A 72089-nucleotide genomic window follows, 5' to 3' on the forward strand; every position below is an offset into this window, starting at 1 on the left:
GGAAATGGTGACGGTTAACAATGCCACCATATATACGCATCAATAGTGACAACCCTCAAAGGTTCGTAACCATAAATCGTTGTTGATATGAAATTGTGACGGTCATTGTCCATAATTATAGTCATTATTCGTGACGGACCTCTAATGTCACCACAACACCTATACCTCTAGCAATGCATATTTTGGTGATGGTCAACGAACGTCACCATATATATGCACCAATAGTGATGACCATTAAAGATCCATCACAATAAATCATTGTTGTTCATATGAAATGGTGACGGTAAATATCTGTCATTATAATCAATATTTGTGATGGACCTTGAATATCACCATAACACTTATACTTTTGGTGATATTTAGTTTTTGGTGACCGAGGCTATGTTCCATCACCATTGCTCATATGTAATGGTGACGTTAATTTTCCTTCATTATAAATCATTATTGGTGATGAACTTTGAATGTCACTACAACACCTATACTTTCAGCAATGCCACCTTTGGTGACATTCTGTTTTTGGTGATGGAGGCTATGGTTTGTCACCATTGCTCATATCAAATGGTGATGGTAGTTGTTGGGAACGAGATCCCACAAGGATAGTTTTCGGGCTAAAATACCATGTTTTGGGTTGAATTTTGTAATAAAGTTGTAAACTCTCCGCATTTTGTAGTCACGGAGCACGAAGATGTAATGAGTCATAAAGGGTTGTCCGCCCTAATTTTGTAAAGTAAAGTCGACTGTAAAGATCTTCATTGTATAAAAAGAGCTAAGTAAGTAAGCTCTAAGAGGAAGTTGAGTCATGAATTGTAGATGAAGTCTTGAGGATAAGGAAAAAAAGTCTAAGTGCTGAGTCATAGCGTAGGTAGAGGCTCTGCAGCTGAGTGCACAGAGGCCTAGAGTAGAAGTTCGTAGCTAAGTGCACAGACCCCTGCAGCTGTGCGCACAAGGCAGATAGAGTCTATAACCATCTGAAGGTATCAATAAAGAGAAGTTTTCTACATATTCTTCGTCTTTGTTTCCTGTTAATGCATCTTGTCAATTATGTATGAATTTCATTTATAATGCTTATGTGATGCATGAATGTATGTAATTCCATTGGTTAATTGAACAAAAGTAAGAATATATGTTTACATGGTGCTAACTGTGATTGTTTAATAAGATAAGTAAGATACTTAAGCTAGTTTGTGAATCTGCATAGCACACTGCCCTAGTAGCGCGAAAGTACCTGAACCGTAGGTTAGGGCTGTGCAAAGGCCAATCATACCCATTCATGGAGGTACCGAAGGGAGGAGTAAAGGTTTAGATAGAAATTTCCCTAGAACTCAATGACCTGCGTGAAAGCCGAAATAGAAGGAATAAACCGACATCACAACCATCTTAGGGTACATAAACTTGGTTCTAGCATCCCCCCATACTGCTTCGAGTGAGACTTTGGTCTGCACTCCGTGGGCTAATACCGAAAGGGCCAGTAGTGTAGGGATTTGTTTGAATAGATAATGTTGAACCTAGGTCAGGCACCACCAAGCCAATAAATGGTTCCGTTGTTGGGACCAAAATATGCATAAAAGATGTGTGATGTCGTATCACTAGAATCCAACTAAGAAAGAGATTGGAGACTAGTTAGGTAGGAAGATCCACAAATTCATGGCGCAAGAGAATAGAAATTTGCGACTAACAAAGGAACAATGGCTGGAAAGGTACCTATATACAGAAATACATGAGATCTTTTTCTGTTCCTTCCCAATTGAGCTATACGAGTGGATCGCGAAGCTAGAAGATAGTCAAGGAAGGTGGAGACTTGATAGTCCTATTGTTTAGACTCCGGAGTTAGTACAGAGACTGGAAGCCTCTAAGGATAAGTTCGCCTGCGCTGTCGATCATTGGCTTGATTGCATCATAGGAGAATTTGTGACTGAATTCGCAGTCGACACCTCAATCAGCTATAGTCAGGCAGAGCGACACTTTTTCAAAGGACTGTGAGGTAAGTACTCGAAATATTTGAATACCTTAATTAAGATGTTATTGTGCGAAAAACGGGTTATGCAGCTACCTTGATGTTCAGAGCTACATGAAGTGGAAAAAATTATAGGAATGAAGGAAGAAAGGATCCTAAATATAGTCCATTGATTTCACCTCCATTGGGTGATGAAGAGGGAGTAGCACAAGCTTCTCTGCGAGGTGCTATTCAGTCAATAAGACAAGGATTCCTGCGACTACCACCTCCACCTGCACCACCTCCAACTTCATCACAATCACCTGTGACTTCACCCATAGCACCTCCACCTCCATCACAGTTCAACATGGAAAATACGTTGAAGCTCCCTTTATTTAAAGTCTTGGAAAATGAGGACCCAGACCAGTTCTAGTTCATTGTGAAAGTTCTATGGGAAGTTTAGGGTGTTATAGATGATCACATGAAAAAGGCGACACTGGTTAGTGCTCTGAAGGATCACGCGCTAACATGGTAAATTAAGTATTCTAATGATAACCCAAACGTTGGGGTGGTGGACATCCAGACCGTGCTGAACAAGGAAGTCAATAGGCCTAAATCTGAAGCACGGTCGATTATGGGGTTCAAAGAAATCGCAATGAAGCCAAGCAAGACACCTTGGGAATTTGATCAGAGGTTGAAGTGTCAAATCCACGAAGCTAATATGAATTTAATAGATGGATAGCATCGCCAGTGGTTTGTGGCTTCGCTCTACCACACCTAAGGGTTTCGCTGTCATTTACTCAGGTAGAGGCCTTAGAGATTGTGATGAGACCGCTTGAAACACCAATGCAAGATCTAAATCTAGGGGTTCAGCGAATCCATGTGTAGTTGAAAATATTTTCCTTGAGATGCAAAGTTTGAAGCAGGAAAAAATAGTTTGACCAGAGGTGCGTGAAGAGGTGGGAGACAGATGCCTTTAAGGTCGGAAGCTCAAGCGAGACCAAGCGCAAGGCCTGCATTGTGGTGCACTATATGTTATGTAGTAGGAAAACATTCCATGAATAACTTTCATTTGCTGCAGAAGTTTGTACAGACACCACAACAAATTTTCTACAGCTTATGTATATCAGTAGGGCATGATGATTGCAATTGCAGGAGCTATGAATTGATGATGGATAGCTAACCAAAATGCAGGGATGGAACCAATAGGCTTTCAGGGGTGTGAACAAGACAGAGGTGGAGGAGGACCTGGCAAAGGCCGACGACAGCTAATCTGCTACAGTTGAGGAGGACCAGGACACTATGCCTACGATTGCACTAACCCAACCCATCCATCGTGCAAGTATTGCACTTTGTTTGATCATGAGATGCAATATTTTCCTATGCTGATAGCAAGGCTACGCGACAAAGGGGCACTACCACCTCAGCCAGCTTAGAACCTATAGATGATGAGGTTTGAGCCTCGTGAAGAGGATCTAAATGTGAATATACTGCTCCGAAGTGGATTTGCAATAGGAGGTGATAAGGGGAAACAACCCGAAGACAGCGCGTGGGTTTGCAAAGCTCTGGTGAAGGAGGCGGAATTTGATTTGGAGAGCGAACGCAAAAGGTTCATGCAGGAAGAAAAGAAGAGCTTTGCTGAGGCCTCCACCTCAGGAAGCAAGGATGAGCCTGATCAAGAGATGGACCCTTCTATGCTTACAACCTTCCTAGAGACTTGCATAAGGTTGTTGCGTGATAGCAAGGTTATGAAGGGATTACAGGATCTTATAAATAAATGCGCCAAAAACACTCCAAGTGAATCACACGTGGTATAAAAGATTGGTAAGCATAAAACAAGAACAGGACGAGAGATAAGGCTGACCGCGTAGATAAGAGAGTACGAAATGGATCAGGTTATTTTGGATATGGGGTCATACGCAAACGACCTACAAAAGCATAACTAGGAACGAATGGGAAGACCTGCACTGTAATGGCCTCCAATTCAGCTAAGGATGGTGAATCAACAGAAGATCATCCCCATGGGGTGGCTACAAGGGGTGACTCTAGATATTGAAGGCACAAGCGCACTAGATGACTTTGAAGTAATAGAAATTATGGATGACAACAACCCCTATCCTACGCTCATTGGCATTGATTGGGCTACTAATATGAACAGGGTATTCAACCTAAAGAAGCAAAAGATGATATTTGAGAAGAAATCACTCTGCATAATAGTACCCCTAGATCCTACTAAAGGATCACACTATATTGAACCATTCTGCAATTATGAGAGCAATAACAATCTGGAATGTATATATAATATAACATCGCGAGACCAAGATTGGGTGAATCCAACAACGAATGGATGAATTACATGGGATCACGAGAGTTCCTGTACCTCAAACTCTGATGAAGAATTAGAGTGCTCGTAGAATCGGCTACATGAAGTAACCACACTAAGCTGTAACATGATGACCCAGTTGTTGCATTGTGTGTTGTCAGAGGTAATAAATCTGCCCACTTATGATGGCCTGAATGATGTAGATATATTTTTGGATGCATTTGAGAGGGAGGTACCATAGAAGCAGCGCTTCCAAGCTTTGGACTGGTCACTGCACGCTAAGCCCACAAGATGGTGGGGTATGCAAAAGGGTAGATTTGATGATTGGCATGAGTGTAGAAGAATGATGAGAACATGCTTTGGGGAGATAAAGGTATGAATCACAGACAAATATGATGGGTAGGATGATCCGCGTGCACACTTGGCAAAATGGACTCAGGATTATAGAGAGAAGCCCCAACTTGAATGGGTGCACTTTTTCTGTCACACCCTAGATGCAATCCTAATGAACTGGTACATAGAATGGAGCTCTACCATGGTATAGTGAATGAGATATTCTGCATGAGAGATTCATAATGACATTCAGCTTTGAATATGGGTTTGACTATATCGATGAGGCACTACAAGAAGTAAAAGTAGCAATCTTTAAGATACTGTGGGATCCTTTGGACCTGATTTAGCCTGATTGGACTACTCAGCTAAGTCACGTACTGGAATGTTATAATGTAACCACTGATGAATAAGATAAGGATCTATGAAATATTAAAATCCCTAAAACAGAAGGTCACTGCAAGGTTGAAGGACCGTAGATTTAGAATCTTGATATAACTGTGCCACTAAAAATGAAACAGGTAAACATTGTATGGAGTCAGAACCCAAATTCAAGAATATTGGAGATTACTGGGACGATGTGACAGTGGATAAGGTCGTTGATTGCTCCGCGAATACCAGGATTTGTTGCCTACCAATTTTATGGATCTAAAACGGAGAATAGGAGACTTGGGTTTTATGAAGATTACGTTGAAGCCCGATGCAAAGCCGATTAAGAAAAGACCTTATCATCTCAATCCAAAGTACAAGGAGAAGGTTTGCATAGAGCTAGAGAAGATGCTCATGGTAGGCATCATTGAGCCTGTGGAAGAATCTGATTGGATAAGCCCCATGGTGGTATAGGAACAGAAGCAGAAGGATGAAATAAGGATATGCATAGATCTCTGGAACTTGAATGACACTTGTGTACATGATCCTTTCCCGACTCTGTTCACTAATGAAGTGTTGGACAATGTAGGTGGCCAAGAAGCTTATTCATTCACTAATGGGTTCTCTAGGTACCATTAGATCAAAACCGTGTTGGAGGATAGGAGTGAGAAAACCTTCGTGACTAAGTGGGGGTGTTTTCAATACACTATAATGCCTTTGAGATTGAAGAATGCACCTACGATTTTTTTGCATGTAGTCATTGCGGAATTTAAGGAATTTATTCATAAGTTCCTAGAAGTGTATTTTGATGACTGGATTGTTTTTGGACTATTGAACTGCCATGTCACAAGTTTATGCCTGATGTTAGATACCTGTCGAAGATACCAGATCATGCTCAATCTGAAGAAATGCATTTTTTTTTGTTCCTTTTGGGACCCTACTAGGTCATGTGTTTTGTAGGCAGGGACAGATGGTAGATCCCGCAAAGATCACTTAGATACTTAACTTGGAAGTTCCAAGGAGTTTGAAATCGTTGCGCGCTACCCTAGGACATACAGGATATTACAGAAAGTTTATCAAGGGCTATGCTTGGATCACCATGCCTATGGTGAAGTTGTTAAAAAAGGATGTCACATTCTGCTGGAATGAGGACTGTAAGAAAAGCTTGGATGTATTGAAAGAAAATATGGTTATCGCGTCGATCCTAGTATTCCCTGATTGAAATAAGGAGTTTCATGTACATGTTGACGTGTTATGTATAGCACTGGGAGCAGTACTGACATAGGCTAGCGAAAGATACTTAGACCATCCTATAGCATTCACAAGAAGAAGGTTATCCAAGGCAAAGAAACACTATTCCACCACCAAGTGCGAAGAGTTAGCCATAGTATATGCACTCCAGAAGTTTAAACACTACTTGCTGGGTGGCCATTTTAAGATTTATACGAATCATTCTGCTTTGAAGTACCTGGTCAATAAGCCTACATTGGGGGGGAGAATCTACAGGTGGTTTTTATTGTTCCAAGAGTATGATTTTGAAGTTATTATGAAACCTAGATGACTGAACATAGGAACAGACCATCTGTCACGCATTGAAACAGGGGAGCTGCCCACAAATTTGGAGGAGGGATTTCTTGACGTGCAACTTTTTGCAGTGCGTGTCACGGATGGTAATTTTGAAGATATCATACACTTCCTAATGACAGGAACTGCCCAGAGGGATACACCGTCCAACAAAAGAAGGAGGTAGTGTTGCACATGGTAGACTTTTCTGTCATTGTTGGGCATCTGTACAAAATGGGGTCTGATGAAATATTGCAACGATATGTACTGGAGTTTGAAAGGGGCAACATCCTCATAGATGCTCATGGGGTCACCACGGGAGGACATTATACAAGGAGAGCGACTATGAAGAAGATTCTACGTACAGGGTTGTGGTGGCAACCCTCCATCAAGACTCAAAAGCATATTGCAAGGCATGTGATGTGTGTCAAAGGACTGGAAAGCCATCGCAGAGGGACGAGTTGCCTCTGAATCGACAGATGATGTTACAACCCTTTGAGAATTTGGTGATAGACTTTGTGGGACCCGTCCAACCCCAAGGAAAGACAGGAGCAAGGTACATTATCACAGTGATGGAGTATTTGACTCGATGGGTGGAGGCATAGCCAATGAAGGATTGTACAAGCATGACTGCGGCAAAGTTCCTCTTTGAGTATGTACAGACGCAATTCAGGTGTCCAGAGATTTTGATGAGTGATCATGGTACGCACTTTCTGAACGAGAAGATCGGCACCCTAACAGAGGAATTTCAGCTATATCACCAGAAGAGCACACCTTATCACTCGCAGGCTAACAAGATGATGGAAGCATTTAATAAAGTTTTGGAGAATGTGTTGACCAAGGTTTGCAATGCTCAGCAAAGTGATTGGGACCTACACATACCTGTGGTACTATGGGCCTATCGGACAACACGCAAGAAGTTGACTAGAAAAACACCCTTTAGGCTTGTCTATGGTGTTGAAGCAGTGATGCCCATGGAATACATTATGCCTAGCCTACACATAGCGGTACTCACAGGTATGATGGATTGCAGAGCCTTGGAAGAGAGGCTTGCACAACTAGATGAGCTTGAGCAAGAAATATTTCTTGCTGGATTTCACCAACAGGTCCAAAAGCAACATAGAAAAAAATGGCATGACCAACACATTAAGTTGCACACCTTTAAGGTAAATGACCTAGTTTTGTTATATGACATCAACTTTGATAAATTTCCAAGGAAGTTTAGGATGCATCGGTTAGGGCCCGATGTCATTAAGGAGATTACCGACAGAGGAACAGTTCGGTTGGTCAAATTGAATGAAGATCCCTTCCCAAGAAAGGTGAATGAATGTAGCTTGAAGCCATACACCGGTGGTCCTGCCATGTGGCTACATGAAGGTAGCACAGTCTTAGCGCTCCAGGCAACTGAAAGTAGGCATGAGACTATAAACTACACTCCCCTGGTTGGGGAGCTACGGGATTGGAGGATTGTACGAAGCAAGGAAGTATCATAGGGTTCGCGGCAGCACGAAGGTAGTTGCGCTACCCAGGGAGAAATCACATAGGTCAGCAGGAAAGTTACCATTAAAGTCACTATTCATGATTTCACGGTAGAAATGCGACCAAATGGAGCGGGAAACTAGCATTTGAGACGAAATTTATGGGGCATATCCTTGAAAATCACTGCCAATCTGGCATTAATGAACCGAATTTTGGGGGAACAGTCAATTTTGAATTCAAAATTCCCTATAAATTAAAAGTGACTATCTAGCGAAAAATGATTGGCATTTTGAGAATTAAGTTGTTGAGCTCTTAGGCACACACGAATCATGACCACTACGAACTTCTGATATTCAGTTCAATATTTGAGACGTTGTCGAAGTAGACAGAGGATTTCTTGCAGAACATCATGTCGGTGCCCATAGAAGCTATAACTACCGAAGCAGAGCAGTCAGTGCCAGAAATTGAGATTGAGGCAGAAGTAGCTGGTCCAGAGGTTGTTGAAATATTAGCCGAAGTCCCCAAATCACTAAGGGCGCCGAGACAAAACCTGACACCAACCAAGGAGACTGTGAAGGATAAAAAGGGCAAGCAACCTCTAACACCGGTGTGCGCATTACCAAGAAGAAACCCATTGAAGCCTACCAGAAAGGAGAAGGGAAAATCCATCAATTTGGAGTCGGAGGAGGATGAAATTGAAGAAATCTCGATGGATGATGAGGATGTGGGAGTAAATGTCAAGGAAGTTGAAGCCTAGGGTGATGATCCTATCACTCGGTTGCCTGATTACGTCCCTCTATGCAAGGGCAAGACCAAGGTCCCCTTGCAAACCCCTCTGTTGCCGGATGAAATTATCTCCAAAGGACCGTAGTTGGGGTGGGTTCCTCTGCTTAAACTTGAAGACTGGGACTTGGTTGATCATGAGAGGTTCCCACACCTGGTACTGAGTAGCTAATGTGTCACATTATCAATACAACCACCAGAATAATGGCATTAGAGCCATAGAGGTGGCTCATAGGAGTAGACAACGCAGGGTTGCTCAACCTTCTTTGGGTGTCGCACTACAACCACACCATGATTACAGTATTGGTCATCAAGCAGTTTCTATGCTTGGTGCATGATGGGTGTCTGTGGCTAGAGGAGCCAATGCTCATCACTAGCAGGTTGATCCAAAGGATCACATGGTTGCCTTACATAGGAGAAAATACGGCCATGATATTTGGTGGAAAAGCAAGTGAGCAGGCCCTCGCGGAGGCCATGAAAGTTTAAGTTGGTAAAGAAGCCACGTGGGTATGTTATATCCATCATTTGTGACCCTACTGTAAAGGTAGCTACGCAAATTCTAACAGGGAAGGTGATGAGAAAGTGTCGAGCCGATGAGGTGCTGGTACTTATCGTCACGCTAGCAGCCCAGTGCACTGAAGGAGTTCAGTTCAATTGGGCAAAGTATCTTTGCGATGAGTTCCTTGTAAACTGCTGCGAGGTATAGGAGCTCAGCAAGACATTCCACTATCCGAGAAAAGGAAGAAGGAGGTCGCAGACAAGGCCAAGGTAGAGCACGATGCCCCTCAGTAGACAGAGAAGAAAACAGGTGGAACAGAGCGAGGCTTTAATAAAGGCGTGAAGTCACCTTCACTTGAGATAGAGGAAGAGATGGACGAGTAGATAAAACAACACGGCATTGACTCACAAGCAATGTTCGCCCACATCAAGTGTCCAAAGGAGTAGGAGAAAGGAGGGTCCAAGAATAAATCAAAGGCTACTAAGACATCATTCAACCCAATCACGCTAATAGAGGGTGATCTACATGACATCGGTGACACAGTGCGGGATGTCACCACGGAGGCCCTACAACAGTTGGAGCAACATTAGCAAATAATCTTGGGGCCTATCCAGACAGGTTCACAAGAGCTACAGACTAACACATCACAAGCTAGTACGGTGTCTACTAGCCTTGCTATCAGCACTTTAGAAGCTGTCGATATGCTGCTCACAAAGGCCTCCTATGTGATAATGTTTCCTGAAGCGGCACTGACCACGGAGAATGAAGCTGACAGGCCCACTGTTAGTGCCCTAAAGGGAGCAAGGTTGAATTTGGAAGTGCATCGTGGTGAAGTGCTCCACCTCTTATAGGATGGAGTGATTACATAATTAAGGGCATGTGAGCACCACACCATCCAAGTGATTAGAGAGCAGCGGATCAACAATGAGAATATGGCACTACAGTGAGACTCTTCCATCGTTGTTGTGACCAAGGCGACCAACCAAAATAAGCACATTATGCAGGTCGTCGAGGAGGCATGCCGAATGGTCCCAGAGTTGGCAATTCCTAAGGAGGAACCAGTCGAGATGCACACCTGCAAGCTAGCTACGAGGGTGTGTGATGCTCGTACTTAGATGGCAAGGGTTTTGTTGGAGTTGAACCTGTAGATCACAGAGTTATAGTTGAAGGCCCAGCCTTCAACTCCGCAAGAAGTAAAAGAGCAGTGGGCGACCACTGTCAAAGAAGCAGTAGTGGCGCTTGATAGTGTAGTAGTAGACTACACGCAACTTTTTGAGCAATCATTCAAGGTCCTGACAAGCTTGCAGGAGGACCTCAATGTACAGCAACTAGGACAAAAGCATGTGAGCGACAACAATGCTATGATTAATTCAAAGGCATAGCCTGAATCGTTGTGCTCACATAAAGATTGGCGAAGCTACAGGAGATGAAGGAAAAAGTGGATGCAGCGCTGCATAAGGAAGCAGTGATGAAGGCATGACTAAATCCCTAGATGGATGAGGCTTACACAGCGATAGCCTCTATTGAAGGAAAGCTTGCGAATCTGTAAGAAACTCAAAAAAAGCTTCAGGCTAACAATTCAGGAGTTGTGCCTTAGGAGATGGTCGAAGATGTGAAGTAGGTAACAGCACAGTGTGCTACTGAGGTTATGGTCATACGAGTCGAGTTGGGAGGTCTTCGCGCTAAGATATTCATGCCTGCCTAGTGACTCAAGGGCAAGTAATGATGTTTGTGTTGGGGGCCTGTTGGGAAAATGACCCCCCAAGGATAGTTTTGGGGCCAAAAGCCCATGTTTTGGGTTGAATTTGTAATAAAATTGTAAAGTATCCACAATTTGTGGTCTCGGAGTGTGAAGATGTAATGAGTCATAAACGGTTGCCTGCCCTAATTTTGTAAAGTAAATCTGACTGTAAATATCTTCCCATGTTCCACAAACCATGGGATTGTATAAAAAGAGCTAAGTAAGTAAGCTCTGAGAGGAAGTCGACTCATGAATTGTAGATGAAGTCTTGAGGATAAGAAAAAAATTCTAAGTGTCAAGTTGTAGCATAGGTAGAGGCTCTGCAGTTGAGTGCACAGAGGCCTAGGGTAGAAGTCCGCAGCTGAGTGTGTAGACCCTTGCAATTGTATGCACAGGGTGGATAGTCTATAACCATCTAAAGATATTAATAAAGAGAATCTTTCTATATATTTTGCGTCTTTGTTTCTTGTTAATTCCATTGGTTAATTGAACACAAGTAAGAATATCTGTTTACGCGGTGCTAACTCTGACTGTTTAATAAGATAAGTAAGATACTTAAGCTAGTTTTGGAATCTGCACAGAACGCTTCCCTAGTAGTGTGAAAGTACTTGAACAGTAGGTTATGGTTGCGCGAAGGCCGATCGTACCCCTTCATGGAGGTACCGAAGGGAGGAGTAAAGGTTTAGACAGATAAAACCCTAGAACTCAACAACTTGCGCAAAAGCATAAATAGAAGGAACAAACCAACATCACAACCATCTCAAGGTGTGGAAACTTGGTTCCAATATCCCCCCATACCAATTCAAGTGAGACTTCAATCCGTGCTCCTTGGGCTGATGCCAAAAGGGCTAGTAGTATAGGGATTTGTTTGGCTAACTAACGTTGACCTGGGTCGGGCCACACCAAGCCAACAGTCATTATCCATCATTATAAGTCATTATTTGTGATGAATTTTGTATGTCATTACAACACCTATACTTTTGGTGATGCCACCTTTGGTGACGTTCAATTTTTGGTGAAGAATGCTCTTTTGACCATCACCATTGAGCTTATGGTGACATTTTTTTCCCCTCACCATTGTCCTTTTTTCTTGTAGTGGATGCTGGAACCAATTTTCTACAACTAGAGATGAGCATGATGTCATTTTATGCCCTAAATCCGCCTTTTCCCAGATTGATAAGCCTTTAAGGCTTATCGATGTAACTTCCTTTAATCAGCCTCTAGACCTCCGCGAAGGTCTATGACTATCTTTTGCAGACCTTGAATAGGAAAATCCACTACTTACGTGCGTCAAATATTACTTATAACCCAGTAATTACTCAGATCAGCCTAAGTGTTCGATAACTTCAACATATAACAAGATAATATTCGCGTAAACAGTTAATAGTAATTATGTTCATATAACAGTATAAGTCGTGGAAAGTCGTGCATCAATATATCATTATTTCATAAACCTATTATAGCATAAGCCACATTCATATAAATAGAATTAAAGAGATAAACACAAGTATTTATGGAACAATCTTCCTTATTAATACTCAGTTCTGTTTACAAACTCAAGACTTCCCTATGCACTCAGCTGCAGTGGTTCGTGCACTCAACAGCGGACTCTATTCTAGGCCTCTACGCAAACAGATGCAGAGTATTTCTTCCTACTCTTTTCTACTAACTCTTTAGAATTTTCTCATAACCCAAACTTCATTACTTCCCTTAGACATCCTAAGACACACCTATTTATACAATCCCATGGTTCGCAGACCATGGGTAGATCTTCACAAGCCGACTCAACTTAAATAAAAGAAGGGTAAAACCATTTATAACTCTTTAATTATCTACGTGCTCCGTGACCACAACATGTGGAGACTCTACATATTTATACAACAAAACTTGGGTTTTTGCCCCAAAACTTGGGCCTTTGCCCCAAAATTCACCCTAGGGGACCCCATCCCAACAGTTGCATATGAGTTTAGGTGCCTCTCATTATTAGTGACCATCATTGCACACTATACTAGTGATGGACATCACATTAGTTTTTGTCTTTTGTATTATGTCAATTATTTGGTTCAGACACCATGATGTATTATATGGTTTGTCAATATTTTGAGGCAGTTTTGTAGTGCTTTACATAGATCTCATGTGATGATACATGGGAGGACCAACTTCCCTTTCATTTCAAATATTTTTTATTTATTTTTTGAGAGGTTTCTAGAGATGAGGCCTACATTTGAACATCACACTCCTAAGTCGGTGACTAAGGTGCAGATGTGCATGTGTAGCTAGATGATGCACAAGACCGGCATGTCGATGTATTCGACCAAGATTTCCATCGAGGCACTAGCACTACTAGCTAGTGAGGATGACCACATGTTTATCTTCTTGTAATTTCTGTACGAGGGTATGGACTGGAGATAATGTCCCAACATCCTCTTCACATCAAATGAGCCAACAGATGATAGAGGTAATATTAGTTTTTCTTTAAATTAATCTAATTTTATCTTATTTTCTTAATAAATTAGAATAAAATTTATTCTAACACATTCTTTAACTTGTTTTATTAAATTATTTAATGAAATTGTATAATTATTGTTGTGTACTACATATTTTGTAGACATCAACACATTCCTTGGGGACATGCCTCCTCCCCCACCAAAGGGAGAAGATGAGGAGATGGGTGAGGCCCAAGAGGGTGAGGTACATCCTCAGGGGGGCATGGGAATCTAGGATCATAGGTCTAGTCTGAGATTTACGATGGACTACTATGACAGATTGTCTATAGTTTTGGTTGAGGAGGGAGTCTACCTTGCGAGGACTTGAAACATTAGTACATATCCTAGGTTTGTGGATCTCTTGAGGGACTCTCTGCATGAAATTATGACTCTTATGTGTCATATTTTCAGAGCTAGTAGGCAACTAGTAGCAAGGAGTGATGTAGGGCATGCAGTGCTAGATATGTCGGATGAGCCTTCACGGAGTGCTACCCTATCGAATCTTCCTGATGAGGGTGGTGATCATGCTTCTGGTAATACTACCACATCGGATCATGGCTAGGGTATCAGTGATATTTCTAGTAATACACGTCCTCATCATTTGCCTAATGATCACATGTTAAAGCTAGAGGATATGCCTCATGTTTCTCTTGAGAGAGAAAACCAACCACCTCCTCCTGCACCTCAGAGTTCGAAATTTGAGGTAGTACTTAACCATCCATTGTCTTCTGTTGCAAACTAGCCCGCCACTACTACATTTGTTGTATCACATATTTGACAAGAATTATTTGATTGGTTTATATATATGTATGTATGTATGTATGTATGTATGTATGTATGTATGGATGGATGGATGGATATGGATATAGATATATATCCATATCCATATATATATATATATATATATATATATATATATATATATATATATATATATATATATATATATATATATATATATATATATATATATATATATATATATATAGATATAGTGCATTAGTTTGTTCATCTTTGTCTACTTAATTTATAGGTTGGCGTTGATGTTTATATTGTTAGGTCATGTTAGATGTTTTCATTTAATGTGCTTGAAGATAGATGTGTATGTGATAGCAGTTATTTGACATGAGATGTGTGGTGATGATGTTAGATTAAAATTCTTGTGTTTTGTTAGATTTCATCACAATGATGATACCATGTTATATTATGAGATTTGTGTGCTAGTTATTGGCGTTTATATGTGCTAGAGGTGTATATAATTAGATGATAGTAGTGAATTTGAATGTGTATCTTAGGTGATGTTTATTTTTTAGATGGTTATCATCATGATGTTTATTTTTACGAAAAAATATTTATTATAGATTATGTATTGGTGAACTTATATCAAAATTTTATATATGAAATTACATGCAAAACGGTTTACTTTAAAAAAAAAATGCAAAGGTACTTTTATAATTACAAAGTTTAGCATGGTTGAAAATAAGATTGTAAAATTATGATAAATATTTTTCTATTTCTTATATAGTTCATTCATATTCATTCTAACCTAATTAATAAAATGTTTCAATACTTACAAGGAAAAAATAATTAAAGGTAAAATAATTTAGTTAGTTCTCAACAAGACAAAAATGTCTTGCTCATTCAATTTTTAATATACAATATTAATAATAATAAATTATTCAAACATAGAATTTTACCAATCAAAAATTACACTATGGTTTATCTATATAGAGAGATAGAAAACTAGTACTATAGATACATTTTGATCACAGAATTGTCAATCACGAAAAGAGATTAAATCTTTCGAAATGTACATCTTTTTTCAAGTTTTAATTCTATAATATATAGATATTACAATCAGGGAAAATTTTAAGAACCCCCCCAAATTTACATGTATAATAAATGGGCGAATCTCCATGGTATATAGGAAAAATGGAAGGCGATTTTATCAATAATATGATATGTATATATAATTTTTTGGCGAATCTCTCACCAGGCATGGCGAATATTTTACTCAATTATAAAATCTTGTGTTTATTGAATACACAAATGAAATCATTGCATTTCTTTAAAATATCTTTTGAAATCAAAATTACGGAAATTACATATTGATAACCTAGTAGGTGTAAGATAAAATTCACCCGTGCCATTCACAGAAAGCATGAGAAAAAATCTAATACTATATATAAAACCAAGAAAAATTCAAATTCATCACTTCTAGGGAACTTGTAACCACCCTGCCAATACACAAGTATGTTCTTGTTTTCAATTAGAAAAATTACCCAAATTACAATATGTTTACTCCAGCATATGTTGGAAAGTTATAGAAGGATGACTAGTGTAATCAATCCATTCCTTTTAGCTCTAGATTTGTTTCAGTTTAAAACAGAAGTATACAAATATACTTGTCCAATGTCTATGCTTTAACCATTCACCTTAAGATGTTTTTACAATATAATTTCCTAAGTCTATTTAATATCTTCATTATCATAAAAACCAACCTATATCCATTTTAACTCCACATCTACCACTCTTAGGGGGATGAAATCTATTTATCCCTCTGAGCACTTGGTAGACCCAGAATTAAGATGGATCTAAGATGATAGAATTTCCCCTTTAAATAGTCTATGATCACATGAATACCATGGTATTACCATGGGTCAATACCATGGGTTATCATAAACCTGGAGCTTAAAAATTACTATTAGTAATTTATAAAAATTAATAAAATTAATAGTTGATTTTTATTTTATTTTTTATTTTAACCAAGCTAAAATGTTTAACATACATTAAATTACAACATCCATTTTTACTCTTGATCGGATCAAATATTTTTTCACTCTATGCTAGTTTGCATATCACGATATTTGATACCTCTCGGGGGTTAGTAGATCCAGAGTAAAGATGGATCTATGCTGGTTTAATTCCCCCATTTAAATAGGCTACATTCTAGGTGAGTACCATGGGTCAATACCATGTGCCATTTTGGTGAATACCATGGGTCAATACCATGTGCCATTTTTATTTTTATTAATACTAATATTAGGGTTAATAATGTTTTTTTGCATGGTATTAATAACAATCTAGTCCATGGTATTTGTCCCATAGTATTTTGCCCATAGGTTTCACCTAAATATAACGCATTTTTTGAGTGTTCGTAAATATAAGGTGACTTATGGAGTAAATATAAAAAAATGTTTTATTTGTTTACCATACCTATCGTTTATTTATCTTTTTATTAATTCACCATACCTCTTTTACAAATATGGTATTTGGCCCATAGGATTCACTTAAATAAAACCTCTTTCTTGAGCCTTCATAAATAGAATGAGGGTTATGGACTATATATAAAAAGAGGTTTTATTTATTTACCATGCTTCTAGTTTATTTATATTTTTATTTATTTACCATACCTTTTGAGTAAGTATAAAAAAACGTTTTATTTATTTACCATAGCTCCACTTTACTTATATTTTTATTTGTTTACACCCTTGCATGTATATAAAGTGACTTATGGAGTAAATATAAAAAATGTTTTATTTATTTCCCATACTTCTCATTTATTTATATTTTTATTAATTTACCATACCTCTTTTATAAATATGGTATTTGGGCCCTTGGCCCATAAGATTCACTTAAAAAAAACCTATTCTTGAAAATGGGCGAATGGAAAGTTGTAAATCCTAATTTCAAGGGCTAAATATACCTTTTTTACCCTCTCCCTTAAAAGAAGGTGGGCTATTTGAGGTAATTTGTAAAAATGTACTATGATACAAAATAATCGCCCACTAAAAATTTAAAACCCCTTAATTGCCCCAAAGGGCAAACATTCGCCCCTAAAATCACCCCTAATTACAATTCAAAGGTGAAATATGAAGTTAAAAATGTACAAAAAGAGATTATTACCAAGTTGTTTCACAAAACTTCCTATGTTTAGCACATCCTCTTCAACACATGAGTAATAATCATATGCATTGTATTTCTCTCTGACTTGCTCAACAACCCAAATATTAGGGCACGCCATTGGCATATTATATTTTAAATGAATCAGGATAAGGCACACTTCTAACATTCAACCATCTGAATTATTTCCTGTCATTATCCTATTTCCTCCTCTTCAACTTGTACAATGAGACCCATGATTGTGTCACTTCCATATTATAAAGAATGAATTTGTCAATGGCCTCAATTTCAAAAGAATTGATAAAATCAAACCAACATATATATTATGTATGAGATGAAAATATGCATTAATATGAAGTTCAATGTGAATAGTTACTGTGTAGAAATTTGAGAAATGATAAACCACTTACTCTTTATCATGCACATCTTTCAATTTGTTTCGAGAATCTCCCCTTCTCTTTTGTCTTCATCTCTTTTGTCCTCCCAAATTTTCACACCTAGTGTGTTTTCAATATGTGTGATGTACTCACTGGCATAATATGAAGACTTGTACGATATATACCCCTCTACCATAGAGCCCTCAATTCTTTCCCTTTCTTGAACAAAAATATTCAATTTCTTCATGTACCTCTCTAAGAAGAGAATCCAATGAAAATAAACCACCACAACTAATTAAACCTCATCTACTAGGTGAATTAGAAGATGAAACTACAATTCCATGAAACTCATCAGCAGTTCCTTCTCAAACATATAAACAGGCTAAGCTATCTCTTGACGCTACCATGGAATCTTAGCCATATGAATCTCCTTTGATGTGATCCAACATACAATGTAGATAATTTATATATGGCACATTGTCTGTCTTGAGGGAAGTCATGGTTCACACACATATGCATGAGAAAAATATAATGAAACTACACAATAAATATTACATTATATAAAAATTAACTATAAAATATCTGATTGCATAAAAAAAAAAAAAAATCATTTTTTGGCATATCTATTCTTAGAAGGTTCAAATGTTCATGCAATTTCAACCATGACAAATGGTCCTCCATAGTGAATTAGCACGGTAGTGAAGACCCATATAAATAAGGCACCCTCACACTCATTATAACTTCCTTTTCCAAGAAATATCATCTTTCGTTTAAATCCATGTGGCATCACCTTATTCGAAAGACAAAGAGGGACCAACCTCTCCTCTAGTTTGTTGTCTTGGCCAATGTTTCTTTTTAGTTTTTGATGAAATAAGATCTCTCCTAAATACCAATGTGTCATTTTATTTTGTTGATATGTGCCTACATAAAGAAGAAGAAACATTTTTTAATATATGCATGGGATCTAGTAAGTGGGAAATCTTAAGATGCTCCCAATATGGGAGCTCATAAAAGACAGATTTCCTTTTCATACCAATGGGAAATTTCTCAACATAGTTGTTGAAGAATTCTGGATCATCGAACATAGACTCCCCATTTGAATCAAACATTTCTAAAAGCTCCTTCTCCTTCTCTCTCTCTTATGATCTAATCCATTCATTTGGTTTCATTATTACAGGCCTCTCTTTGGTTTACCATTGAAAGTGAATGTTTCTCTTCTATAAGTGTGTTCTTTTGGGAGGAATACCCTGCAGTAGTCATACACTAGCTTTCGTAGGTGGTCAGACCACCTAGGCTTCAGATAAGGTCCACAAAAGTTACATCCATGATACCATTTTTTTACAAGACCTGTGAAATTATTGTATACAAGTTGGAACCTTAGTCACCATGAAGATCAGAACAATTGCAAAAAATTAAATTAATATGTGAAACAATATTGTTACATATATAAACAAAATAATAAAAAAATAAATTTCCAGAGAAAACTCCTAAGCATTTATAATCATGTATAGTGTAAGAAGATATGTCATACGGCATAAAACTCCTCTCTATTGTAATGGGTCTTGATACATCGTAGACATGTATCCCTTGCCATAATTCCTTCAATTCATCTACCAATGGTTGTAAGTAGACATCTGTATTCTTCACTTTTCTTCTATGTGGGACTATGAGAGCTAACATAAGATGTTCATTCTTCACGGAAAACCATGTGGGGATATTGTTATTGAACATCACTACATGCCAAACATAATAGTTGGTGTTTTGGAGGGAATATGGGTTGATGCCATCCATGGCTATGCTGAGTCGTAGAATTTGTACTTCATCCTTGAATATTTTAGGCCATGTATCCTCTATATGATTCATGGCTATTGAATCTGTTGGGATTCTCATAACTCCTAACTCACTTATGTGTGAGGGATGCCATCCCTACGACATAGTTAATTCTTTGCAATGAAAGAGCCTTTGAATCCTTGGTATTATACACATGTGCCTCAGTATCTTATGAGGAGGATCATGTGATTTACTCATTTTTTTATTTACAGTACCTTTCATGTTCACATTTTGGACATATCTCTTTGTTTGCATATTCTCCTCTATATATAATATAATCATTCAGACATGCCTGATATGGTATGCACTTAATACCTGACATTTTCAACAGCTTCTTTACCTCTTTGCAACTCCCCGACAAGGCATTATCACTCAAAAAAACCTTATATTAAATAACCTACAATTAGTGTGGAATATAATTGCAGAAGGTCAATATTTAACATTCGTAAAACTGGTCATTTTTACTATTGATTGTGTGACCAAATTTCTCGAAATATAATAGACTTAATCGATCATGCAGATGACTTACCTCAATATCATTGAGAAACATGCATTTGACATGCCAAACTTTACTTTCAAGTTATAAAAAAACATTTTTATCCCCATCTAAGTAGACTTTCACTTGCTGTTAGGTCCAAAGTGAGGGGTGGTGGAAGTATATTTCTAGATTTTGAATAAGGTATGAGTGATATGAGCATAATCCTCTAGCTCATCATTTTGAAATTCATCTAACAACATTTCCTCCATGGTAGTCATATCCCGTAATTGATCATCCATACCAACCTCTATTTGATTGCCTCCATTGCAACTTGTGATTGAGAACTACTATTGTTGTAGTCATTCCTAATTGGTGAATCTGGATGGAGTGGGAATTGAATAGGTGGTTGATTCAACCATTCTTTGTATGCTTCCTCTGTGAGTCTTCATCTTAATGCAACGTTCTCTCGATTTGATATTATACTAGGGTGCACTAGAAGATGGTAGGTGGGTCTCTCATCATCACTAGGATCCTAATTTCAAAAAATATTGAATGTCATTAATACAATATTAATGATATTAGTAAGCATGTCAATGCAATTGGTTTTGCTGAAATTACATTATACCAAACAATTATTACCATCGTTGATATATGATTATGGCTAGAATATGCCATGTTCCAATGGGCAGGGTGAAGAGGTTGTTCATTTTCATCTACTAACTACTTGCAATATGATGCTCCTAATAAGGGCCTCAGATATTTTTGAAATGGAGGAATATTTTCTTCATCTAAACTCGATTTTGAATCAGGATCCTGCAAATTCGGATACATTTTTATTTAAATTGACATGAATTAAAAAAAAAAATCAATTAGATAATTGAAATATAAATAAAACATGAACTTATTGGAGATGGAAAGGGAGAACTCCTCAAAAGAATTTGATTAGCAATATGGAATGCGTTGGAATTTCAAGAATTGGTCATTTGATATTATTGATATTTTCTCCCTGCATTTGAGAAAAACCATAAATAAATTTTTTTTATATATCTAAAATTAATTTCGGGAACCATATAACCACAATTTGAATTTGAATATAATTTTCAAAACATTTTTCACGAATAAGGTGACTTTAAGCAAAAAATGTATACTATGAACTACTATAATTCATGTGGATGTATCCTAAATGATAATTTGAGATGAAAATTCCATTTTATGTGAAAATAAAATTTCAGATAGCTTTTAAACCCTGCGAGTGCGCTTATCAGGATGAATCACAAAGATGCATTTAAACCATAATAGCACCAGGATATTCAAGTAATACCCACACCAATTTTTGGAATTCCAAAAATATAAAATATGTTATCATATCAGTGCTCTTATACAAAACCTCTTTGGTGCATTTAAATAAAAACAACACCGGTACGGAGCTGTTTCTAGAATTTTTAAAATAAAAATGAATTCTAACATGTCAATGATGCTATGAAAATTACAACACCAATGCATTGAATACAAACCGCACCATTGTGCTAAAATATTAGCCGCATTGTTTCTGGATTTCTCAAAAAAAAAAAATCTATCATGTCGGTGCATTGAAAAAATTTGGTTCCCCAATAATTTTATTGTGCTTTACGTGTAAATGCACCAATTCTCTTCACTATAAAATAGACCGAAGTTCATATTAAGTGAAAAAAATGCCAGTTTTTTAATGAGCATAAATTCATTTTTCAAAATCTAATTTCATAAAATCTATTAAATAGTAAAAAGTTATTCACTATTTCATTATTTTTTTCCAAAATTCCAAGGGAGAGATTTTCAAGAGACACATATCAGGATCATTGTGCAACAACAGAATACTTTGGAGCATAACTATTCAAAAAATCAGAAGCTGAAAGGTATGGTGATTCACTCAAAACCCTGCATAGTAAAAATTTTAAATTTTATTGTTTATTTTACTAATAAAAAATTTTACAATTTATGTTAGGGTTTAATTAAAAGAGAGATCATTTGAAAAAGATACATACTCAGAGCACTGTGGAGCAACAAAATATTTTGGAACCACAGAAAGATCAGAATTTGAAAGGTATGGTGATTCACTCAAAACCCTGCATAGCAAAAATTTTAAATTTTACTATTGATTTTTACTGTAAAAAAATTTTACAATTTCAGTGAGATTTATTCAAAATTTAGAAAAAAAGAAATTAAATAAATAAATAAAACCTTATATATTAAAAAATTTATTATTGATTTTACTAGTAATAATTTTTACGATCTTTGTTCCTATTTAAATTTAATTAAAAATCAGAAAAGAAAAACAAAAAAATTCAATACTTACATTAAACCCTTGCTTCTTCTTGGTTATGTGACTACAAAATTTCACCTTAGGATTTAACTCCCTCTACCACTTCACAATTAGGGTTTTTCATTTTAGGAATTTTAGATTTAAGAGGTTTGTGTATTTACTATATAGGGCATTTGACATGTAAAGTAAGGGGATCACTTGTTGAATTAGTTTTAAACCTTTTTCATTATTTTACAAAACGTGGTATGTTTCACGATGTTCTAATGTAATATAATGCACTAGTGTGCCCTATGTATTACACCACACTAGTATACTCTCAACATGTTGTGTTTGTCCTCTATTTATAAGTGCTCCTAGTGTAATATAACACACCAACGTGCCTCTACCAAATAGCACCATTAAGTCCTTGCAGTGCTTTTATCAATACAAATCACACTGTCATAATTTAAAATTATTTGAAAACATTAATTCTCACTATTGATGTTGAACAATTAAATTTCGGGTGCATTTAATGGCTTAAATGCACTAAGGTATTGATTCAAACATTGGTTACTAGAGTTATTTTTCACTAAAAGATATTTGACTTGTGGATGAAATATATTTAATGGCTTATGTATTGAATGGTATAGGTTTTATATTGATAAACAAATGTTTGAGAAGTTCCCAAGTAAAAAAATATTGATGGACACAATGATAACACATTGAAAAAAGAAAAAATGGCATGTTCTTTGTAAATTCTTTACAAAATTAATATGATTGAACTATTTGTAAGTTTAACTAATATTTATTGGTTATTGTGTGTCATGCATAGCCACAATTGAAGAAGGTCGATAAGGTTATTTATAATATAAGTGTAGAAAAGTGTAAAGGCCTCATAGAAAAACCGCAAAGGATGAATCAAGTGAATGAAAAAATACTATTCAATATGAGTTTTTTTTCATTAATAATATACTTAAGAATATTAGATAAAATTCTTCAAAAATATATATTAATTCGTATATGTTTAATGTTCTATAGGGAGAAACAAGGAAGGAAAAGATTAATGTCGTTCTAAGAAAAGAAAATTATAGAACATGTAAATGACAATGAATTGGTCCTTATCTCATCTGGAGTGTTGTTGGAGGTTAATGAAAGGGGGGGAATTTTTACAAAACTATGAGGGAAATAGTGGAACGAATGTATTGACGTACTTTTTGCTTATAATATAAAATAAATCCAATAATTCCAAGAGCCAAATTATATCTAAAGTACAGGAAACATTTCCAGAGCAATGGTCAATGAGACATGTCAGAATTGCAATAGAAAAAACACACAACAACAAAAAAGAATCATTCAAAAGGTAATATTCCTAATTAAAATGATTTTCTAGAATTATATGTATATATTACTACAAACCATTCATTTATTAATATCAATTTTTATATTTAGTTTTCATATATCAATATAAAAATAGTTTATTACTTTTTTCAGGAAGATTATGAAAATCCCAAAGGATCAATGAGCTGATATGTGAAACATGCTAGTAGGAATGTCCAAAAAAGTGTACAAGGAGATGGTCAAATAAATGGACATAATTGCATCATAAGAGGAGTCATCTCAACAACAACATGATTCAAATGTATGTAATCATGATTGAATTTGTACATATCAAAAGAAAAAAAAAGGCATTAAATATTCATTTTCAAGTATTTTCTTGCAAAAAAATACAAAACGGAACTCATTCAACACATAAAACAGGATGACGAGGAAGAAAAGGGTTGATATCACAATTTGTGAGTAATTGTTAATATTTCCTTATAACAACTCAAGATTTCATTTCTGCATATTTTAAGTTGTTTTAAAACAACCATCTTTGAATGTCTTCAAATAGGTGCTAACATGAAGAATTGATTTACATTGGGTTAAATATGGGTTGTGAGTATATGTTGGCATATGAAAATTAATTGAGGAATTTGTAAATATATATGTTCTTTTATTTATTTGAGTTTATAATTAAAAAAATAAAAAATCATTTATATTAAATCTATGATTTATAAGGGGTTTTAAAACATTGTTACACATGGAATCCCCCCACAGCATGTTTTGGGGCTCAAAGCCCTAGTTTTGAGTATTATTGTTGAAAAAACTCCGCGAATTGCGGGTGCGTAGCGTAAATTGTATGTTAGAGTCATAGGGTTGTCCACCCTAAGTTTTGAATGTAGTGTCGGCCTACCCATGGTCTGCGGACCATGGGATTGTATAAATAAAGCAAGGATCTATGTTGTAAAGATAATTAGAGAAAGATAGAGGAACGAATGGAGTTGAGAAGATAGCAAGCATAGAGTAAAGGTCTAAGTGCTTTGGGTCATAGCAGTAGGAAGAGGCTTTCCAGCTAAGTGCGCAGAGGCCTAGTGGAGTCCACAGCTGAGTGCGCGGACCCCTGCAACTAAGTGCGCAGGGCGAAGTCAAGTCTGTAACCAAGGAAGAAGAATAATAAAGAGATGTTTGATTCTAAATCTTATGTATCTGTTTTGAGTTATTATATGGTTGATATCTTTTGTAATTATATTGTTTTATTTATCATGCACACTGGTATGAATGGTGAACACTATTAAGTATAACTAAACACATGCAGATAAGCTAAGTGATCAACTAATATTAGGTTAATAATAAGGGATTGGGTACTAATGCGGATCGAGCCCTAAGTAGGGCTTTGTGAAGGCAACATCACAGGCTCTAAGATACTGATAGGTGTGCGTAGTGACATGCACGCAGAGTCAAACCGCGGACCACCGAAAATCATCAGACATCTCTAGGGTGTGGAAACCTAGTTCTAGCACCCTCCCATACTACTTTAGGTGACACCTCAGTCCGTGCTCCGCAGACTGTTGCCGAAAGGGCCAGTAGTACGGGATTTGTTTGGCTAAATCACCTCTGAACCTGGGTTAGGACCCTACAAGAGAACAAATGATTCCATTGTCAGGACCGAGATCTACATAAGGGATTTCTAACGTTGTGTCACTGGAATCCAACTAAGAAAGAAATTGAAGGGTGGTTGGACAAGAATATTCACAAGTTTGCAGCACAGGAAAACAAAAATCTGCAAGTATCTAAGGAACAGTGGTTGGACCACTACTTATATATGGAAATCCACGAGATTTTCTTTGCATCTTTTCCTTCTGAGCTGTATGAGTGGATCGTGAAGCTAGCAGATAGTCAAGGAAGGTGTAGGCTCGACAAACCAATCATGTGGACTCTGGAATTAGTGCGTAGAATAGGAGTATCAAGAGATAAGATCGCACGAGCTGTGGACCAATGGATCAATTGGATTATAGGAGGATTTATGCTACAGTGAGGCGAAATGATGCTTCCTCGAAGGGCCATGAGGTAAGTATATTAAAACTTTGAATACCTAGATTAAGATGCTATTGTGTGAAAATCAAGTTATGCAAATAAATTAATGTTTGGGACTACAAAAAGTGGGAAGATCTACAGAAACAGAAGTAGCGAAGAGTTAGAAACTAGTTCCTTAATTTCACCCTCGTGGGAAAGCAAGGAAGAGCTCGCAAAATTTCTCTGAGAAGCGTCGTCATTCTAATAAGGCAGTGAATTCTTCGCTTACCACCTCCACCTACACCACCACCCGTCTCACCCTCTTCACCTCGATCTCCACCCACCCCACCTCTACCACCACCACAATTCAGTATGGCGAGTGCGATCAAACTTTCGGTATTCAGAGGAGTAGGGAATGAATATCCGGACCAATTCTGGTTCGTGGTAAGGGCGGTATGGGAAGCGCAAGGAGTCGTGGATGACAATATAAAGAAGGATACACTAGTAAGCACATTACAGGATCGCACATTAACATGGTACATTAAGCATCTGAATGACCATCCAAATGCAGGAATCATAGAAATCCAGGCCGCGCTGAACAGGGAATTTAGAAAACCAAATTTAGAGACACAATCAATTATCAGGTTTAAGAAGATCGCAATGCTCCCGGGTGAGACCCCATGGGATCTGGACCAGAGGCTAAAGAGTATGATTCGCGAAGCTGACATGACTTTGACGGATGGACAGCACCGCGCTTGTTTTGTAGCGTCATTAACACTACATTTAAGGATGGCGTTGTCACAACGAAAGCTTTCCACCTAGGCCAAAGTCTTGGAGATGGAAATGAGATTGCATGACACCCATATACAAGATCTTGGTATAGGAGTCCAACAAATCCATGAGCAATTGCAAAATTTTTGTCTAGAAATGTAAAGTTTGAAACAGGACAGGACACCTCGGCGAGAGGCACATGAGGAGGTATGGTGCACAAAATGTAAAGGCCAGGGGCATGACAAGGACCATTGTCCAGTTTTTGCGAATTACTTGGCAGGAGGAGGGTTGATGCCATTAAGACCTAAGGCACAAGCACGACCAAGCGCGGCGCCTGCACTATGGTGCGTGATCTGTCAAATAGGAGGAAAACACACTGCGGATAATTGTCATCTATTGCAGAAGTATACGCAAACGTCCCACTAATTGTTTTGTAATTTCTGCAGGCTAGTAGGCCATGATGAACGCACCTACAGAAGCTATGAACTAATGATGGATCAGACTCTTTCCTACATGGTACAGACTGAAACATGAGCCCTCGACGCAAATGTAGGAATGGCGTGCGTTGGATTTCAGGGGCGCAGATGAGGTCGAGGAAGAATGGGACCAGGAAGGGGTTGCAGACAACTTATTTGTTACAATTGCAGAGGGTCGGGACACTATGCCCGTGATTGTACAAATCTGACGAGGACATCATGTTTGTACTGTACTCAGTTTGATCATGAGGCAGAAGACTGCCCTACATTAATAGCGAGGCTGCATGAAAAAGGGGTACTCCAGCCTCCTCCGACTCAAACTTTGCAAATGATGAGGTCTGAACCGTGCGAAGAAGACCCAAATGTAAAGATAGTGCTCAGGAGTAGTGTCACCACTGGAGATGATAAAGGGAAGCATCCAGAAGAAAGTGTGTGGGTTTGTAAGTCTCCTACAAAGGAACCTGAATTTGATTTAGAACGCGCGAAGGAGACATTCATGGAAGCTAAGAAGAGCTTCACAGAGGCCTCCACTTTAGGTAGTAAGGATCAACTAGAACCCGGGATGGATCCTTCAATGCTCACTACATTTCTAGAGACATGCATGAAAGTACTGCATGACAGCAAGGCAGTAAAAGGACTATAGGAACTTATCACTAGGTTCGCAGGGCCAGGAGAACTGCGTGTGGTCTAGAAACTTGGAAAGCATGCATTGCGCACATGGAGGGAAATGAGGTTGCCTGCGCAAATGGGCGAGTATGAAATGGATCAGGTAATCCTGGATCTCGGGACGGATGTGAATGTACTGCCGAAACAAACATGGGAACGCATGGGCAGACCCACACTACAATGGTCTCCTATTCAATTGCGAATGGAAAACCAGCAAAAGATCCTCCCCATGGGGAGATTGCAAGGGGTAATGGTGGATATTGAAGGTGCGAGCGTGTTGGCGGATTTCGAAGTGATAGAGATTGTCAATGACAGCAATCCCTATACCACACTACTAGGAATAGACTGGGCCACCATCATAAATTTGAAGAAGTGAAAAATGATTTTTGAGAACAAGTAACTACGCATAGTCGTACCGCTCGGTCCAGCCGAAGGAGCATGATACACTGAACCAGTGTGCGACGATGATAGTGATGATGATCTCAATTGCATATACAAGATAACCACTTGAGAATAGGACTGGGTGAACCCAACTATAGATGGTAGGATTTCATGGGAGTGCGAAAGCTCCTGCACTTTGAATTCAGATGAAGAGATAGAGCGATGGCATAATCAGATACACAAAGTAAAAATGCTTAATTATAACATGATGGTTAGATCATTGCGTTGCGTGACAACAGAGGTAAGGGATCTGCCTAGGTATGATGGGTTTACAACGGTGGATGAATTCCTTGACAAATTTGAAAGCGCAGTGCCAAAACAGCAGTGGTTTGATGCTCTGAAATGGGCACTTTGCACGATGCCCACAAGGTGGTGGAGTACACATCAAGGAAGTTTTGAGGACTACTGTGGATGCAAGAGGATGATGTGCCTATGATTTGGAAAACCCTAGCTAAGGATGAGAACCGGTTACGAGAGGCAAAACAACTTGCGTGCCCACCTTTCTCGATGGGTACAGACATATGACATGTAGCCTGTACAAGCACACACCACTCCTAGAATAGAGAATCGGAACAAAATGCAACAGCAGGAAAGGTGAAGCACGCCAAGGATTATCCACAGAGAAGCACTTGACAGGGTGTGCAAAGCGCTGAACAGGGTTCACCAGGTGGGACGCACTGACTGGGAGCTACACGTACTAGCGGTTCGATGGGCTTATGGGGCTATATGCAAAACCCTAACCACAAAATCAATTCCAAGGAGGTGGACTGAAGTAAGGACTATAATCTCTGAGGAGCATGCAAAGATGAATCCACACGAAATAGCACCCATAGGTGTGACAATGCGCGAAGCCTGGGATGAGGAAATCACATAGCTACATCAAGCAGAATACATAAGAATTCGGGAAGCCATTCGGCAAGAAACCTTAAACTTCACGAACTTGAAAAGGACCGGGTATGGCTAAGGAAGAAAAGCATTTTGATGGACACAAAGGTCAAGAGGATGGAAAACGAGATCAAGGGAGCATGTCTTGTCGATAAACCAAGGATAGCAAGGCAAGGTGCGGGTGATCATACTAATGAATTAGAAGACTATCGTCAATAATTAATTAGTCTATTGTCATGGCTAGGATAGTATATCACCAAACACAGTAACCAGGGGAGTGTACTACAAGTAGTCGAGCACGCGGCACCGATCACCATGATGATAGATGAGGATTTTCCATGGACTATACTAGAGGGAGAGATGGAGCCTCGCACAGGTGGTGCGACCACCTAACTAGCCGTACGAAGAATAGTCTAAGCACTCCAGGAAGCTAAAAGGGAGCATGGGACTATAAACTATTCTTCCTGGAAGCTGCGCGCTCTAACAAGTGCATGCAGGAACAGCATGTCACAAGGTTCGCGCCCGCGCATCGAGGGATGTGCTACCGTACAGGTGGGCTAGGAAGTGACTGTTGGTGTCACTTTTTGTGACGAGATGTCTGAATTGAGGCCAAATGGAGTGGGAGACAGGCATTTAAGACAAGAGTTATGGGCAAGATTTCAGAAAATTTGCTGCCAAGAAAGCATTGATGGCTAGGAATTGGGGGGAACGGTCAAATTTGAATTCAAAAGGCACTATAAAGCTCAAAGGGCTAGCCAGCAAACAAAACTTGGTCATTTGAGCATTGAGCAGTTGAGCAGAGCATAGAGTGTTGAGAGTCGAGTGATAATAGAGCCCCTTAGTTTACAAGAGACAAAATACTATGTAGAAATGATGACGACCACTATGGATGGGTTGGGAATTGAGGAAGGAACCATCGGCAAGGCCGTGTAGACCCCCATGGTACAAGATGTTCCCAAAGGCACTAGGGTCGTGACAGAAATCCCCAAATAACCCCGGACGCCGAGACCGAAGAAAGATAAGCACGCAATGGGACCAGTACGTATGTCCCCGAGGAATCCGTGGCACAGTAAGTTATCAATGGAAGAAAAAGGAAAGGCAATTACCATTGAAACACATGAAGAGGAAGAAGACTTGTAGGCCTTGATTGTTGCCACAGAGGAAGAAGAAGACGTGGAGGAAGACATCCAACCAATGCGTCCCGTAGTGAAATTTCTCGAGTATGTCCCTCCACAGAAAGGGAAGTCCAAAGTACCAAAGGATCTGGATGAAACGAAGAGTGAACACCAGACCCCGCTCCTCCTTGATGGAATTACCTTTGAGGGTATGCTTCTAGGATGCATGCCCAACATGAAATTTGAAAACTCGGACCTCACGATAGCGAGAAGTTCCCGCACTTAGAAACAATGAACCTAATGAAACATAATATGGAGGGGTCAGCGATAACATTAGAGCTGCGAAAATGGTTGCACAGTGTGGAAAAGGTCGGGATGCCTCATCTTCTATGGATACCACATTTCCACCACGCACCCTTCACCATTTTCATCGCCAGGTAGCTTCTTTTCCTAGTGCATGATGGGTACTTATGGCTGGAGGAGCCTATTCCCATCACGGCAGATCTCATCCACCAAATTTCTCAGCTTACCTATAAGGGAAAGGACCCCGTGACGATAGTAGGGAAAAGTAACGACTTGGCTCTCGCAAAGGCCATGAGGAAAAATATAATCTCGAGAAGAAAAAGAGGGGTTACACTATCACCAGTATTGAGGACAAAGGGGTGCGCGTAGCTGCCCAACTCCTGACTGGTAAAGTAATGAGAAAATGTCGCGGTGATGAATTACCAGCGTCGATAGTTGCACTGGCCGAACAATGTGTGGAAGGGGTCCAGTTCAACTGGGTCGAGTTCCTCTACGAAGAGTTTTTTCTCAACTCCCAGGAGGCCCAGGAACAGGGTAAGACCTTCCACTACATGTGGTTGCTCTTATCCATCTTTTTGGTAGTAGGAGAACTGCAGAAAGACAACCAGTTCCCTAGCATCGACCGAGACTTACGAGAGGCCGTGAAGTATGCTTCGCTCTAGACCACCAAGGACACGAAACAGATTCATAATACCAAGATTTTCTGGGTGCTCATGGAGGCGAGCATCTGAATGTGGATTAATAGGAGGTCGTACCTGTCCCCCATGGTGCATAATAGTCTGCAGATTTTTGCAGACTTCAAGGTGGACATGCACAATATCTACATCACAATGCGAAAAGATCCGGCATAGCAATGGACAAAGCTCCCATTCATAGACATTAACGACGCAATCTTTACGATGTTAGAGACATGGCCTCCCGAGTGGCACACCCTAGATTTGGTGGAGTTGGAGAAGACAGCAGCGTAGAAAAGGAAGGATGATGCCAAGGTCCGCGTCACCCAACTGGCTAAGAAAAGGCACAACGAAAACTGGTAGCCAAGGTCAGGGTGGCCCGTGAAGTGGCACAGGTAGCCACAGTGCAGAAAAAGGCTGCCAAAGCTGCAGCAGCAGTGCAGACAACAGAGGAAGGCCAAGCAGTGTCTGCAGGATAGGTGGCAGAGGAAACGGAACTTGCAGAAGAGAGTGCAGACCCAGGAACCACCTCAACCCAACTCAAACGGCCACACATCGCAGAAAAATCAAGTCCAAGAAAAAAGGTCAAGGCCTCGAAGCTGGCCATCAACCCGATCACCTTAACTAAAGGTGATCTCCATGACATTGGCGAGACGGTTCGCGATGTCGCTAATGAAGTGCTCCAAGACATTATGACGGAGAAGCAGAGTGTGTTGGGGGCCCTCAGGATGTAGCTGTAGGAATTAAAGGTGTGGCCCCCTCAGGAAGTTATCTTGTCTACCCACGTCATAGCGAGCACCTCAACAGCAGAACAGATGATGCGCGCGAGGATGGCCAACACAATAGTGTTGCCAGAGGGACTGTTAGTATCAATAGATATGATGAACCAAATGACAGTTAGCATGATGAAAGGCCTTAGCCTTAATCTAGCTACCCTTCCTCGAGAAACGCTCTATCAACTACAGGATGGAATAACAGCAGTGCTATGCGCCGGGGAGAGTTGCACAATCCAGGTTCTGAGTGAGCAGAACATTAATATAGAACAACTTAGCTTGCAGTGTGACGAGTTGGTGTCACAGAACTAATAGTTGGTACAGATGGTAGATGACACTTGTCGATGCGTCCCAAAGCTGGTTATTGCAGCAGATCTACCGGTAGTAGTGCAGATTCACAATTTAGCAAGTGGAGTCCGCGATTCTAGAGAAGAGACAACAAAGGTGCAGCTAGAGCTGAATCTCCAGATTGTCGAGCTCCGGTTGAAGGCGCAGCCTTCCACTCTCCAAGAGGCCAGAGAGCAGTGCACCAGCGCTATTGCAGTAGGGATGGAAGAGATTGGATGTGGAGTGCGCGACTGTAACAACATGTTGGAGTAGGCGCTTGAGGTCCCCATGACATTGCAGGAGGACCCCAACATCCAACAGTTAGAGAGAGAGGCACGCGAACTCTAGCAGCAATATGACAACATCAAAGGGACTACGCAGATAGTAGTCCTTACTCAGCGGCTTGCAAGGATGCAACAAGCCAAGGAATTGGAGGAGTAGGTGGATGCGGCGCGCCATAAGGAAGTCATTCTCAAAGCACATGTCCAGCCATGGATTGACGAAGCCTTCAAAATCATAGTAGATATCGAAGGAAAGATCACGTAGATTCAGGGGATGTATGTACAGATGTAGTGCAGCACGCCCAAAACAGAGGGCTTAGAAGTCAGAATGCAGTAGGTTCAGCAAGTAGCAACACAGCGCACTATCGACATTCAGGTCGTTCGGGACCAGTTGGAGGGACTCGGCACAAAGTTCACCGCACCGACAAAGTGACTCGAGGACGAGTCACAATGATTGTGTTGGGGGGCTTTTGGGCATGGAATCCCCCCACAGCATGTTTTGGATCTCAAAGCCAAAGTTTTGAGTATTATTGTTGAAAAGACTCCGCGAATTGCAAGCGCAGAGCACAAATTGTATGTTAGAGTCATAGGGTTGTCTGCCCTAAGTTTTGAATGTAGTGTCGGCCTACCAATGGTCCGCGGACCATGGGATTTTATAAATAGAGCGAGGCTCTAAGTTGTAAAGATAATTGGAGAAATATAAAGGAACGAATGGAGTTGAGAAGATAGCGAGCATAGAGTAAAGGTCTAAATTCTTTGGGTCGTAGTAGTAGGAAGAGGCTCTGCAGCTAAGTGTGTAGAGGCCTAGTAGAGTCCGCAACTGAGTGCACGGACCCCTGCAGCTGAGTGCGTAGGGTGGAGTTGAGTCTGTAACCAAGGAAGAAGAATAATAAAGAGAAGTTTGATTCCAAATCTTGTGTATCTGTTTTGAGTTATTATATGGTTGATATCTTTTGCAATTATACTATTTTATTTATCGTGTGCACTGGTATGAATGGTGAACACTGTTAAGTATAACTAAACACATGCAGATAAGCTAAGTGATCAACTAATATTGGGTTAATAGTAAGGGATTGGGTACTAACGTGGATCGAGCCCTGAGTAGGGCTACGCAAAGGCAGCATCACAGGCTGTGAGGTACTGATAGGTGCGCATAGCAACGTGCACGCAGGGTCAAACCACGGACCACCGAAAATCATGAGACATATCTAGGGTGCAGAAACCTAGTTCTAGCACCCTCCCATACTACTTTGGGTGATACCTCAGTCCGCGCTCCATGGAATGTTACCGAAAGGGCCAGTAGTACCGAGATTTGTTTGGCTAAATCACCTCTGAACCTGGATCAGGCCCCTAAAAGACAACAAACATGTAAGAAACAAAGTATGGAACAAGGCATGAGACTTGGTTTTGAAACCATGTGTACAGTTTATGAGTCACTTCTTGCTATCGTACATTGTTATTCGATTTACATTGATGTACATTATTTATTTCAATTTTCATTATTCTAACTAATGTAGATACACCATTACACTTTATTTTTATGTTTGCAGATGGAACAAGATCAAGAAGATGAAAATAATCGATGCAACCAACAAAATATTTGTCCAAATAACCTAATTCATGGAAGTAGCTCAAGCACTAAGAGCAGTTCCAATGACCAATGATGATCCATTTGGATATCAATGCAACCTATTTTATTTTTTGAAATAATTGTCTGTGAAAAGCAGACATTTTGCTTAATGTAGTTGACATAGTGTCCCAATTGATAGACAAGGCGTTACCAATAACAATCCCATTTTGTATAACAAAGAGCTTCTTATTGATGTATAGTAAAAATACATTTTAATTTCTTCTATTGTGTTATCTAATGTTGTGGTGAAATCGTACACCACTCATTAAATATATTTTAATGATTAAATATTATAATGAAGATATGCAACATCTTATAATATAAAAAATTAAACTAAATATCATATACAAATGCACCAATCATATTTTAATTTATATGAATATTGTTATAAGATATATGTCAATTTTTCGATCAATAATGGATTTAAAAAATCACAATAATTGCACTATCATAGGTCGATGTTTCCAAGAGAAAATATCATAAAAAAATTGGTGCATCGATAACATAAACATGCACCGGTGCATTATGTAATATAAAAGCACTATTAGGAAATATTTTTTGCATGATAGATGACTTTTTAGAAAACAACAGCACTAGGGTGTTTAGTTCTTCAAGCACCAATATTGTTTGCAATTAACACCCTAGTGCATTGTAATTCTTAAAACACCAGTTCTTTCATAGAATTAATGCCTCAGTGCTACAAAAAAATATTTCTATCCATGATGCATTATTAAAATTAACAACACCATTTTTCTTATATCATTAGCTCACCGATGCGTTTATACAAATCATATGCATTAGCACTGCAATTTTAAATAAAAGCACTTGTTCTGCAATATTTTTTTGCCTTCCCAAGTGTTTTTCCTTAAAAGAATGCCCCGAGGAATTTTTTATATATACGCACTAGGGAAGTATACATTTCAGGCACTAGTTTTCTTTGCACTCAATGCCTCGGTGCTTTTATATATATAGCGCACCAGTGCTACATGTCCCATGAATCACACTACTAAAAAAGCATCCACTAAAACCTTCGGTCACCCATATTTTTTTAGTTGTGATGAAGTTCCTTTATAATCTCCACTAAAACATCTTCTACCACAAACAAATATTTTACCGAATGTTTTTTTGACATTTTTTGCCAATTTTATAACACTTAAAACCTTCGCTATACCCTCTTCTAGAAGGCAGTTTTGTTATAGTGAACTGAATTATCTTTCAGCTATTCATTTATGAACAATTCAACAAACAAATAACAAAATCAAATAATAAATTAGAAACTGCTAAAATACAAGTATTAATTCAATTTGTATAAAACTAACATTCTCAACAATATAAATCCCTAGAAATAGTTCATAGGACCTTGGACTAGAGAAATGTTTATATCAATGCCATCCTTAAGGCACAAGTCATTGAAGGATGAGTATGATCGAATGTAAACAAATATAAATTTCACTAACACAAATGAAAAGTAATGCAATAATTCACTAATTATTCATGGATCCAAGTCACAGAACAACAAATTCCTATATTCATAATTTTCATAAATCAATTTACAGAAAATTCAAAATAGTTTGACTAAGAAGTGAGTATGGAAAATAAAAGTGATATAAGCATTACTTGATTGAATCAAATCAAATCAAATCAAATCAAAGCACTTACACAAAAACATTTTAGATCAAATAGTTCCACAATCATTGTATTATATATTGAGAATTTATTTCCCCTCCTCTCTCTCCTCTCTCTTTCCATACAAAAGGTTTATATACAAGTTCAAAAGCTTGACCATGTTCCCAAACAAAATTTTCAAAATCAAAACCATTTATACAAAAATATGATTCATTGTTTTTTACCTAGTTGTCAAATCTTGACAATTTAGAAGAAATAGACATAAAAACAAGGCATATGCACAAAATTTGAGACATTTGCATGGTATTCGTAATAACCCCTTTCAGGCAATCTAAAACTAATATTTGATGAATAAGAACAACACGTTTACAAAATTAATAAAATAACATTAACAATTGAGATTGTGATCAAAACAAGGCTACTACAGGATCTTTCATTTTGTAGAGGCCTTTTAAATTTAGCAAACAAAATAGGAAAAACATACCTCAAATTCTGACCCTAAAAATTCATAAATAATAAAATCTAAATTTAGAAAGCTTTGAATCATATGCATCGTGTTTTAGTCTCAAGGCTAGAAAACTTCTAATATTTTTGTTTTTCCCTATCCTGATTTGGAGCTCTAAGATGATTGTTCTCTTGAATGAGTTGATTATTCTGGTCCTCGAGATGAGGTGCCATAACTAGAAACTATTGGTACCAATACATATTAGGTATGGTTGTATCAGATCAAATGTTGCTCTGAATGTATTTTCTAGAGTTATTATTTCCATCATGAACGTAATTATCATTAGCAACAAAACCAAAAGTATCTTTAGTCCTAGGTTTATTTTTCTTTGGAAAATGTTCATTAGGTGATTCTAGATCAATAAAAACTTCCTTAACTAGGACATTATTACCCCTATTATGCCTAAGCTTGGATATTTTCCATTCAATTTGTTTAATATTTACCCTAGACTTAGGGTTATGATCAAGCTCACTTACTTACTCTCATTGTGAAAGTTCAAAATGAGGGTTACAGTCTGAAATGTTTGGCTCACCATTATCTTTAAATTGTGATTTTAATTTGACATCATGAGAATGAGTACTCCTCACCATACTTCACACAAATAGGTGTAGTTTTAGGTTTTTCAATGTTATTTCCATTAGATAAATCTAACTGTTCAACATGGAATGGATCATCAGGACCATCATGCTCCATAATATTCGAATCAAATAGTGTCGAGCTAGTTGGTGGAATATTGTGTGAAACCCTAGGTGCAACATCAGGTTTTTCAAAAATATGGGGTTTTTCATAGCCATTGTGAAGGAGAAAAGCATCCCAAGCATCACTAGTTTTTGTCAAGTAATGCTTTACTAGAATGCAAATAAGACCATGACGGAAAAGAGAGTTATCAGTGTTTTTGCATTCATTCAACCTGATACACCTTGGGCATCTTGGTGACACTTTTATGTAAGTAATACGAGAGGTTAAGCTTGGAGCCTAAGAATACAATTAGCAGAAAAATGTAGTACATGAACACCAACCCATATCGACCTTCACACATTATGAAATGCTAAAGAAAATATAACAAATCATGCCATCTAGTTTTTAAAAAATTAATTGGCATACCTTTGACATTGTATGCATAATTCTTATTTTTCTGGAAATTTCGCCATGGTACGTCATGCACAAGATAGTTATTCAAAAAAATTTGACCCTCCATAGAGAGATGAGTTGCATCTACTATGAAATTAACATAAAATAAAATATCCACATCACCAACCTTTTCCCTTATTCCATTAAAAGTAGAAGAAAATGCCTTTACTACTCTATCGTTAAAACCCTAAAAGAGTTGAAAAAACTCCCACCATCTAAATTTTTGAAAGAGAGTTAAATATGAATCTTATGATTCAATGATATCACTCCTAATCCACTTGGTTCTAATCATTGGGGACATGGTGGAAAACCTAGTAGAATTTCACAAAGATTTAGTTTAAAAGGAGGTAAGACGGGTTGAAGAGAGGTTTGAAACCCTAATGACTTTCATAGTGGAATGCAAAGTCTTGAACCTAAAAATGGGATGCATAGAATGTGGAGATGAAACCTCGTTCTCTGAGTTAGATGACTAGGGTGAGGTACTAAGTTTACCAAATAATAATGATCACAAACAGAGAATTATTATGACCTGAAAAATTGATTCATGATAAAAATATAAATATAAATAGATATCAAGAACCATGGTTAGTAACTCAAATATGTTGTGTCATGTTATCCATAAACACATATAATGCATTCAAAACGAATCTCATTAGACCTCCCTACCACTTTTAAATATAATTTCACTATATGATACATGAACTCTCCATATCATATTATAATTGTGCACACAACCATAGCCTATGTTATTAAATTTGATGCAAACAAACCACTCCAACCAATGAAACATTAACAAAAGTTCAATTTATTGATAAGGATATCATAAGGTCATGGAATGACAAAGTTTCACATATAGTGATATGAACCCTTTCAAAAATATGTATATCTATGTTTTGACAAGGTCTTTGAGCAACAAAATATCCATAATCCTTAGTATTATATAATACATAGATATCATGATGTGTATAGTTTCAACCAATAATAAAAGTAAGGAAATATATAAAAACATAATGAAAATTTTAATACTCATATGCCAGCTAGGTTGAATAAGCTTAGGGTATGTTATAAGCATACAATATGTAGAACAAGAACAAGTATTGGCTACATTTGTATAACAACAAGAACACACATATTACGAGAATACACAAAGATAATAGAATATTTGGAAGGAATTCCAACCATATTTCCATTAGGCTTAATTTTTATTTACACATAGATGATATATTTGGAGTGGTTGCACCCGCTCACAACCAATCTTCATTTAATTTACTTTAGAAATTTATCGAGTATTACTAACATTTACACATACATAATATATGATGACAACATAGGTCTAAATACCCTTACAACATCTCCCCCACCCTCAAATCCTTGCTCATAATGAGCAAGGATGTATCAATGTCTTGAATCACTACATGTTGTAGAAGTATCCTTATTGTACAACAACCATGCATACTAGTCTGCATAAGTAACATTTAATTTACTTTAGAAATTTACGGAGGATTACTAACATTACACATGCATAATATATGATGAAAACAAAGGTCTAAATACCCTTACAACATCTCCCCCACCCTCAAATACTTGCTTATAATGAGAAAGGATGTATCAATGTCTTGGATCACTACATGTTGTAGAAGTATCCTTATTTTACAACAACCATGCATACTAGTTTGCATAGGTAACTTAATTGCAACATCCGCTAGTCGGATAGGAAGACCCACGTGTACATAATTTAGTATGACTTCTTCATATCTAATGGTGGATTCTTGCAAATCTTTATTTTTCACATTCTGTGTAGTCCTCTCAACCATATATACTTCTACTCCAACCATGAACGGTTGGGTGGCTCCTCTCCAATCTGGGGGAATCCTTTTCGTTAGAGATGACTTCTTCATATCTGATGGTCTCTTCTTGCAAATCTTTATTTTTCACATTCTTTGTAGTCCTCTCAACCATATATACTGCTACTCCAACCATGAACCATTGGGTGGCTCCTCTCCAATCTGGGGCATCATTTTTTCTCTCTAACAATGAATCTAGTGCGTGATTGTCATTGCTAGGAGTCTTCCTATTAAATATAAAATAATTTAATGTCTACCAAATCAACCATCTCATTATATACAATTGTCACAATCCAAGAATTCTGAATTTTTGTACAAGGGGTCAATCTATATCTTCCTTTTATTGTTGTCATCATTTTCAATCATTTAGTTGATCTATGTGTTTTTCTTGTATGATTTCGTGTTCTTGAATTGTATGTTGTTGTGAAAACATCTTATTTTTTTTACTGCTTGGATGCTTCATATATGATGCACTTTCAATTCTTTTATTTTTCTGATTGTGATAGACATTATGTTGTTATTAGTCCCTGCCTTCAGCAGGACTATTGCGATTGGCAGATCATTGACTTAGCATTAATTTAATTGTTGACCAATGTTTTTATAGCGTTATCATGGTTTATCCAAGGTTTTATGGTGCCCATTGTTATCTATCTAAAATTTAAGCAAAGTTTTTGGCTGAAAAAAACAACCTCTTATTGCAGGCCTCACTTATTTATTCAAAGTTATTGTTTAATGTTTGTGCTTGGCATATTTATCCAAAGTCATTGTTTAATGTTGTGCCTAAATTATTTACCCAAAGTCATTGTTTAATGTTGTGCATGCTTCCATCAATACATCGATGCCACCATAATCGTCTGCTTTCGATGCCACAACAATCCTCTTCCTCTTCGTGTTGGGGCCTCCACGTGTAGTGATGGACATGTGGCTTCTTCACAGTCCTCTAAGTGTAAACTTTTTTTTGGTTTTAATGGGATGGATGGGCAGGTACGCGACCTGCTGGTATACAAAAGCAGGTATAGGAGGAGAAGGAGCATCTACCACGCCCATGCTGCTAGATAGAAGCAGGTACATGCTACCATGCCCATGCTGGTAGATAGAAGCAAGTACATGAGAAGGAGGAGTGTCGTCCACGCCCACGCCCATGCTGGTAGACAGAAGCAGGTACGCGACCTGCTGTAGACCTAAGCAGGTACAAGAGGAGGAGGAGCGTCGCTCATGCCCACGCCCAGAGGTCGTCCAAGGGTCAGGTTTGTTTCAAAATATCCAAATACAGGAAAAATCTCAAAATTGTAATCGTATGTGTTTTTAGGTTCTACAAACTATTCAAAATGGGAAAGAAGTTGGAGCTGAAACGCATCCAAAACCCTAATAGTTCACGTGATTCCTTCTCCAAACGCAAGAGGGGACTGCTAAAGAAATCGGTCAAGCTTTTTGTTCTCTGTGATGCTGAAGTTTCCCTCATCATTTTATCTGAAACGACAAGATTTACGAGTTTGCAAGCAACAAGTAGGTTGCCTTCTTCCATCCCTTCAAATCTCACAAAGTATTTGTTAATATTTCTTCTTTTTATGAATTTATGGAAACAATTTGATGGTCACTAAACTTTTTTAAAAATGAGCATGTCTAGACGTCCATTTTTAACCAAAATTTAGAAAGAAAGTAGTGTATCCAGCCTCAAAATAGTCATGGAAGAAATTAAAGAATTATTTGTATTTTGTTCAAAAGTGAAGCAATTACTCTAGGAACAAGGGTTACAAGATATCTGGTAACTTGAGGCTTTTCCAGGGACTTAAAGTTCAGTGTAACATTGATTACTTGAGGAAACCTACTCGAGGCAGCCTACTGACTATTAAAATAGATTATGAAATGTCTAAGAACGGCATTCTCGTGTCTCTCTTGGATTTGCAGGGTTGCTTCGGTTGGTGTTTTTAAGAGAAACCATGAATGCAGCTAGTTTTTTTTTATACACAGGTTGCCCTCCTTTTCGTTCACATTTTATTTTTCTTTGGTCCCAGCACCAACAATCTTTTATTTGATTCCTTGTTTCACAAAGCAAATAATTAATAATTGATACTATACTTGTACAACACACAACAATTCAATATAAATACATTTTAGATACTTGAACTTAGCAACTATATATAGTCATGATGTAAGGAAAACTGGTGTGGTTGGTAGGGTTGTATTGGACTGTTAAAAAAAACTAGCTTATAACATTCTTTTATTGTCCAGAAAAGAAAAAACTCAAGAGAAAAATGGGGTACTTACTATTGGACCATTTTAACTACTTCCCGCTGCCTCTTCAAGAAAAATAAGAAATCTGTTGCGAACCCTCATCTGATACTGTAGATTGAGGCTTTGTGGCTGAACATTTTGGAGTGAGGATTCAAAGGGAGACATTTTCCTCAAATAAAATTAGATAATTTAACCATTTCAGTGCCATTGTATACTTTGTTTTCTTGCGTTCAGAACAACGGATTGCTATTTTCTCTCTGCGTCTTCATATTTTCTCTGTGCTATGATTCATGATGTCCTAGATTGGCATAGTGGAAACATGCACATAGACATCTGGGCAACAATGGAGGCATACAGAAGCAATGAATAAAACATGGTGTGGTTGATAACAAAGCCGTGGAGAGTCGGAAAATGTTCTTTTTATATTTTATTTTAAATTATTTCATTTAAAATGATTTATTAATTATTATATTTATTTTAATTAATTTTTTTTATTTACATATATTAAAAAAAATAAACACCAACAACTTTACTTTTGCATGCAGGTCGTGACCAGCTCTTGTGAATTCTTTTGATCAAGTTAGAGATCCATATACTGATATATAAAAGCATACTTTCACATTGCAGTTGGAGTAGATCCAGATGCAGAAGTGCAACCTTATTGTACCTAAAGGCCAGCAGCTCCAAATCGAGACCCATTTTCTGTCTTTTGAGATCGTGATCCAGAGTCTGACCTTGGTGAGCGAGACCCCGATACTTATGATTGTGATGTGGACTATACAACTAGCTCTGATTCAATTGGAGTAAACTGCTGCTACTTGTGGTGTTCATGGTGTAAGTTGATTGAGTTCAAAAGTATCTAAACCATTAGAAGATGAGTCTAAATTCTTGATAGATGTGTCATTTTTTCTTTATTTTCTTTTTTATTATTGACATCACTTCCAACAGATTTCTAATTATGCACGAGAAGACTCATTATCTTTAGTATTGACATCACTTCCAACAGATTTATGTTCATGCATGAGAAGACTCATTATTTTTTTTGGTCCTATGTAAAAAAATCAACTAACGACCCATAAAACCTATGAACAGTGAAACCCTCAAACAATCAAACAAGAAAAACAACAAGGAGTGACCCTACCCAGTTCACGCTAGGAGACAAGGCATGAGGACGATGAATGAAGCCCATTGCTCACCTACATTGGTCAACAAGATGGCCATTAGAACCAAAGAACAAAACCACAGTTACAAAAACAAAACAAAAAGCATAGGAAAGGGTTATTAAGAAACTCACCGAGAGAAAGCTGAGCCCGTGAAAACCGGAGGAGAAGCCACGGAATTAAGGTTACAATCGCAGAGGTGCTCGCTATCCACAAGGAGACAAGACTGTCAACGATGGAGGAAAACAAAGTAGAAAAGACGAACATGGAGAGAGAACTCACCTTTTGGATGACCACCAAGTGAGAGCCGAAAGCCAAGCCACTCCACAACCGCAACCTGTGTCAAAAAACCAAGCAAACAATCAAACTGTGAACCAAGTGCATTGAAGACAATCGTATACACCTAAAGCCTACAACTAGAAACATAACTAGAACTGAGTGAAACTGATAATAGAGACCAAGACCAAGGGTTCCAGACCCAGAGCCTCAAAACCAAGCACAGAACTGGAAGCACTGAGAGCATACGTAGGTGGAAACCCTTGCAGAGTTGCACGCCCAAGCACAGTGAAACAAAACACCGTCAAACTAACAGAGCAGACCCTCATTTCGTGAAACTGTAGACCTCGCAAGTAGCATAGAGAAACAACAATGGAATGAACAGTTTAGGGTTTTGGAGGATAGTAAGAGTGGGAAGGAATGCGGCCTAAGGCTAGGACACATGTCCTCGTCACAATTAAATTGTAGTACAATACCATAAAGGTCAACCAACCACATCATTAATATCATTCAATCAATAGTTAAATATTAACCCACAGATATAAAGGGTTGGTCCCATCAATTTTGGTATCAGAGCAGGTACAGTTAACTGTTTTTCTTTATAAAATGGAAGCTGGAAGAAGAGGTCATGGCAGAGTTATTCAAAGAGTGGTAGATGAAGGATTGAGGGAAAACATTAGGATCTCGAATGCCCATTTGGCAGCAGTAGAAGCTGGAAGAAGAATGGATCCAAAAGTAGGGGATGACAGTAACGAAGAAGTTGCAGTTATGATAGATGGATCAAATGAAGGACCTCAAATCAAATTGTTAAGGTCAATTTTGTTGGCTAGTAACAAGCCAAAGCTTGAAATTCTGAACTATGATGGTAGTTTGTCCGCAGAAGTGCTGTTGGACTGGATTAGTGAGTTAGACAAATATTTTGAATGTGAGGAGGTCAGCAAAGATAAGACAGTTAAATTTGTTGCCACCAAGTTGAAAGGACACGCGGCCTTATGGTGGGACAGTGTCCAAGCAGAGAGGAGAAGATTGAATAAGTTACCCATTAAAAAGTGGACCAGAATGGTCCCCAAGATGAAGGGTAAGTTTTTACCCAAAGATTACCAGATTTCTTTATATCGATAGGTGCAGAAGTTGAATCAGAGGGGAATGACGGTAAAATAATATACTGAAGAATTCTATCGAGTGAATTTGAGAGTTGGTTATACTGAAGACACCCCAGAAAAGACGGTAAGGTTTGTAAATGACCTAAGGCTGGAGATATTGGACGAGATAAGTATTCTTTCTCCAAAAACCATAGAGGAAGCATACTAGAGTGCATTAAAGGCAGAAGAAAAGATCTCAAGAAAGAAGAATGCCAGGAGAGGACGAGGAACTAGAAAAGGGAGAGGACAATCCTTTGGTAGAGGAAGAACTACAAACAACAATGAAGAGGGTAGCAGTTCAAAGACCTTAGGGACAACATAAAAAGAAGGTAGCACAACAGGAGGAAGGCCATACCAAAGAGGAAGGGGAAATGGTAGGGGTAGAGGAGCTACCTATCAGTGTTACAAGTGCCACAAGTGGGGACACAAGGCCTTTGAGTGTCCTGAAGCAGAACACGCTGGTGAAAGAGGAGCATATGTTGCTCAGACAGAGGAAGCAGAGGCACCACCTCAGGAGGTAGAGAATGTACCAGAGACAGGAGAGGCATTAGTCTTGAACAAGGTACTGCTAAAACTGGCAAAGGAAATAGATGAACAAACCCAAAGAAAGGCATTATTTTGAACTGTGTGCAAGTCACATGGAAAATGCTGCAAGCTGATTATAGAGAGTGGAAGCACTGATAATCTGGTTGCAATAGAGATGGTGGAGAAATTGGGTTTAAAAAGATTGAAGCACCCAACTCCCTATAAGGGTTGTGGTTACAGAAGGGTCACCAACTACTAGTTGATGAGCAGTGTGAGGTGGAGTTCCATATTGGCAAGTATAGGGACAAAGTGATTTGTGACATCATGCCCATGGACGTGTGTCATATTCTGCTAGGTAGACCATGGTAGTATGACTGAAAAGTTTTTCATGACGAGAAAAAAAGTTGTTACAAGTTTGTCAAGGATGGGATCAAGCATACACTAGTACCCATCGAGGAAGAAGAAACAGCGGAAACTAGTGGGACAAAAGTATTGTTGGTGAGTGGAAAATAATTTATAAAACATATTGAAGATGATGAGGTAAAGCATGTTGTTGTAAGGAGACCGAGAGCAGTGTTGTTGCACACTGAAATTTCTGACTTACCTGAAGAAATCCAGGAAATGTTGCAGGAATTCAGTGACATTGTGGTGGATGATTTACCAGATAAATTACCACCAAAGTGGAGTATCAGTCATCACATAGATTTCATCCCTGGAGCTAGTTTACTGAATAAAGCTGCTTACCAGATGAGTCCCAAGGACAACGAAGAGATCAGGAAGCAGGTACAGGAATTGTTGGACAAAGGCTTGATACATGAAAGTTTAAGTCCCTGTGCATTTCTGACAGTTCTATCTCCCAAGAAAGGAGGCGAGTGGCGGATGTGTACAGATTCACGAGAAATAAACAAAATTACAATCAGATACAGGTTTCCATTGCCACGAATGGATGACATGATGGACTTCTTGAGTGGGGCAGCATATTTTTTGAAGATAGATCTTAAGAGCGGATACCACCATATTAGAATCAGAGAAGGGGACGAATGGAAAACAACTTTCAAAACTAATGAAGGACTGTATGAATGGCTGGTGATGCCATTTGGGTTGAGTAACGCCCCTAGTACTTTCATGTGCCTGATGAACGAGATGTTGAAGGAGTTCATTGGGAAATTTGTGATTGTGTATCTTGACGATATACTAATTTTCAGCAAGACCAAGGAAGAACATTTTCGACATGTTCGATATGTTCTAGAGAAGTTGCAGCAAAACAAGTTGCTGATAAATTTGAAAAAATGTACTTTCTTTCAGAAGGAGTTAGTCTATTTGGGTTTTGTGATTGCAGAAAATGAGCTAAAGATGGACCCAGAAAAAGTTGTAGCTATACATAGGTGGCCATCCCCTAAGAGTTTGTTCGAAGTTCGAATTTTTCATGGGTTGGCAAGTTTCTATCACAAGTTTATAAAGAATTTTAGTGGAATTTGCACACCTATGTTGGATACAATCAAAAAGGCAAGTCAACCTTCTCAATGGACTAAAGTTGTAGAGAAGATCTTCCAAATATTGAAGAAGAATATTATTGAGAGGCCAGTTTTGAGATTTCCTGATTTCAACAAACTTTTTCAAGTTCGTTGTGATGCAAGTGGTACAACCATTGGAGCCGTACTCGACCAGGAAGACAAACCAGTAGCCTATTTGAGCAAAAAATTAAATTAAAGCAGGAAAAAATATACGTCTTATGACAAGGAGTTTTATGCCGTCATCCAAGCCTTGAAGCATTGGAGACATTATCTATTGGGTAATGAGTTTGTCTTGTTTTCTGATAATTTTGCATTACAATATGTTATGCAGCAACATAATCTAAATCACAAACATGCAAAATGGGTGGAATACCTGCAGATTTTAACATTTGTATTGAAGCATATCAGTGGTTAAGCAAACAAGGTAGAATATGCACTAAGCAAAATAGTTATACTCTTGCAAGAGAGCACGATACAAGTGTTGGGATTTTAACATCTGAAGGACTTGTATCAAAAAAATGCAGATTTCAAGGAGGCTTATGAAGCCTACCAGAATCCTTTGTTGAGGAACAACAGTCCATGGGTGGACTATAACTTGCAGGAGGAGCTCTTATTGAAGGGAGGACAGTTGTGTGTCCCAGAATGTTCGATGAGGGAGAACATCATCTAGGAAAAACATAGTGGAGGTCTAACTGGACATTTCAATATTGATAAGACCTTGGATTAGCTCAGTCATTTCTATTACTGGCTGAAGATGCAAAGAGACGTTCAACGATATGTGACCAGGTGTAAGATATGTCAGTTAGTGAAAGGTCACAGTCAGACCACGGGGTTGTATAGACCTTTTCCTATTCCAAATAGACCATGGGATTCAGTCAGTCTGGACTTTGTCCTGGGTCTGCCCAAAACACAGTGGGGTTTTGATTCCATCATGGTGGTGGTGGACCGATTTTCGAAGATGGAACACTTTATCCCTTGCAGAAAAACGAGTGACGCAACACATGTAGCACACTTGTTTGTCACTGAAGTTGTCAGACTGCATGGCTTACCTAAGTCCATTATTTCCGACGGGGATGTGAAATTCACTAGGCATTTCTGGCACACCTTGTGGAAAAAGTTGGACACGAAGTTAAATTTTAGCTTCACTTATCACCCATAGACTGATGGGCAGACGGAGGTGGTGAACAGAAGTTTAGGAAACCTACTGCAGAGTCTAGTGGGAGAAAATTCATGAATGTGGGATCGTGTACTTGCTCAAGCGGAATTTTCTTACAACGATTCACCGAATTGAAGCACAGGAAATAGTCCTTTTCAGATGTTCTATGGAATTCATCTCCGATGAGTGCATGAGCTACAAGATTTGGGACAGTTAGAAGAAGTGCTGACGGGGAAGACTTTGCAAGAGCAATTAACGACCTACATGAGCAAGTGAAGATGAAATTACAGGACAATAGTCAAAGGTACAAACAGAAAGCAGATCTGAAATGACGGGAGGTACAATTTAATGTAGTGCATTTGCACAAAGAAATATTTCCTAAGGGTAAATACAATAAGCTGAAATTTAAAAAAATTGGACCTTGTAAAATTTTGCGTAAATTTCTGCAAATGCCTATGAGCTGCAATTGCCTCCAGGTATAGGAATATCACCCATCTTTAATGTGGAAGATTTATTCCCATACACTACCAGTCCAGAAGAGGACAGTTCGGCATGGCCAATGCGGGGTACCCAGGGAGAGAGTAGTTCATGGATGAGACAAATGCCTTCAGCTCATCCACTTGAAATTGAAGGAATCCTCGATACACAGGTGGCGAGACGGACTCGGAGAAAGGAGTACCTACAGTACCTCGTCAAGTGGAAGAACCGCCCTAATGAGGATAGTTCGTGGCTTGATGCAGGGCAGATAAAACGTGCAGGGTACTCTATCGAGTAGCTCATGGACTAGAGCCATGAATTTTCACCTACCCTAGAAGCCCGATGCAAGAGCATCCAGATCAGGGAGGTCATGGCTAGGAGTTTGTCTCTTCTAATAGTTGGAGTTTCGTTAGTTTTCATTTTCATTTACATTTCTAGGAAGGGCTCTCTCATCCATTGTTAGTGTTTTTTCTTACGTGTTCTTTTTGCTTTTTAGTTTTATTTAAAATTTGCTTTTAGTTTACAAAACAAAAAAGGCAGTTATTCAGAAACCACTTAATGTAACTACTGGCAGTTTGCTAACTGTCGAGTGTTCTCTACAAAATGAAAAAAGGAAATGACTATTGTAATCTTTTTTACCATCTTAGAATTGAATAAAGAAAATGCACAGAAGCATTCTGAAGAACAAACACATCTAAATCCATTCATATTACAGCTTTAACATCTTTTCTTCGAAATACAATTAAATTCATTTTATTTTCTATAAGCACAATGATGACAGACAGTGAATAGTAAGCACCGAAGTGAGGAGAGCACCCAAACAAGTCAGCAACATAACAGAGCAAGCCTACGGGAGAAACAAGAGAGCCACAGTCAGAGGAATACCAAGAAAACAAGCTACAGGTACAGAAATGAACGCATTATATATAGATATATATATATATATATATGTGTGTGTGTGTGTGTGTGTGTGTGTGTGTGTGTGTGTGTGTGTCAAAGTCGAGTCTCCACAGTTCACTGTTTAGAGACCAGAAAATAAAACAGAGTTGACAAAACTATAAACCACCGCGAGGCTATCATAGGACCGTATCAATACAACCATGGTTAGAATAGCAGAGCCATAAAAATATACAATAAAGCTACAAGCATTGTGAGGCCAGGGTGCAGCAAGGCCGAAACCAAAACTCAACTAATGACCCATAAAACCCTATGAATAGCAAAACCCTCAAACAGTCAAACAGGAAAAACACCGAGGAGCGACCCTACCCGGTTCAGGCGTAGGAGACAAGGCATGAGGATGATGAACGAAGCTCGTCACTCACCTGCATTGGTCAACAAGCAGGCCATTAGAACCGAAGAATGAAACCACAGTTACAAAAACAAAACAAAAAGCAGAGGAAAGGGTTATTAAGAAACTCACCGAGGGAGAGTTGAGCCCGTGCAAACTAGAGGAGAAGCCATGGAATTAAGGTTACAGTCACAGAGGTGCTTGCTACCCACAAGGAGCCAAGACTGTCAGCGGCAAAGGAAAACAAAGCAGAAAAGACCAGCATGGAGAGAGAACTCACCTTTTGGATGACCGTCGAGTGAGAGTCGAAAGTCGAGCCACTCCACAACTGCAACCTGTGTCAAAAAACCAAGCAAACAATCAGACTGTGAAGCAAGTGCATTGAAGACAATCGTATACACCCAAAGCCTGCAACTGGAAACATAACCAGAACTGAGTGAAATTGGTAACAGAGACCAAGACTAAGGGTTCCAGACGAAGAGCCTCAAAACCAAGCACGGAACTGGAAGCACTGAGAGCATATGTAGGTGGAAACCCTCATAGAGTTGCACGTCCACGCACAGCGAAATGAAACACTGTCAAACTAACAGAGCAGACCCTCATTTCGTGAAACCGTAGACCTCACAAGGAGCATGGAGAAACAACAATGGAATGAGCAGTTTAGGGTTTCAGAGGATAGTAAGAGTAGGAAGGAATGAGGCCCAAGGCCAGGACACATTTCCTTGTCACATTAAACTATAGTACAATACCATAAAGGTCAACCAACCACATCATTAATATAATTCAATCAACAGTTAAACATTAACCCGCAGATATAAAGGGCTCGTCCCATCAAGATATCATTAATTCACAATTTTGCCTAATTTATGTACAAGAAATATTTGATGGAAGATTGTTGTTACCTAAAATTGTTGAAGAGAAACCAAGTTGTGGAAGAGTGGTTGAGCTAATTGTGACATGTTGATCAAGGGTTCACACCTATGTGCATGGGACAGTCAAAGAGAAGATACAATCTATTATCTCGAAAATATGATGGATATCTTATAGTTTAATATGAAATCCCAAAAATCTTCCGATTCTCAGGATAGCTTTACTATTTCAACATTAGAAATACGATGTAATATATAAATGCAATTAAACTTCAGTAAAAGGGGGATGATTATGATAATTCTCAATGACTATAAAAGTAGACTGTCACAAGGTTTTTACAACCCTTTTTGTAATTCACTTTTTGATATCAATGAAATCTCAGATGGTTTAGTTTTAATCAAATGTATTCTCTCCAAGATAGTTAACCTCCAGAGACCGTGGACCCAATCCTGGAACAATCATTGTCTTCTTTGTATCATTATTTGCATTACTTTCCACTTGAATGATTTGTTGTTCCATGTGTGAATTCTTAGATTTACGATTCATTTGTGTGAATTCTTAGATTTATGATTTAGTTGTGTGAATTTTTAGATTTACAATTCAGTCGTGTGCACCTTTAGATTTACTTGTGTAATTGAGTTTCAATTGCCATGTTTTACTATTAGCATTTATGAGTGATTATGGTAATTAGTGATTAGATAGAATTTCCTTTCAAAAGAATTATACATTATTCTTAAATTTCACAGTATAATGAGGATCATTGGTTTTATAGAATTTAATATATTTTTATGATTTTCTGAAGAAATAATTAAATTTTTCTATGATATTTGCACGATGATTTATTCCCATCTATAATTTGATCAGATCCAATATTTTCCTCAAAGTATTCCTTCTTAGCCTTTGCTTTATATTAGTCTTACAAATGTCCCAGTAATTTAAGCATTATCACTACATTGACTGTGCCAACAACCTTTTAACAAAAAGGTGAATCCTAAGTTGATAAATTAATGGATAGAGGATTAATTTGATTCTTTATTAGAAACTTAGTACCCAACATTTTCTCATCGTTTCTAGGTAGGTTTTCAAAGAATCGATAGAATGTATCTCTGAAGGGTTGGGTATTGAAGATGGAAGGTAACACCCTACGCATGCACTAAGTAAAAAACTTGTGTCAGCGCTCACCTTTGGTTGTTGCATTTAGAATATGTAGGTGTGTATAACTAAGAAGAATAATATGAACTAGGTAGCTATACAACAAAAATCCCTATCAAAAGCCACAGAAAACCAAGGTCACGTTGGCCTTGGAAGATCGACCTTTATAGATGAAAGCATTCAGACAACTGAATCTTAAGTGTCAGTAGGTCCCCAAACAATATCTAGGAAGGGCTCTACCATTTCCACTCGAATAATAGAGTCATCAACTGCATATCATGTTGATATTCACAGCAAAACTAAAGGATTTGAACAAATTTTCCAAGATACGCCTATTAAACACCTTAGTCCTTCTAATAAATATGAGGGGAATTCTTGTAACTTGAAAGAAAGGGAGGGAGAAATGAGCGGAGAAGAATCATAATCTATTGAGACAAATCTGAAAACTCCCAGACTTGGTCCCCTTGCAATCCTTGTTTTGAGAAAATCACCTGAAACTCTTCATCTAAGCAGTGTTGTGATGCCCCCTCGAGGGTTGAACATTAACCAAAATTCCCCTTAATCACAAAATCTCTAAAAAAAATATTAGTGAATTTTTGACAAAATGGAAAAACAGGTGTCACAAATGCAAACCTTGACCATAGAATATCCTATAGTCCATCCATTTGCTAATGCCTTGATGAAATCCATTCCATTACAAAATATCCTGACTTTTCATGGAATGACTTCTGAAGATCCCGATGCATTCTTGTTTGAGTTCGATGCTCTATGTAGAGGGTATGATTACACTACTAATCCACAGAAGCTAAAATTGTTTCCTTCTACCTTAATTGGAGGAGCTCTATGTTGGTTTATGGGATTAGGAGGAGGAACTATAGATTCTTGGGATGGAATCAAAAATGATTTTCTTACCAAATATCAAGAATATTACCAATCTAAGGACTTAGAAGATGAAATATTTAAAATGGAAGAAAAATATGGTGAAACCTTAAAGGAGTACATTGAGATATTTAAGTATAACCTACAATGAAAACCTTACACCACTCTACCCAAGGAAGTGCTGAAAACTGCCTTAATTAAGGGCATGAAAAATGAATGGATAAAAACACTTAATTTAATTTGGCAAGCTGATATTTCCCAAGAAGAATATGGTAATATTATTAAACTGTGTATCAGGTACTCGCAAGGAAGTACGCTGACCCGATCTAGAATACGAGATTCTCTTACTAGAACCAACAAAACCTCAAGTGGAGGCGTAACTCAAGAAGAAATTGGTAACCTTTTAGAAGATTAAACTAATGTTTTGGGCACATTAACTACATAGTTGGATTTATTACAGGCCAAGCAAAAGCAAGTTGAGGAAGAACAAGCTATGTCATTTTTTTTCCTCGATGTGGAAAGAAACTTAGCTGAAGTGAATGTCCACTAGATATTGTTGAAACATGCACTATTTCAACTAAATATCATTCGAGAGATAGATGTCAATCACTCCCAGGATTAAAGGTCATGCTCGAAGAAGTTGAGGAAGACCCAGGACCAACATATCTCATGAAACAACAATGGAAATGGTTGGCCCATCCTTTAGGTATGATCCATGATCCATCTTTGTTTTATTCTAGACAGTATGTTCAACAACATATTCCTAGATCTACATGGCAGGGACAACCCTTTTTTAGTTCCACTTGGAAATCCCAGCCTTTTGTTGCACTGCCTTATCCAAATCAACCAACTACTAGGTATGTATGGGAAAATCAACAATATTCTACCCTTCATGGCAATATTCAACCAATAACCCCAATCCTTCATAGTGGACCAATTCATCTGTACAAAAATCAATGTGGCCTAAAAAATGGCAGCGCCCTGCAAGACCAATAAATATACCTGTTGTGACTCTTCCCCAGTACAACTATCGTTGCAAGCCCCATTTCAATTACCCTCTAACCCTCAACCCCTAATACACCCACAATTCTTTCTCGGTCGAATCCTAATCCGAACAATAGACTTGTTCAATATTTACAAATTGTTGAAAGTTTGGATTATGAAATAAACCCTCTTGAATGTAATGAATTACTGTTGAGACCTCAATGAGTTATCATGCTCGAAGGTGATAAATCTAATCAATAATAGGAAGATAATGAAACTCATATTTGGGAGCACCATGTAGCAGAACATACTCCTCCAACTTTAATCATTTATGAAACAGAACCGGCCGATGGAGCAACCAAGCAACAAGGTTTTAATAAAATTACAGGTGCCACTCCCACATTCCTTGAAATACTCACAGTAATTAAACGAACCAGTCATTATTCTTTTGATCTTGTAGAGGAATTAGATAATTTATGTATAAAAATTCCATCTCCTCCAGGCTATACGAGACGTTCCAATTTATGCTAAAACGACTAAAGATTTGTGCGGTAAAAATCCTGGGAGTAAATCTAAATATCCACAAATAACCCACGTTGTAGCAACATTATCTGAACTCATATTAGGAGAATAGATACCTGTCAATTATGATGACCCCAGAAATCCAATAGTAATTGTCCAAATTCAGGGTCGCAACTTCCCAAATACCTTGGTGAATTTAGGAGCAGCTATAAATATTTTAACTCACGAAACCTATGGTATTCTAGGTATCACACCCTTGAAACCAACTTCGACCTTATTAGAGTTAGCCGATAGATCATTAGTCAAAACAGAAGGTACTCAAGAATAAATTATTGTCTATGTGGACTCCTGGGAATACTTCGTATACTTTTTGTTTATTAGTCCAAAGAATAGACTCGACGGGCACCCTCTAATATTAGGAAGGCCATGGTTGGCAAGAGAAAATGCATATATAGGATGTCAGACAGGAAATATGACAATTACCAAAGGAAATGCCAACAAAAACCTTACCTTATATCCACCCGCTAAATCCATCTTGCCTATTGAAAATTATCAACCATGCTGGCACAAATACTAGAAAGAAAATATGTGTTCTTCTCTTACCTTAGGTGAAGCCCTTCAGTTTAAAAATCAGACCGAAGATGATATAATTAATGGCTTCATTAACAAATATTCTACCGTGGGGAATCCAACATGTCAAATGTTGAAAGTTATACTTGATAATGAATCCTCAGAGGATCTGTTGGGAATTCCAATTAATGATCATATACCTACTACTGTTGTCCATAATAGCATTCCAATTGAAATTGAACCTGGTAAAACCCTCAATATCAATGCCAATCTGCATGATCAAAAATGATAAAAACTAATCCATATTCTTCGCAAATATAAATAGTCTTTTGCCTGGGAATATTCTCATATGAAAGGAATCGATCCACAATTATGTACTCATCATATTTATATAGAGAAAGTTGTATGTCATATTCGACAGCCCTAGAGAATATTAAATCCACATCTTAGGGATATACTAAAGAAAGAATTACAAAAACTCTTGGATGTTAGCTTTATATATCCCATTTTGGACAGCTACTCGGTTCCCCATTAGTTTTCATCCCTAAGAAAAATGGGAAGTGGATAATTTGTGTTGACTATAGAGAACTGAACAAGGCTACCCAAAAAGACCATTTTCCCCTTCCATTTGTAGACCAAGTCCTTGACACTCTCGCTGGGAAGAAATTATTTTCCTTCCTTGATGGTTTCAGTGGTTATAAACAAATCCAGATCACTCTTGAAGATCAAGACAAGACAACATTTACCTACCCATGGGGAACATTTTCATATAAAGTTTTACCATTTCGGCTGCGTAAAGCTCCAACCACTTTTTAGAGGGCGATTTTGAGTATTTTTTCTTATTTGATTAATGAAGGACATGATTTATATATGGATGAATTTACCCCATATGGTGATGAATTTGGTCAGGCCTTAAAGAGTTTGGAAAAAATTCTTGAACAATGCATTTCTACCATATTATGCGTTAGCCATGAAAAATGCCATATGATGATGACTGAAGATGTAGTTTTAGGACATTACATTTCCGTTGCAGGTATTCAAATAGATCTAGCATATATTGGGGTAATTCTTATGTTACCTACACCCCATACACCAACCCAAGTGCGTAGTGTCCTTGAATACATTGGATATTATCACATATTTATAACACATTTTTCAAAAATAGATGCACCACTTTATGTTTTAACATGAAACATTGAGTTTGAATGGACCGAAAAATGCATTGTCACTTTTGCAGATCTTAAAAATCTAGTTTCAATAGCCTTAGTATTGAATGGACCGAATTGGAGTTTTCCCTTCCATATTTCATCAGATGCATCAAACACGGAAATAGGAGATGTCCTCGGGTAGGAAGAAGACAAGAAACCTTATGCCATCTACTTTATTAGCAAAAATATTACACAAGCTGAATTGAATTGTACAGTGACAGAGAGGAATTTTTAGTTGTTGTATATGTTATTAATAAAAAAATTCATTACATAACAGGAAATCCCGTTTTCGTATACACTTATCACTTTTCTATTAGATACTTAGCCAACAAACCTATCACTAATGGTCGAATAACTCGATGTTTGATGTTGTTATAGGAGTTAGATATTACTATAGAAGATCGTCTAGGAAAGGAAAAACTCATTTTATATTTCTTCTCCACAGTACCTAAAATAATTGACCCGCCACCAGTAGATGATCAATTCCCAGATGAAAAAAATATTTCCATAACACTCAAAAAACCTTAGTATACTGATGTGGCCAACTACCTAGCAATAGGGAATCTTCCAATGCATTCGTCACCTCATGATAGGAAATTTTGTGTTCAACACAGCGCAAGATTTTCATGGATAAACAGATATCTCTTCCACATGGGCTCTGATTTTCAAATTCAAAGATGTATCAAAGAGGACGAGATTTATGACATTCTCAAGGTCTGTCATGATGAACCCTATGATGGGAATTTGGCTGATTGCAGAACTAGACACAAAGTACTCCAAATGAGCTATTATTGGCCCATAATATTTAAAGATGTAAAAAAGGATGTCTAGAGCTATGATAGATACCAGAGAATGGGTCATCCTATTCAAGTAGTTAAGATACCTCTATAGCCACAACATGTAACAAAGCCCTTTGAAACATCGGCATTGGACTTCGTAGGTCCTTTTAATCCATCGTTGAATAAAAAGGTGTACATCCTAGTGTTGGCATAAGGGGGCCTCACCCAAGTTTAGATTTATTCGCGCCAACCAACAAAACCCTAACTATTGGCCCTTTCAGCAACGACCTGCATAGCACAGGCTGCACTCTCACTCGAAGTATTGGGGGATGCTAGAACCAAGTTTCTACATCTAGAGGCATGTGTGATGGTTTCCTAAGGTTATTAGCTTAGATCTGCCTTCACACAAATTTATTCCTTCCGACTGTCAACTACTGCAACTCTATCGAAATGACCTTGAGATCTTCGTGAAGGTACACAATCGTACTTAACTTGCATTGAAGGTACAAATTCACTACTTTCGCATAATAAATCGTATACCTAGATCTCTCTTAGCGTAGATCTACCCCTTTCTTAACAATTAATTCAATAGATCTATCTAATACTTCATGAAGGTAGTTAATTACCATTATCACGCATAAATATTACATATCCCATAGTTTCACGCAGTGAATACACTTTAATTCACATAAAATAGATCATTGAGTGAAGATACATAAACTTAAAGAGAATTAAGGAATCATGCACAGATGCAATAGATTTGTCCCAAAATAGTCTTTATTAGATTTAGCATTCAGTTACAGACTCTTTCCATCCTGCGCACTCACCTGTAGAGGCCTATGCACTTAGCTGTAGACTTACAAAGTTCTCCATGCACTCAGTTGAAAGAGCCTTCCCCTTTCGCCTAAGTACGGGAAACAAAATTTTCCTGCCTTAGCACCTTTCCCTTACAATGATCTTCTATCAAAAGTTTGATACTTAGACTCGTTATGAATCAACTATATGCACCATTTTCATTACAATACCATGGTATGTGGATCATGGGTGAGTCTCAAAACCAACCTATCACCTACCCATACAAGGGACTAAGGCCCCTTTGACTCTTACTTAGCTTCGCACTCCGCTTCCATGCTTCACAAAGTATTTACATTCTTTAACAAGACTTATTACAAAATGTTGGCAGTAGATCCCCTCATAACATGTTTTTGGGGCTTGAAGCCCGAATTGTGTTCAAATGTAATGTAAAGACCTAGCGAAATGCAGGCACGGAGCGCAAGAGTCTAGGTCTGTCTACCCTAAGATAATGTAATGTAATGTAAAGTGTGTCGGCCTGCCCATGGTCCACGAACCATGGGATTGTATAAATAGAGCAAGGCTCTAAGTGTAAAGGGAGTCTTAGTTTGGAGAAGGAATAGACAGATGTGAAGGCATGGTTAGAAGATAGAAATGAACCTGAAGTGTATTGGGTCGTAGTGGTAGGTAGAGGCTCCATGGCTGAGTGCGTAGAGGCCTAGTAGAGTCCGCAGCTGTGTGCACAGACCCCTGTAGCTGAGTGCACAGGGCAGAGTCAGGTCTGTAACTGAACTTGAGTATTAATAAAGATAAGATTGATTCAGAATATTGTACGTCTATTTGTAGATCTATATTTATATGTTCTCATTATCTTTATGCATTTATATTGTTTTCAAGTCCTCGCACTAATAAGGAAGTTGAATAAGTAATAAGAATATTGGGACCGCACAAACTAAATTAAGCACTAATATAATAGCAAAGTAAGGATCAGATCGGAATAATATGAAGGTGCACACGGGTTGCGAAGAATAGAAAGTTGTGTGGAGCAGCACAGCATGCAGATTAGGATCGCGAACCTCCAGAACCCTCATCAAGACATCCCTAGGGTGCAGAAACCTGGTTCCAGCACCCTCCCATACTACTTCGGGTGAGACCTCAGTCCACACTCCGCAGACTATTACTGAAAGGGCCAGCAGTACCAGGATTTGCTTAGCTAAACTCACTGTTGAACCTGGGTCAGTTCCCACACAGCCAACAAATGGTTCCATTGCCAGGACCCATATCTGCCTAAGGGATGTCTGATGTCGTGCCACTGTAACCCAACAAAGAAGGAAATTGAAGAGTGGTTGGACAAGAAGATTCACGAATTCATGACACAGGAAAATAGAATTCCGCAGGTATTCAAGAAAAAGTGGCTGGATCGCTACGTGTATACGGAAATCCATGAGATCTTATTTGCATCCTTTCCTTCTGAACTATATGAGTGGATCGCGAGGTTAGCTGACGGCCAAGGAAGGTGTAAACTCAACCAACCGATAGTTTGGACTCCAGAATTAGTCCACAGACTAAAGGCATTAGACGATAAGATCGCGCGAGCTATGGACCATTGGCTCGACTGGATAATAGAGGGATTTATCACCGAGTTTTTGGTAGACATGACCGTGAGCTATAGCGAAGTAGAATGACATTTTCTCAAGGGACCGCAAGGTAAGTACATTAAATCTTTGAATACCTAGATTAAGATGTTGTTATGTGAAAAGCGAGTTTTGTGAATACATTAATGTTTGGAACAATGCGGAGCAGAAAGATCTACAAAGGTAGGAAGGAATTAGGAAACAGTCCCCTAACTTCACCTTCGCGAGAGAGTAGGGAGGGGTTATCTCAGGTCTCTCCGAGAAGTGCGGTCAGTTTGATAAGACAATGCATTCTGTAGATACCACCTCCAATGCCACCACCTGCTTCACCTCCTTCACCTCCATCTCCACCCACTCCACCTCCACCAACCCCACAGTTCAGTATGGTGAGCACGATCAACCTACCCGTATTCAGAGGAGTAGGTAATGAGGATCCGGACCAGTTCTAGTTCGTGGTAAGAGCAGTGTGGGAAGCATAAGGGGTCACGGATGACAACATCAAGAAGGCTACATTGCTAAACACACTGCAGGGTTGCGCATTGACATGGTATATCATGCACTCTAATGACCACCCTAATGCCAAGACAACAGAAATCCAGAATGTGTTGAAGAGAGAATTTAGTTGGACGAAATCAGAGACACAGTCAATCATCAGGTTTAAAGTGATCGCATTGCTTCCAGGCAAGACCCCCTAGGATCTGGATCAATGGCTGAAGAGAAAGATCTGCGAGGCTAATATGACGCTCACAGATGCACAGCATCGCGCATGGTTTGTAGCATCTCTGAAACCGCACCTGAGGACGGTGCTATCACAACAGAAACATTCTACCCATGCTTAAGCGTTGAAAATGGCGATTAGGTTGCATGAGACACCGATACAAGATCTAGGGCTGGGAGTTCAACAAATCCACACGCAACTACAAAATCTCTGCTTGGAAATGTAGAGCTTGAAGCAGGATAGGGAACCGTGGCCAGAGGCGAGCAAGGAAGCATGGTGCGTAAAATGCAAAGGCCGGGGGCATGACAAAGTCCATTATCCAGTATTCTCGAACTACTTGGCAGGAGGGGGCCAATGTCATTAAGACCAGAGGCATAGGCAGGGCCAAGTGCGACACCCACATTATGGTGCACGATATGCTAGATAGGAGGAAAACACACAACAGATAATTGTCATTTTTTGTAGAAGTATACACAGACTCCACAGCAGTTGTTTTTTAATTTTTGTAGGTCAGTAGTACTTGTCGCATCAATGAGTTAATGACGGATCGGACCCCAGCTTATAGAATACAGATAGAAGCGCAACGCCTTGACCCCACTACAGGGATGGCACGCGTCAGATTTCAGGGGCGAGGTCAAAGACAAGGAGGAATGGGACGAGGAAGGGGCCGCAAACAGTTAATTTGCGACAATTGCAGGGGACGAGGGCACTATGCTCGTGATTGTACCAACCCGACATGAATATCATGTTCATACTGTGCTCAGTTTGATCATGAAATGATATATTGTCCTACGTTGATCACACATATGCGCAAGAAGTGGATACTCCAACCTCCTCCGACTCAGAATATCCAAATGATGAGGTCTGAACCGGGCGAAGAAGACCCAAATGTGAACATGATGCTCAAAAGCGATGCGACCATAGGGGAGGATAAGGGGAAGCAGCCCGAGGAAGATACATGGGTTCACAAGGCTCCTACAAAGGAACCTGAGTTTGACCTAGAATGCACAAAGGAGATGTTCCTGGAAGCTAAGAAGAGCTTCGCGAAGGCCTCTACTTCAGGTAGTAAGGATTAACCAGAGCTAGGGATGGATCCTTCTATGTTTACTACCCTTTTAGAGACATGCATGAAACTGTTGCATGACAATAAGGTAGTTAATGGACTATAAGAGTTGATCACTAGGTGCGTAGGGTCAAGCGAACTGCACATAGTCCGGAAACTGGGAAAGCATGCATTGCGCACTGCGAGGGAAATGATATTGTCGGTGCAAATTGGTGAGTATGAAATGGATCAGGTAATCCTAGACCTGGCTTCAGACGTGAATGTATTACTGAAGCAGACATGGGAATGTATGGGGAGGCCCATGGTACAGTGGTCCCCTATTCAATTACGAATGGCGAACCAACAGAATATTTTTCCCATGGGGAGGTTTCAAGGGGTAACAATTGATATCGAAGGCACGAGCACACAAATGGACTTTGAAGTAATAGTGATTGTCGATGATAGCAATCCCTATCCTGCATTTTTAGGAATAGATTGGGCCACTGATATGAATGGAATCATCAACCTGAAGAAGTGGAAGATGATCTTCGAGAGAAAGTCCCTACGCGTAGCAGTCCCACTAGACCTAGCCGAAGGAGCGTGCTACACCAAGCTAGTGCACGAAGATGAAAGAAACAATGAGTTGGATTGTATTTACCAAATAACCATGTGAGACTAGGAATGGGTGAACCCAACTACAGATGGGAGAATATCATGGGAGCACGACAGTTTCTACACTTCAGATTCAGATGAAGAAGTAGAACGCTAGCAAAACTGGTTGCACGAAGTAACAATGCTAAATTTCAACATGATGATTAGATCACTATGTTGCATGATGAAATAGGAAAGGGAACTGCCAACATATGATGGGGTGATGGCAGTGGATGAATTCTTGGACAAATTTGAAGGTGCAGTACTGGAACAGCAGCGGTATGCCCTAGAATGCGCATTACATGCAACACCCTCACGATGGTGGAGTACACATCAGAAGACCATTGTAAACTGGTGTGAATGTAGAAGACAGATAGGTTTATGGTTTGGAATCCCCTAGCATCGTACGAGAGCTGAGAAACCAGGACAAAGTAGCTTGCACGCCCACCTGTGTCGATGGGTGCAGATGTGTGCTATGCAAGCACATCCCAAACTAAGGATCGAAAATCAAAACCAAATGCGGTAGCAGGAAAAGCACTACACACCACAAATATTCCACGTTATAACATTCAAAGAGCGATGTGGAATCATGAACAGAGTTCTCCAAGTGAGACGAACTAAATAGAACCTGCACGTACCGACGATTCGATGGTCCTATAGGGCCATAAGAAAAAACGAGAGCACGAAAGTGATCCCAACACTAACAAGAAGAGAAGAAACCATAAGTGCAGAGAAGAATCCCCCTAAAATAGCTCCCACAGTTGGGATAGTACGCAAAGACCTGGTTAAAGGAATTATGCAATTACAGGAAGCCATTCGGCAAGGGAACTTGAAACTTCACAAGCTCGAAGATGATTGGGTACGGCTGGGAAAGAAAAGCATGATATTGGGTGAAGAAATAAAAAAAATAGAAACCAAATTCTTGCAAGCATGTTGCGCCATGGGACAAGGTATAGTGAGCTATACTACTATAGTAGAAGAATTTATGACCCTGCTACCATGGTTGCGACTGCACCTTACTAGACAAAGTAAACAAGGGGCGCACTGCATAAGGAGGAACGTGAGGTGCTGACTAGTGCAGGGGTAACTAATGAAGGCAAATTGAAGCCTCGCATCGGTGGTGCGACCACCTGACTATCCATAGGGAGCATAGTCTCAGCACTCCAAGCAGTTGGAAGAGAACGTGGAACTATAAAAGAGTCTATACGGGAAATGCGGGAGACGGAGGTTGCCCATAGGATCGGGACGTCACAGGGGTCATAGCCGCACCTAAAGGGCTACGCTGTTGTGCACATAGGCTGGTAGGTGACTGTTGGTGTCACTATTCATGACAAGAGGTCCAATTTAAGGCAAAAAGGAGTGGGCGACAGGCAATTAAGACACAAATTAAGAACAAGATTTGGGAGGATCTGCCGTGAAGAAGGAATTAATGATGTAAAAGTGGGGGGAAGGGTCAAATTCAAATTCAAAGGACACTACAAAACCCCTAGGGCCAACTCCAAGGCAACACTTGGTTGTTTGAGAATTGAGCAAGTATAGAGCATTGAGCACCGCATACTCTTACCATCCTCAAGTGTAGACACAATGACGGCTGCTAGAACAAGAGTGTGATTCGCCGAAGTTACCGTAGAGCCCGATATGGACCATGAGGAACCTGGAGAGGTGGCAACTGCGCCTAATGTTTCAAAATCACCACACACGCCACAGCCACAGAAAGATAAGCAAACGATGGGGCCAGTCCGTGTATCCCCAAGAAACCCATGGATTGGAAAATTGTCAATGCATAGAAGGGAAAAGCTATCACCATTGAAACAACGGAGGAGGAGGAAGACTTGCAGGCCCTAATTGCCCAAATTTATGTGCAAGACAATGAGGAGGAGGATGTCTTCCGAAATCATTCTGCGACAAAGTTACCTCCCTACATCCCCCCGTGGAAGGGGAAAGCCAAGGTACCAAAGGACTTGGAGGCCATGAAGAGTGCGCTCCAAACCCCGCTCCTCGTAGATGATATAAGGTTTGAAAGTCCACCACTGGGAAGAATACCAACTATGAATTTCAAAGATTGGGACCTCTCGTATAGCGAGAAGTTCCCACAGTTGGCCGCGGAGAAGTTAATAAAGCAGAAATGGTTGCGCGCTGTGGAGAAGGCTAGGTTACTCCATCTGCGACAGATACCCCACTACCACCACACGCCCATCACCATTTTTGTCATCAGGTAGCTGATCTGCCTAGTGCATGATGGGTATCTCTCGCTGGAGGAGTCGATTCCCATCACAGCTGACCTAATTCACCGAATTTCTTACCTGCGAGTCAAAGGAAACAACCCCGTGGCTAGAGCAGGAAGAAGAAGTGACTTGGCCCTCGCTGAAGCTATGAAGGCCAAGTAAAAACTAGAAAAGAGAAAGTGGGGGTATGAAATAGCAAGTATTAAAGACCAAGGGGTGTGTGTAGCCACCCAGCGGTTGGCCGGCAAGCTAATGAGGAAATGACGCACCGACGAAGTACCAGCGTCTGTGATTGCGTTGGCAGAGCAATGTGTAGAGGGGGTCCAGTTCAACTAGGCGTAGTTCCTCTGTGATGAGTTCTTGTCAAACTGTAGGGAGGCCCAGGAACAAGGTAAGACCTTCCACTATGTGTAGTTTCTCTTATCCATCCTGTTGGTTGTAGGGGAGCTGCCGGCGGATAGCCAATTTCCCACTACTGAGGCTGACATACCTGAAGCCGCGAGGTACACCTCGCTCTGGGCTACAAAATACATGAATAGGATTCATGAGATAAAGGTGTTATGGGTGTTTGTAGAGGCAAGCATCTAAACATGGATCAACTGTGAGTTGCGCTTGTCCCCTACTGTTCATAACAGCTTGCACGTCACGGCAGAATTCAAGGCAGATATGCATAACCTGTATATCCAGGCATACAAAGATCCAGTGCGAAAATGGGTGAAGCTTCCATTCATTGCAATGGATGATGCAATCTTCGTAGTGATGGAGTCATGGCCTCCAGAGTGGCGTGCCCCGGACTTGGCAGAAATGGAGAAGGTCACAGCTCAGCAACGAAAGAAGGACACCAAGCTACGCCTCGCATAGCTAGCTGAGAGGAAGCACCAAGAACAAGAAGCAGCCACATGGCAGAAGGTGGTCAATGCTGCAGCAACAGCATAGACACAGAGACCACAACCACACTAACCAGAGAAGCCAAGGAAGGCCAGGAGATGTCCTCGGGGAAGCAGACCAGGGAAGTGGACAGGGAGGAGGATCGTGCGGACCCTAGTACAACATTAACACAACTCAAGTGACCACGTGACCCAGAGAAAACAACCCCCAGGAAGAAAGGGAAAGCCACAAAGAAATTTGTCGACCTGATCACACTAACAGAAGCTGATCTATTGGTTATTAGCAAAATGGTTCAGGAAGTCGCAGAGGGTGCACTCCAGGGATTGCAGATGGAGCAAACACTGTGTTGGGGGCACTCAGCACCCAACTACAAGGTTTATTGGTACAGCACCCCCAAACAGGCACAATGGCCCAGTATTTCACAATAGGAACCACTGAGGCCGAACAGTCGTTGCGCGCCCATATGGGTAACACCTTCATCTTACCCAAAGGCACATTAGTAGCAGAAAGTGAGGATGACTAAGATGCGATGAGCAGCATGAAAGGCATCAACTTGAACTTGGCTACCCTGTCGTGCGAAATACTGTACCAGCTGCAGGATGGGGTCACCGCCAAACTCCGTGCCTGGGAATGCCGACAAATCCAAGTCCTGCATGAGTAGAAAACAAACATTGACCAACTCAACATCCAGACGAATGCGTTGGTTGCGCAGGCTAGTGGATTGGATAAGGTCGTAGAGGATTCATGCAAGAGCATTCCAGAGTTGGCCATTCCGGTAAAACTAACAGCAGCAGAGCAAGTACATAGATTAGCGGTCGGAGTCTACAAGGCCCAGGAGGAAACAGCAAAGGTTCAGTTGGAGCTGAACCTGCAAATCATCAAGCTGTTATTGAAGGCATAGCCCTCCACACCCCCAAAAGTCATAGAGCAGCGCGGCCGCGCTATCCAGATGGTGTTGGAACAAATTGGCTAGGTGACACAGGGGTGCACCGAGATGTGGGAGCAAGCACTAACCATACTTACACACCAGCAGGAAGACCCACACCTACAACGCCTAGAGACAAAGGTGCGCTAGTTGCAGCAAGAGTACGACAATGTCCGGGGCACTGCGCAAACGGTTGCCCTTACTCAATGACTTGCCAGACTACAGTAGGAAAGGGCACTAAATGACCGATTAGAAGTCGTGCACCAAAAGGAAGCCCTGCTTAAATCACGCATCCAGCCATGGATCGATGAAGCATTCACAATCATAGCTACCACTGAAGGGCAGCTGGCACAGGTGCAGGAACTGTACATGGTTGGATAGGATTGTGACCCTACTCATAAAAGTACAGAGATACGTGTGCAACAAGTACAACAGGCGGCAGAACAGTGTGTTATAGACACCGAAGCTGCGCGAGACCTACTGCATGGACTTCGCGAAAAGATCGGCACACCAGCAGAGTGACTCGGGACGAGTCACGATGATTGTGTTGGGGGCTTGTTGGGCAGCGGATTCCCCCCATAGCACGTTTTTGGGGCTTGAAGCACGAATTGTGGTCAAGAGTAATGTAAAGACCCCGCGAAATGCAGGCATGAAGCGCAAGAGTCTAGTGTTGTCCTCCCTAAGATAATTTAATGTAATGTAAAGTGTGTCGGCCTACCCATGTTCAGTGGACCATGGGATTGTATAAATAGAGCGAGGCTCTAAGTGTAAAGGGAGTCTTAGTTTGGAGAAGTAATAGATAGATGTGAAGGCATGGTTAGAAGATAGAAGTGAACCTAAAGTGTATTGGGTCATAGTGGTAGGTAGAGGCTCCACAGCTAAGTGCGAGGAGGCTTAGTAGAGTCCGTAGTTGTGTGCGTGAACCCCTGCAGTTGAGTGCGTAGGGTGGAGTCAAGTTTGTAACTGAACTTGAGTATTAATAAAGATAAGATTGATTCAGAATATTGTGCGTCTATTTGTAGATCTATATTTCCATGTTCTGGTTATCTTTATGCATTTATATTTTTTTTGAGTCCTCACGCTAATCTGGAAGTTGAATAAGTAATAAGAATATAGTGCTCATACAAACTAAATTAAGCACAAATATAATAGCACATTAAGGATCGGATCGGAATAATATGAAGGTGCGCACGGGTTTCGAAGAATAGAAAGTTGCACGAAGCAGTGCAGTGCGCAGATTAGGATCGCAAACCTCCAGAACCCTCATCAAGACATCCCTAGGGTGCGGAAACCTAGTTCCAGCACCCTCCCATACTACCTTGGGTGAGACCTCAGTCTGCACTCCACGGACTGTTGCTGAAAGGGCCAGTAGTACTGGGATTTGCTTGGCTAAACTCACTGCTAAACCTGGATCAGGCCCCATGTAGCCAACACAAAAATTGACCCAAGGGACCCTATCCCAACAAGCCCCCAAAACAAATATGGTGACTCGCCCTCGAGTCACTCAGCTAGCTTCTCGTCTTTGAGTTAGATTTTGTTGTACTCCATCTTCAATACTTCAAGTTCTGCAATGCTTTTTATTGTAGCCTGCTTCATTTGAAAATCAAAAGTAACTTGGCCTACCTCTTCTTTGGACTATCACACTGTAGCAACCAATTTTTGAACCTTTGTTGATGTGACCACATCCTCTAGAATCTCTAGCTCTAGTACTGAGTTACATGCTTGTGTAATTGCAGCTTATAGGCTCTAGCTTTGCGCTACATGTTCTTTTCCCTTAAGATGTCGAACCTTCTTGGTGAATATCTTTTCATTTTTCATTTTAACTTTGTTGATCATAGATAACACACAATTTTCTCTGATCTGAAGCTCATCTGAGACCCCCTTATGAAGCACGTGGATGGTCTGAAGTGGAAGCGCGGCTAAATTCATACCCAGTCCTTTGATCCTTCCAAGATGGGTGTTTTCTTCCTCTAACTCTCCGTGCAATGTTCCTTCTTGTAAGGAAATGACTTTGACGTCCAGAGTCAAATCTGGTTCCATGACACTCACACTCATTTGCTGCAGGCTCGCTTGAACCCTGCTCGCTTGTCTAATGCTCACCTGAATTCTACCTGTCTGAATCTGCAACTCACGCAAATCCTTCTAGAAACTCCTGAGTGTTTTCATGTACTGTTGCGTGAATTGTTTCAACAGTTTCGTCATGGTATCACAAACCTTATCCTCGATCTCATCCAAGTCCCTCTCAGTGAGGACCATGGGATCTGCATGTGCCTGTTTATCTGATTTTTTCTTTTTCCTGGGTCCTAAGGTTGTCTCCTTTTTACACTTCAACAGCTTGAAAGGAGTTCTCTACGCGTCACCCCTGCCTCCTTCTTTCTCAAAATCTTCCTGTTATTCAGTATGATGGGAAGTCAATGCTTTGACTTCCACTATGGCTGCTTTTTTGGCGTGCTCTTTCTTGACATGCTCTTTTTCAATAGTTGCCTTCGAATCAACTACCTTAGTAGCAACGTCTTTCTTCTTTTGAGAGGCCCTCTCATGCGCTGTCACTTTCTCCTCTCCCTTCTTCTTCTACTAAGATGTTATCTACACAGAGCAGATCTCTCCTCCTTTACTGGTTCCTACACCAAGGTCTGTGGGCTCCCACCACTCTACTAGCATAGTCCCACAATTTCCTACACATCAACCTTCGTAACTAAGTATGGAAACTTGTACCATATCTTCTTAGGGTCTCGCCTTGCCCGGATAGATACATTATGGAAGTCAGCCTTAAATTCTGTGAAGGCCCACAACTACTCAAACAAGGTTGGAGATAACCTTGGCCTCTGACTTATGACTGTGCGGAGGTCCATCTCGACCAATATCCATAATACCTTTGACTCTGTGATCCTCTCTAGATCCTTTGTTGCCCACAATGAAGAGAGCTTTGTTGCCTCCGGCAATTCTTCATCCTGCGGAGGGAAATCACTATCATCTTATAGTTGCCATGCAACTAGTACAATCGGCAGTAGGAGCCAAGCATAGTGAAATGCCTTGATCTCTTCCTGCGCTTTACCGAAGTTTGCTAAGAATTCCTTACAAAGGTATTGCACCCAATTTTACTGCACACCCTTTGCGCATTGTGCAGCCAACAAAATTACTAGCATTGAACCTCGTTTGTGCAACATTCTCATCTTTCCTACCAAAATCTGAGTAGAAAATTGCATCGCTTGGTCTATGATAGAGCAGATAAAATATCTGTGCAACTTCTAGATTAGCCCAAACTCAATATTCATTTTATCGGCAAGCTCCTTCTCCTTGCTTTTGTTTCCAAATTCTTTAGCTAGATCCGCCCCTTCATAAGGAAACTTCATAATTCTATGGATCAGAATATCTGTCATGGGGATGGTTTCACCTAACCATAAACACCCATCGTGCACAAGCACGAGCAATTGGTACACGCTGACAGTATTGATAATTGACCGGTGAAAGTGTGGCACACACAGCATATGTAGTAATCTGGCGTGCTCGACGCCTTTAGCCCATCTCATCAGTTTGAGCCTTGTGACTTAAGTCTCTTCGTAGTAAATCTTGCTCATGTATTTATCGGTGGCCAAGTGAGGAAATTTCTCATGGTCAGCGAGATCCCAATCCTCCAATTTTAACACCAGGATACACACTAATAGCGCACCTTCAAATACTACTTCTTCTCAGTAGCGACATAGAGACCATGAATTTTCCCCAATCTAGGTCCCTTTCTGCGGAGGAATGTACAATGGGAGCCTCATGATAGGCTCACCCTCCTTCGCATCCAAGTCCTCAACTCCATCGTGGAGTTCATCTGCTTCCAAATCCATTGGTTCCTCTAGCTGCTTTAACTTGTCCTTCCTTTCTTTCTGTCGAACCTCTAGGTTCTTTCTTGGTGACTACCTCACCAGTACAGGTTGTGGTTTCTTCTTCTCCTCCTTAGGAGCCAATTGCTTTGGCCTAGGCAACCTAGACACCAGAGGCACAGATGGTGTAGCTTCCATTGACACTACTTCAGGGGCTTTCGCTTGAGAGACAGCAGCTTTAGAACTTAGAGGCTTAGCCATCTATTCAAGGATAAGCTTCTGGTTCTCCTCAGGTAGTTTCAAAAATGCCGATATTGCAACAAAATTCTCCCAAGTTTTTCGATTCATAGAACGAAGACAATAGTGCTCATACACAATTCTCAAAAGGAAAAGTATTCTTCTGTAGCCTAACATGCCAGATTTATAGGCAATTTTGAATTCAAATCCAATAGTTCCCTCCATTTTCTGATCATAAATGCATCACTGGTAGTAGATCTCCAAATATTTTCTCCATAAATGTCACCTACCAGCTCCTCCTAATGGGATTTTCTCTATCCAATCATTAAGAGTGACTTCAATGGCTAGTTTTCGACTCGACTGCATGGCACCAAGCCCCGTGGTGCAACTCATGTATCACAACTTCTTCTGTCACAGCTTCTTCTGGTGTACCTTTTTCATCCATCGTTTAGCCTGCATATTGTGGTTTCCTCTCCTTTGGGAAGTGTAGTTTATAATCCCATGCACCCTTGCAGCTACTTAGAGTGCTAAGACTTTGCTTCTAACATATAGTCGTTGGGTAGGGGCAGGATTCCTTGTATACAGCTTCAAGCGACTTCCATTCACCCTTCCTATAAATATTCCACCATTCAGCTTTCCGAGCTGAACTGCACCACCATCAGTGATTTCCTTGACTACATAGGGGTCCCAACCAATTCATTTGGAAGTTACCTAGAAACTTTGTGAATTTAGTATCATAGGGAAGAACCAAATTTTTCACCTTAAACATGTGCAACTTAATATTCCTATCATTCCAGGCCTTCTCACGTTCATTTTACAGTTGTTGGTGAAATCCTGCAAGAAATCGGTCTTCTTCCAACTCTATCAATCGTGCGAGCAGTTCCTCTGAGGTCACGTGATCTGTCATCTTTATCAAAGTTGCCATGTGCAAGCTTGAAAAATATATTCCATGGGCATCACTGCCTCGATCCCATAGACCAACCTAAATGGAGTTTGGTCTGTCAACTTCCTGCACGTCGTCTTATATGCCCATAAGACTGCTGGTATGCGCACATCCCAATCGTTCCTCTTCGCGTTGCAAACCTTTGTCAATGCATTCTCCATAATCTTATTGAATGCTTCCATTGTACCATTGGCTTGGGGATGATAGGGCGTACGCTACTAATGGTACACCTGGAATTATTCGAGCATCACGCTGATTGTTTCATTAAGAAAATGCGTACCCCTATCACTCATCAATACCTTAGGACACCCAAACTTTGTTAAGACGTATTCAAACAGGAGATTCATAGCACTAGTAGGAGTACAATCCTTCATCAATTGTGCTTCAGCCCATCTCGTTAAGTACTATGTTGCAGTAATAATGTACCGTGCCTCTGTCTTACTTCCTAGTGGTTGTATCAGACCTACAAATTCAATTGCCCATTTATCAAATACTTGTAACAAAGCCTTAGGGTTTAAGAGTAGTTCATCTCTTCGCGAAGGCTTGCCTGTCCCTTGGAAAGCATTAAACGCTTTACAAAATGCCTAAGATTCTTTATGCAATGTTGGCCATCATAATGTTGCATGCAAAATATTTTACGCAATGGCTTTTCTTGTATAATGTCCTCCCACCATGCTTCCATGTGCTTGATTATGGATACTAGCACGCTCAAACTCCAAAACATATCGGTGCAATATTTCATCTTTGCCCATGTTATATAGGTGTCCCACTATAACAGAAAAATCAGCAGCGCAGAGCACTAGTTCCTTCTTTTGTTGAGTAGAATATCCTTCCAGAGTTGTTCTAGTAGTTAGAAACTGAATTATATCTGCATAATGGTCATGCACAATGTGTACAACAAAGAGTTTTCCATCTGGCAATCCTTTGTCCAAATTGGTTGGTTCTTCGCTTCTCTCAATCCTGGATAAATGATCTAGTCCTGCATTCAATTTTTCGGGCTTCAGAATTACTTCAAAATCATATTCCTAGAATAGAAACAACCACCTAAAGATTACTCAGCCCAATGCAAGGCTTATTGACCTGGTATTTCAGTGCAAAATGATGTGTGCACATTTTGAAGTGTGCGCTCAACAAACAATGTCGAAACTTCTATAGCGCATAGACCATTGCCATCCCTTCGTGCTCTGTATTGGGGTAATTCTTTTTGGCCTTCAACAATTTCCTACTAGCAAATTCTATTGGGTGATCAATATATATCACCTTTTCCAGGCTGAGTCAATACCGAACCCAACGCAATACACGCAGCATCTACATGCACATGGAACACTTTCTTCCAGTCTGGGAACACCAAGATCAGCATAGTCACCATCTTTTCCTTCAGTATGTCTAGACTGCGCTGACACTCTACATTCCAACAAAATGTGACGTAATCCTTTAATAACTTTTCCTTCAGCGAAGTTATCTGAGCATAATCCTTGATAAATTTACTATAATAACCAGTGTGCCCCCGTGTCGCGCACAACTAATTTATATTCCTCGAGGCTTCTCAATTCACAATCACAGTTATCTTCACAAGATCTACCATTAACCCCTGCTTTCATACTACATGGACCAGAAAAATTCCAAGAGGCACAAAGAATATACATTTCTTCAAGTTTAGCGCAATCTGGTATCTACAACAGGTACCCTGCATAAGGCACAGACTTGAAACATGGCGCTTTACTAATCTGAACACAGTCCCATCATCAAAATATACCTCCAATAATTTATGATTAACTCCTTAAATGTTGTGATTACTACCCTGGAGAAGATTGCAGATGTGTTCTTCAGTCTGAATGGAATTACTGTATACTGAAAACAACCCCACTCTGTCGTAGAGGTTTTTTTGCTACAATCCTCCGATGAAATCTTTGTTTAATGGTATCTTGAGAACCCATCAGTGAATGAATAAGCCTCCTATCCTCCAGCATTTTCTAACACTTCATATGTTAATGGTGTTGTAAACTGATCATGCACACTTACATTGTTCAGCTTTCTTATATCTACACATATCTGAATTTCTCCTTGTTGTTTCTTTTCCTGGACAACCATTGGGCTCACCCAATCAAATTCTTCCACTGGCTCAATGATTCCAGCCTCTAACATCTTATCAAGCTCTTTGCACACATTTTCTTTATACTTCGGATTAAGCCAATAAGGTCTCTTCTTTACATGCTTCGAATCAAATTTCAAAGTAATTTTCATTATTCCCAAATCTCCTACGATACCCTTCACATCTAAGAACTTTGTTGGTAATAGATCTTAGTATTAGCGAAGCCATTCAGCCACCTTA

This window comes from Pinus tabuliformis, chromosome X, assembly GCF_031772625.1.
Source record: "Pinus tabuliformis cultivar Carrire ecotype Pingquan chromosome X, CPIR1, whole genome shotgun sequence".
Lineage (NCBI taxonomy): Eukaryota > Viridiplantae > Streptophyta > Pinopsida > Pinales > Pinaceae > Pinus > Pinus tabuliformis.